Here is a 72,089-nt window from a genome sequence, read left to right on the forward strand (position 1 = left end):
AAATGTCGTCACACAGAAGCTGGATTCTGCGTAAGGCTGATGACCTTCATGATAGGGCGTCACAAATGTGGTAAGCTACCATGAATGTCATCACTTAGGAGCTGGTTTCTTCATAAGGCTGACGACCTTCGTGATAGGGTGTCACAAATATGGTAAGCTACCACGAATGTCGTCACTTAGGAGCTGGTTTCTGCCTAAGGCTAATGACCTTCACGATAGGGCATCACAAATATGGTAAGCTACCACGAATGTCATCACTTAGGAGCTGGTTTCTGCCTAAGGCTGACGACCTTCGTGATAGGGCGTCACGAATGTGGTAAGCTACCACAAATGTCGTCACAATGTTTCCAGCCTGACCTGTAGGAGTAAAATAGGAATAACTCTTTTATCCGATATCAGATATAGGGAAAATTGGTATCGTTGGAAAGCTAATTCAATTATCTATCTATTCATAGGTCATGAGCTCAAAAATTCCAAGTATAATGAGAGATATTCTCATTTGAAGTTGACTATACCAATATCCTTCTCCAGAATTCAATTGGTAAGGAATGTTTTGATTCGTCTGATAGCTGGGAGTTATGTGAAACCTTAATATACATCTAACTTAATCATAAAACTATAAAAGAACCATGATGTACTATGCACGAGCTTGGTACATGGCTCTAATATTGGTTTGGATTTTTTTTGGGGTATTACACTACAAGGCAACTCCATCTCATAAGCAACATTACCAATTCTTCGTAAAACCTTATAAGGACCCATATACTGAGGACTGAACTTCCCTTTCTTTCCAAACCACACTACTCCCTTCATGGGGGATACCTTGAGGAAAACCTTTTCACCAACCTCAAATTCCTAGTCTCTATACCTAACATCCGCATAGGACTTTTGGCGATTTTGGGAACCCTTAAGTCTCTCCCGAATCACCTTCACCTTCTATATAGCCTGGTAAACTAAATTGGGACCAAACATGTTTGGCTCACCAAGCTCAAACCAACCAATAGGAGATCTACACCTCCTACCATACAAAACCTCAAAAGGGACTATAACAATACTAGAATGATAGCTATTGTTGTAAACAAACTCCACCAAAGGTAGATGCTCAACCCAATTACCACCATAATCAATCTAATAACACTGAAGCATATCTTTCCATGTTTGAATACTTATCTCTACTTGCCCATCCATCTATGGATGGAAAGTAGTACTTATGCTAACCTTAGTCCCCAACCCTCTCTGAAAGATCGCTAGAAGTGCGATGTAAACTGCATGGCATGATCAGAAATAACCAAAAAAAACACCCCATGCAACTTCACAATCTCTTAAAGATATAACTTAGCATAATCTTCCACTGAGAAAGTAGTCCGCACAGGCAAAAAGTACATAGACTTAGTCATCCTATCCACTATGACCCAAATCAAATCATACTAATTTCGAGACCAAGAAAGACCGGTAATAAAGTCCATATTGATCACTTCCCACTTCAATTCGGTCAAATCAATTACTTGATACAACCCTCCTGGTTTTATGTGCGCAACCTTAACCTATTGACTATTATTCACTTGGCCACAAAATCAGCCATATCCCACTTCATGCAATTCTACCAATAGACCTCCTTGAGATCATGATACATCTTAGTCAAGTCGGGATGAACAACATAGCGTGACTCATGAAACTCAGCCAAAATGATTTATAACAAACCTTTGACCTCAGGAACTCACAACCTTCCTTGGTATCGTAAATTACCATCACCACCGATCTCAAACACCACTACCTTTTGCCCCCTAATGTCACTCTTAATTTTTATCAAGACATGATCCAACACATGTTTTTCCTTAATCTCCACACCATGAGATGATTGAACCACTTCTTGCACATCACACCACCTTCCTTAGAGTCCAAGAGGCGAACTCTAAGATTATCCAAGTGGTGAATATCCTTTACTAATTACCGCTTTTCTTCCTCTACATGAGCTAAACTTCCATAGATAACCTACTAAGAGCATCAACAACCACATTAGCCTTAACTGGGTGATAGTGAAGACTCATACCATAGCCTATAAGAAGCTCAAGCCATCTCCTCTGCCTACGATTAAGATCTTTCTGGGTGAACACATACTGTAGACTCTTATGATCATAAAAGATATCCACATGAACACCATACAAATAATACCGCCATATGTTTAAATCAAACACAACCGCCAATAGCTCTAAATCATGGGTAGGGAAATTCCTCTCAAGCACTATCAACTTCCTGGAAGCATAGGCAATCCCCTTCCTATGCTGCATCAACACATAACCAAGACCTACCTGAGATGCATCACAATAAAAAATGAACCCATCATTACCTTCCAAAAAAGTCGAAATTAGAGCCAAAGTTAACTTATGCTTCTTCTCAAAAATCCCTTCACAAGTATTTGACCAAGAAAACTTAAACTTCTTCTAAGTTAACTTAGTTAAAGAAGCATCTATCCATGAAAATTTTTCCACAAACCACCTATAATACTTGGATAAACCTAAGATGCTCAAAATATCAGATAGAGTCATGGGCCTAGGAAACGTCTTCACAACAGCAACCTTCTATGGATCCACCATGATCCCTTTACTAGAAATAATATAACCCAAGAAAGTTACAGAGTTCAGCCAATACTTACACTTAGAGAACTTGGCATACAACTGCTATTCCTTTAAGGTCTGCAACACCATATGGAGGTGATTAGCATGATCCACCTCGCTCTTTGAATAAACCAAAATGTCATCAATAAACACAATAATGAAGAGATCTAAATACTGATGAAAAACTCTATTCATCAGATCCATATATGCTGCTAGAGCATTAGTCAACCCGAATGACATTACCAAAAACTCAAAGTGCCCATCCCGAGTATGAAAAGTCATCTTAGTGATATCCACCTCCCTAATATTTAGCTGATAGTAACTAGATCGAAGATCTATCTTAGAAAAGAACTTTGAACCTTTCAACTAGTTAAACAGATAATCTATCCTTGGTAGCAAATACTTGTTCTTGACCGTCACCTTGTTCAGCTACCTATAGACTGTACACATCCAAAGGGAACTATGTTTCTTGTGCACAGACAATACTGTTGCACCCCAAGGAGATACACTAGGATGAATAAACCCTTTATCCAAAAGATCCTTAAGTTGCTCCTTGAGTTTTCTTTAACTCAGTCGGAGCTATTCTATATGGAGGAATAGAAATTGAACGAGTGTCGAAAACCAAGTCAATACCAAACTCTATTTCCCTATCTGAAGGAACACTGGGAAGATCATCCAAAAAGATCTTAGGAAAGTCATTAACCACTGGAACTAACTGGAAAAAAGGACCTCCCAAGTTAGAATCTTTAACCCAAACCAAGAAATAAACAAAACCTTTAGAGATTAACCTCCGAGCTCAAAGATAAGAAATAAATCTTCCCCTAGAAGCTAGAAAAACACCCTCCTATTCTATAATCAGTTTATCAGTGAACCTAAGGATAATCCTACGGGTCCAATAATCCAAGGACACATAATAAGTGTAACCTGCCCATCCCCAGAATGACATCAAAATCCATCATATCCCACTCAAATAGATCCACCAAGGTTTACTTGCCACCCACAGATACCACACCCCTTATAGACTATCTTAGCAATAACCGAGTCACCTACTAGGGTTGAAACAGAAAAAGGATCCAAAATACCTATAGGATCAAAACCTAAAAATACAATAACACAAGGAGTCACATAGGAGAGAGTTGAACCTTGATCACTCAAACAATACACGTCACGAGAGAGAATTATAATGTACCAGTAATGACATTAGGTGATGCCACAAATTCCTATTGAGATGCCAAAGCATACATCCTATTCTGACCAACAATAGAAGAGGATGCAATACCACCAGGTGTAGGAGCAGAAGATGAAACCACAAGAATCTTATTTGCCCCCGTAGCAACCTTAATAACCAGACAATCCCTGAGCCGATGGCCTACCTGTCCACACTTAAAGCATTTGACCATTCCATTATTACAATAACCCCAATGAGGACGACCACAGAACCGACAAGAAGGGCATAAAGAAATAGACTGACCTTCATTTTCCATCGATTAGGCACCCTGCGCCCAAAATTTATCACCACCATGATGACGTCTATCATCTGACTGATAAGGAGCACTAGAAGAAGAGTAGGAAATAGAACTCCCTCATTTCTTTTTCTGCTACTTGCCACTATCTCGACCACCTTGTGACTGAGCACCTCCCTGGTCAGAAAACATGCTCCCCTTACCCTGCCTATCTTTAAACTCCGTTTGTTTCCTTTTCTTATTATCTACCTGCTGCTTATAAATAATCAATCTAGAGATATCCATATCCTTAATCAATAAGGCTGTCTTTCTCTCCAAAATCAAATCTTGATTCAACCCAAAAATAAACTTTCTTATTTTAGCCTGTATGTTAGCCACCAAATAAGGATCTTACCTTGACAATTGGTGAAATTTCAAGACATATTCCTTGACAGATATCCTCCCCTACTTGAGGTTCACAAACTCCTTCTTTTCTCTCCTCAACTCTTGAGGGAAGAAATGATACAAAAAAGCACCAGAGAAGGTATCCCATATGGATGACTCTTCCATATCTTCTTTATCCCTATCCCACTCTTTATACCACTGATATATAATATATTTGAGATGGTAAGCTGCAATGTTTATCCCTCCACATTAGTAGCCTGTATCGCCTAAAATATCTTATCTATTTTATCCAAAAAGCCCTGTGGACCCTCCTCCTTCTTTACTCTAAAAAAAGTGGGAGGACCCATCTTCATAAATTGGCTAACCCTTATGGACTCAACATATAAAGTACCAGACATATCCCACTCAGTATGTTTTAGCAATAGCATGAATAGACTGATAAAATTCTGCATTAGTCATCTCACCTTAGAAAGGACTAGTAGCAATTGGTGTAACTCCAAAACTATCAGGGATAGGACCGTGAGATCAAAGATGAACCCCAAAAGTAAGATGAACCCCTTCAGCATTACCCCTAGATGGGATGGAAGAATTTTTTTGTGTTCTAAATCTATGAGGCATGATCAGAAAAATGAACAAACAAGGATTAGAGAAGATTCCAGGACTGAGCTTCCAAGATTGAAAATAGAATACCAAGAAAGTGAAACATTATGAAATGCCTTGTAGCCTCTCCCTTATGAGTGTGGTGTGCTACACAAACCTAAAAGAGACTCTACTCAACACAGCTTTGTGGACTTCCGATTTACCATGAACCTAGGCTCTAATATAAACTTGACATAACCCACCCTAGGGCCCTATCTTAAAGGGTATGCCAAGTCCAACTAGGATCAGAGACCACCCCCACTACCAAACCCAACCTCCAGCCACCTGCCCTGAGTTGGCTGAATTCTGAGCATGTAATATAACAGTGTAAAAGTTCACATAAAGACTCTAGGATAAGATCGCAACTGTGATCGACCTAATCAAGTTCAACGATCCTATACCAATAATCTAACCATACCAAAATAAGGCCAATAAACTAAACCATAACAAAAGATATTCCAAAACATAATATAGTAAATCCCAAAATAAAATATGATGGAATAGTGAGAAATTATATCCAATGATGCCATCCTCTCATCTTATTCCAATGATAAGGATGACAACAATACCGATCCAGCTCATTCCTACCCATAGAAGTACAATAAAGCCTCTAACCAAAAGAGTGATGAAATTCGATTGGGATATGCCCCCAATTATAGCCAAAACTAATATCCAAAAGAAAATTAATATGTATAGAAATATCCACAACATTGTAACATCCCAAAAATAAGTCCCGAGACGTCATAGGTGCTTAGGGTCACAAGTGGTCCCAAGCTAACCCTTCTACTAGTATAACTCATAAGCAACTGAATAAAACCCATAAATCTGAAAAAAATACGAAAAAATATAAATCTCTTCAGAACTTGATCAATACAAATCTTTATTAATATGATTACAACTCTTCTTTTACAAAACAACACTGGATTCAAATACATTAACTCTACTGATTGTCTATGAATCCCCATCTAGTATTGACTATAGGTTGCCAGGACATGACCCCTAACTATCCCAAATCAATATGACTGAATAAAGAAAAATAAAATATTACTTGAACTGTATAACTGACTCGAGCCCTTGAATCAAAAGGACTCATCACCTGCTGACTGGAAGCTACAAAATATCTGAATATGGATGTGTGCTACAACTCATACCTATATTATGAGACAATGTAGCACATAGACATATATGTGGATCAGTACTTTGAGGATGTACTGAGTATATGGGGTGAATGCTTAAGAAAAATATTATCTCATCGTCATAATTTGTAAAAAAATGCATGCTAAATGTAAATGACTCACATAAGCTGAAATATCCAAAATACTGAAAACTGAAGTCATGCATAGCAAATCAAACTTTATAAATCTAGCAAGTCATAACATTTAGTTCTAAAAGTTGTACTTATATTATGTCTGTAAGTCATGTTATCTAAGTGTAGAAAGGAATAACTCTTAAATCTGAAATCTGAAAGCTGAAAGCTGAGGTCTAGAGCTAATATCTTTCTGTAAAGCATAATCTGAGTAAAACTTGTGATCCTTTACACTTAGCTTTCTAAAAGCTTTTCTATCATTTTTTCCTTTGAAACTTAGAGACTTTGGGAGCTTTGAAAATTTGGAACTTTGGGACTTAGGGAGTTTCTTCTAACCGACATAAACCATGTGAGTTGACATCGAGTCCAACGTCTTGCCCACGTTATGGAGAGCTGTTCTACCCTTGCCATCAGAATAGAACCTTAACCTAAGTGATCACTATCTTAGCCCACTATGTGAAAATCAGAAATCTACGGTGGTACATAGTTCTGGGGTATGAGACCTTGGAATCATGTCCAACTCGGTGCCAAATACTACTCCCATACTTATTGCTACGAACTTTTAGGAAATCCACCTTAAAATAGCACAAAGGTCCAAAATAAAAACCAATTATGCTTCTCATTGCTTCAAATCATAAACTGTATGAATAATCTGGATTCTTATCTTAGCTTAGGATCAAAAGATCAATCTTTCTTTAAAAATCTGAATACTTACTTGTCAAAGCATGCTAATAATATACTCTTCTTGAAATGTCAAAACTCATACATGGGTTTTAAAGCATATGTACTTAGATATTTAGAATTTCATAATAAAGCCTCATTCCCAATAGTCATCTTGAAATTCATTCAACAATATCAATTCACAATAGGGAAGTGCAATTCATAATAGAAATCTTCAAGTCAAAGCATAAGCAAATGAGATAACATGTACTTCAATATTCAAATCACTTGTAAATTTGAAAAACCCAACACGAGATGGTTTGGGTGTAAACTCCAACTTTCAAATCATGTAATCTTTAATAAAATTCTAGTTTTGTGGCACAAGGACAAAATATTTATCCTTGTTCAAACCCCACATACCATAGATGATGAACTAGATGAAGAAGTTTGGTTTTGAGGTCCTATTTAAGCCCTTGAAAGTTGACTCTTGGATCTTTTGACTTGGAAATCTTGAAATTTGAACTAGTTTAGAAGAAGAATGGTGGACTTTTGGGGATTCTTGAAATTGGAGATTGAAGCTTAGGGATTTTACTTGAGAGAAATTGATGGAGAATGAGCATAGGTTTCTCAATAATGGCTTTAATCATTTGTTTTTATGATTTGGGGGAGTAGGCAAAAGACCAATCTGCCCTTGAGATTTAAAATCCGTAACTGGAACACCGTTTAAGGCTTCACCGCGATGTGGTGAGTGTGTAATTGCAATACCCACCACGATGCAGTTGAATTGCGGTGACTTACTAGGTATAGACATTTGTTGTTTTGAGGTTCACCGCAACGCGGTTCAATTGCGGTGACCCACTGGAATTTGACAAATGTCGATTTGGCCTCTACCATGATGTGGTGGCCTTCTCATCGCTATTCTCACCGCGATGTGGTGGAATTGTGATGAGTTATTGTAAATTGCTGAATATAGCTTTGGCCTCCATCGTGACTTTGAGACTGCCCAGTTGGCACACTGAATACTAAAAATTCCCTAACTTCTTCACCGAGTGTCGGTTTTGGGAGAATTTGGTATCGATAGAAAGATTATTCAATTTCCCACACAATGGAAAGTCAAAATCAAGAAAATTCTATATGAATTAAATATTATTCATTTTGGAAGCCATCTCTTAACATTCTAGGAATGAAATTAAGCTAGAAAAAGTTTGGGGTATTACAATATCTCTCCCTTGGGAAAATTTATCGTAGAATGTGGCTAGCGAAACTCAAATACTATAAACTGAGGCTACAACTGGCATGCACTACGACATAAACCAAACAACTGAGTCTTAAACATAATGAGCTACTGAACTTGTCTGTGAGTGCATGCATTCTCATGAAAACAGCTATATGAATGAGATAGAAATGAGGGAGTCAACTTATGAGTAACCATTACTTTAGGTCGGATCAGATTTTGTGAGGATAAGATGAGAGGTTTATGACATAAAAACTCCATGAAAACTTAAGGCATTACAAAATCTCCCCCTTGGGATCGTTTATCCCCGAATGATACTAATTTGGTTGAGATACTTGTAAAAAACTAAGATGATATGCAGGATACTTATGAAATCATGACTTAATATCTAAATCTGAAACTAATGCATGATGCATATACTGAGATGGATCCGCAATTTACATAGACGCAAAAAATCTATCACTTGAAATGACCATACTCACAAAATTTTAGGTAGCAAGACTAGACTAAATTGGAAGATAGAAAACTAAGGAAATTTGTCTATCAAACTGTTATTTTGGATTGCTGGCTGTACGGACTGAATCATACCGAATGCTCATATCCCAATGGAGTATTTCTCCAACACTTTTCCAAAAAACTCTAACTTTATTAAGGAGTAGGGAACTTTGGGCATGATCAAAACAAAACATCGAAATAAGGAATTACAACATTGCTACGGCTCTATAACATGGTACATAAACTTATAAATCATAAGCCAGGATATAATTTCTGGGCCTTAAGCAATGTAAATTCTTACTTTCAAGCTTAACAAAACTTCACAAACATTTTCTCTCAACTATGCTATTCCCCTCAAATACTATACTCGCTTGATTCAACTTATAATTCCCACATGGAATTGATAAATCCATCTACTAAAGTCTAACTGAACAAAATTTTCTCATTGTCGTCAAGCCTAACTCGAAATCACAAAGTGCAACACATAAAACCACACCATAATACTAATCTAAACAATGAATTCAATACCCCAAGCACTGTAATAACTACTCACCTCTAGTATAATTCTTCATACCATTTTAACAACAAAATTCAAAATTTTACATACTAATCATGACATTCAAGCCTATATTCATAACCACATCTGCACTTCTAAGCAAACACTTATAAAACATCCTTATCATATTCTCTAATATGCCCATCAATAACAACTTTCATGCACTATTCAATACTTAGGAAGACACACATAAAATATTCCCAACTGACCAAGTCATACATAAATCTTCACCTCCATATTCCTTTATTTATATACCTACCTGAAACATGCATATGACAATCTTCCCAAACATAACACATTTACTCTCTCCTATTTCCATAATTATTCATCATCACTACCTTGACCTAGGAAAGGTCATTGAAAGGTTGGAATACCAGGGCCCAAAATATGAAGGGATACTAAGCATAACTTGACACCTTAATAAGGCCTGAGGAATAGAGTATTCACAACATAGATTTATTAAGGAGATCTAATCTGAGGACATACATGAGATAAATATGAATTTTGCTGATCGTTAAGAGTGTTGCATGAGTAATGGAACTAAACATACTGTAAGGCCTGAATTTAGAGTTCATAACTTATGGAATGTGATTCCAACTGCTGGATGAACTGGAACTCCTCTTACTAGGAATTGGAGAGTATATGACTCTCTATTATCTGTATGAACATGAGCTATGGTCAAGGAACTGACACGTAAGGCATGAGTAGGTATTGGGATAGCTGAAAATACTAAAATAAGAATGGGTTGAGCCTTATCCTCACTTTCTGATGTTCTATAACACACTGGAAATAGTACTAAAATTTGAGAGCCTGACTTGGTTACTCATTCCATCATCTTCCCCATAGCTTTAAGCCATCACTCTAAGTTTATGGGATCCCTTACTAAACCCTAAACTGAACTACACTCACTATACCCTGGAGTTTGAAATATGACAATACACGCAAATAATAAACTTTCTTTGAAAGGCTACACCTGAAAGTGTAAAACCCGCTTCTAATACTTCCTTTTGAGGTACAACTCTATCTTTCTGTAGCCCCACTAGTCATCACATAATATATTGAACACTTACTAACATAGAATCCTCATAAGTATCACTACATCCTGAGTTCACACCATCTAGAGCATCAACTCTCATTTCTATTCGCTGAATCTTCAAAGATTTAAACTTAGATTCTAACACTTAACATGATATTCCTAACCTTTTAATAAACTATACTAACTTCATTCCGAACACCTTCTTGATACATACTATTCTTAATTTTTTACCTTTAATAATCATCATCAAAGACTTACACTCTCAGTAGCAAATATATCTACCTCCCTAAACACATAATCATAGCCTACCAAGATCACACTTTTATAATCGTACGAATCAAAATCATACTTAAAAGACTCAACACCAACTATCCATTACTCCTCAACTTATCTACTAATAACACCATTTACAAAATAGTTAGCCTTTTTCCTCTTAACCACTCAAGGGTACTATTAACCACACACAATACTAATAAACTTAAAAAATAATGCAACTCCATATCACTTTGGGCACCTTTACGTCATACTTACATCATCATACTAAGTTACGAATAAATTTACTTAAACTCTTGCATACACTATACAAGCCTACTTGATCACTTCCGTATGACTAGCACCACCAACCAAAAAATCACTATTTCTACGTTTATGGTCATCCACTACTCAAACTTAATGTCTAGTGCTAGCCATGATTAATCACATACTATTCTTATTTGGAATCTATAAAATAAGACATCAAGATAAACCATTCCACTAAATCCTTAAAATAATAATAATCAATCATGACCTTACGGTTTTCCTTATTATAATTTATTAGCACATACTACTTCTACACATTACTACTATTCACCCATCCATACACTTAAATTAACAATACTCTAAAACCAGATACTTCCATTGATATCCTATACCTTCCTAACACAACCAATATCATCAATGACTCCTTTCATAGTTTAAGTACCCATCAATTCACCTTAACTAATAAATCCTTCTTCACCCTTCACTAAACTAAAATATGGTAAGTGTATCATCGCGATACCTACCATGACACGATGGAATCATGGTGACTTACTAGATACAGACAATTGATGTTTTGAGGTTCACCACGATGCTGTATAATTGCGGTGACCCACTAGAATTTGACAATCATTGATTTTACTTCTACTGTGATGTGGTGGCCTTCTCATCGCTATTCTCATCGAAATATAGTGGAATAGTGATGAGATACTAGAAATTGATACATTTAGATTTGGCCTCCATCACGACGCGGTGATTGCCTAGTTAGCACACTGCTTACCAAAAATGCCCTAACTTCTTCACTAAGTGTTAGTTTTAGGAGAATTTTATATCAATGGAAAGCTTATTCGATTCCCCCCATAATGGAAAGTCGAAATCAAGAAAATTTTATATGAAGTCAATATTATTCAGTTTTGAAGCCATCCCTTAATATTCTAGGAATAAAATTAAGATAGAAAAAGTTTGGGGTATTACAATACCCTATCTATGTGGGCCAACATTCAAATTGAGTCTAGGAAAATCACAATAAAGTGGGGAAAACCTCAGTGTTGAGTCTAGGAAAATCCCATTCGGTATGGCAAACCTCAGTGAGGACGTTGAGTCTTTAAGGGGCATCCATAAGGGGGTGTATGTGACACCCTAACAAATCTAATTTGGTAGGGCAAACCTCAGCAAGGACACTGAGTCCATAATAGGGGGTGTATGTGACACCCCAACTTATGAGAAGCAGTCCCATATCGTCAAAACACAGGAGGGATGTTGGGTATATAAGAAAGCAAGCCTTACTCTCTAGTGCCTATTTTAACACTGTGCGGGCTTGGGTCCAGACTGGATAATATCACTAGTAGATTGGGGATTTACAGGGGTATCTCGAGCCTTCGTGGTTTGGGATGCCCTTTACGGCCTAGGCCCCGACTCAGGTCATGACAAACATGAAATGGAGCATTTCAAAATAGTGAAAGCTCACCACTTTAGTCCAAATATTGTCCTTGGGTCAATCACTGTGTAGGAGGAGTAGAACAGTCAATTTCTTCATAGCATAGGTATACAACCGCCAGTAGATAGGGTTAGCGAGTGACCGCTAGCATGATCTCAAAGTAAGAATTAAATAATGCCATTTATAAAACCAAGTAAAACCATCCATATGCACACAACCATAAATGCAAACATACACAGACACATATATAACCATACCAGAAAAAAGTATCAGGTTTAGTAAGCATTTAAAACCTTTACCCGGGCTGTGTAGTTTTGTTGTCCTAAACCACCCACGGGCTTTATGGGTTCAGCTCCCCTACTGAAAGGGCCCCAGTGCGAGTATCTATTCGAATAGGTAAAAAAACCTTGGGATGACTAGTACATGCCTAAAATAGTGTAATATCACGCACATGATCACCAAGACAAACCTAATATCGTCAAATATGACTTTCCAATTTTGGTCCCCCCTGGACCTCCACCTTCCACATCTGTGCTACACACTTACCATTGTTTCCCAATTAATATCAATTCCAAGAAACCAAACCATTTTCCATTTATTAACCAAGGATATTAATATTGGTATCTTCATACCAACCATTACTTACAAGTATCATCCATAGTTAACTATTTATAGGTTTAAAGGGACTTTTAAGTACACTTTTAGTTACCATATTAAACAACTTGGGGGATTCCATGTGCCCCTCAAGCATAACCATTAGTCATTTACCATTCCAAGCCATTAAACCCAACCATAATTTCTTTACCAAGTTTTAAAAGATGCAAGAGTTTTATTAAAGTAGTCAATGAAATGAGCATATCTTTATAAGCATTTTGTAAAGCACATTGAGGGTATAATATGACCAAAACCAATTCCAATTACCATTAAACCATTACCATGCAATTCAATTATCCAAAACCACCATTAATGTATATAATAGCATAATTAAAACCATGGGAAACCATAACCAACCATTTAATATCAAAACCCTAAATCATATTTGAAAACCAAATTCATACAATCCATGAAATAGTTAAAAGATTCATGAAACCATGCCTTTAGATAAAATTACCAATGAGGGAAGAGAATATTCCTTAAACCAATATGATGATGGAAATAAATCACCAAGAAAAGCCCTAATTCAATCCTCTATTTAAAGTCCTAGCATTACTTGCCCAAAAGCTTTTGAGAGAATTTTAGAGTGTTAAGAAGAGTTTTAAAGTGTTAATGAATGGAATAATAAGGTAATTTAACCTTCCAAGTGGGTTAGAAGTCATGGGACCTTATTAGGATAAGTGAGGAAATATCCAGAATACCCCTACTTAAGTTGCCCTAAAATCCAATCATAGGGCTATAACTGACCCACACGAGTCGTACCCTTCAATACGAGTGGTACCCTCCACTCGTATCCTCGATTCAACCCTTGGATCAAAAAGTGTCCAGCATATAACTCATCCAACCAAGTAATATCCAAAGCATATGATTCGTATCCTTCATTCATACCCCTGGCATATTTAAACCCAAGGAAGATTTAGACACTGTCTACCATATGAGTCTTGGGTATGACTCGTATCCTGGCTTACTGCTCAGGGTGAGACATTCGTACTCAAATCCAACCTAAGTAACTAAGTCTAAGATTAAGTTAAGGAAAAAAATGATCCGTAACCACAAATACGAATCGTACCCCTAAGTCATATCCTTCCAGTAATCAAAATCTGACTCACTAACTAACATGGGTCAGCATACGACTAGACCATACTATCTATACTTGAACATACAAATCATACCCATGAGTCATATTAGTTCTAAATATTAAAATTCTAGGTAATTTTTTAAGGTACAAAAACCAGGGTATTTCATGTAATCTACCACTAGACCACCAATATTTAATGGGCTATATTATGGGTGGTGGAAATCAAAGAAGTTTGACTTCATAATAGCTGAGGATAGGGAACTTAATTCTTAATGGTACTCATGTTTTAGTTAAAGAATTCAAAAAAGAAGAAATAACAAGAATGGTAGAAAAGAGCTGGAGAGAATATAATGATGAAGATAGAAGGAAGATTAAGAAAAAATACATGGCCAAGTAATTATTAGTATGTGGTATAGAGCCTGATGAATATAAAAAGATTTGAGCTAGTGAAAATGCCAAAGATATTTGGAATTTCTTGAGGATTACACATGTAGGTACTACTGATGTGAAGTATTCTAAAGTAGACATACTGACTACTCAGTATCCAACCTTCACCATGAAAGAAGGAGAAGGAATCCAAGAAATGTATACAAGATTCACTTCTATCACTAATGACATTCACTGCTTGGGAGAAGTGATTCCATTATATAAGCAAGTGATAAAAATTCTTGGTGTCCTTTCTAAGTCCTAGGAAAGCAAAGTGGATGCTATAAAAGAGGCAATAAACCTAAAAACCCTTACTATGGATGAATAATTTAGTAATATAAGGACTCATGAGCTCAAGAAGCAGCAAGAGCTAGAGAAGAAGGAAATTAAAAAAGAAAAATCTCTGGGATTAAAGGCTTCAAAATATGATTCAAATGAAGAAGATATTGATCTTTCCTATTTGGAAAATAGAATTGTTTAATCCATTAAAAGGAGTGGTCAGTTCCAAAGAAAAGAAAGAAACAATAAAGAAAAAAATAATGTTGAAATGTGTCACAAATATAGGAGTTTCGAGCATTTTATCAAAGGTTGTCCAATACACAAATTGGATTATCAGGAGTATCTCAATAATGGAGGTAACAAAGGAAAGAATAGGGACTAGGTCCCTGAAATTTCAAGAAGGAAGGAAGCAGCTGAGTATGCAGTAAAGCAAGCTTTAATTTCATGGGGAGAGTCTTATCGTAAATCTGATGAATATGAGAAGCCTAGGGGATGTAACCATGTTAGTAGTGGGAGATCGTCTAGTTATCTTTGATTCCTTGTTTTTCTTTATGGTCAACACAGAAGATGAAAAAGAAAAAAAGATAACTCTTTCTGATATTAAGGATAACCTCGATAACTACTTTGGTAAGAAGATAAAAATGATTGCTAGTATATTGATAAATTCTGTATATGAACTAACTATTGAGAAAAATGTTTTTGAAGAGAATGTAGATAATCAAGAGCTTCAAATTGATCTTAAGGAAAAACCAAGGGATTCTCAAAAACACCTTATGTTTGCACGACAAAAGAATGAAGAGTTAGAAAGGGACCTGGTTCATTTGAGAGAAGAGCTCTACAAGTCTCTTAGATGGACTACTTCTTCATTTATCCTTTTAAATTTTAATAAAAAGGTGTTAATGAGGGTAGAGGCCTAGGCTATCTAGGATAATTCCAACCCGCTGGGTCTAAAGAAAAGTTGCTCATGATGATAGAAGAAAATGGCATAAACTCTTATGTACTCACTGTGGATGAGATGGACATTTAAAAAAGGATATCAGTACTGGTTTAATTCATGATGGAGAAGTACTGTATATGTTCAAGAAGATAATGCACATCTTAATGAATTCAAGTTCCTGAAAAAGGTAAGGAAGAACTTTCTACCTAGATGGGCCAAGAAGGATTTGATCATACCATTATCCTTTTATTGGGAACTTAAAATTAAGTGGGTTCCCAAATTCAACTTATGATCATGAATCCAAACATGAGGAAGGGAATTGTAGTAAGAATTTTCTCGTTAATTGAAGGTATTCAAAGCCTAATAATAAAAGGTCTTATTGTGTTCTCTCTCTCTCAAGATATTTCAAGGTAGAGGTATCTTATTTTGAAATAGTTGAACTCAAAGGAAATGGTCCCTGGAAAATTATAGATGAAAGTTTTTAAAAAATGAAGGAAGGAGAATACCTATGGATTAAAGAAAGAAGGGTGATAGTGATGAAGATGATAAGGAAAAGGTTGCAAGAAGAAAATAGGAATGGGAATGACATAGACTACTAATCATTGATCCTAGATTAAGTTAAAAGAAAGAATTGATCAAATTGACCTACCCTAACATGTGAATCTATAATTCCTCACAAATTTTGGCTAAGATAAGGAGGCCAGTATCCTTGGTAAAATAGGTGCATCTGAGTCGAACTCGATACTTTAACCTTGCAGGTATGAACCTTTGGGAATAACTTGGGAAGTAGACAAATGTGTCAAACTCAAAATTAAAGGTTCACTCAAAAGTGAGGGAACTGGTCCCATATCTAAGGTTAGTACCGATACAAAATTCTTTAAGAATAACTATAAAATATTATCTAAATATTACTTGAGTATTTTTCTCCTCTGCAAAAGGAGTCAATTTCATTTTACAAAATTAAGGGTCACACTTAGTAAGTTTAGACATGTCATTTCAAAAGTGACCTCTTTTATTAACAACTATCACTTCTCTAAACCACTATATTAGATCTTCACTCATCTTCCTTTAATTTTAACTTATCATCCAAAATCGACTTTTCTCTCCAAACCTAATGGGTCCCATTTCATCTCTCTCACCCCAGAATTAAATGGTTGATGATTCTATCTTTTCAAACCCAGCTAAAAGTGTTACGGGAGACATCACTCTACAAAATTAGGTTGAATATTCCAAATACTCCAATCCTTCAACAATAAAAGGCATATAAATCATCATCTTAAGTCTCAAACTAGAAACTTAGTCAAATTCACCAACCGAGTTATCTTTACAAGATTTAAAACCCTTAAATAAGTCAATTCCTATTGAACCTTCCTCAACCCTAGAAAGTTGTATTTAACAATTCATGGTGGAGGATTCCAATCAAGGATTTGGGTCACCAATCGAACATGAAATCTCTCAAACTGAGATCTCTCACTCCTTAAAAAGCTAAAAAGCACCTAAAAATTCTTAGATCCTAAGTTGTCTAAAGAACTCAAAAATGCTGATACTTCTAAAAATTTACAAGAACAAGGCTCTCCTACTTCCTCAGATTCATACTTTATGTTTTCTTAGTTATTTGGTGAAGAAATACCAGTAAAAAGGGTTGATCTTTTCTGTAATGAGAGCCGGGTGGCTGAAAATTTTCTTTTACTTGCATGTAATACCAAGGAAAAATCTGGTAATAAGAAAGAATAAGAAGTAAGTGATAAGGATGATAAAAATAAGGACGAAGTACCTCTAAGATGGTTTGTGAAGAAACTAAGGGGAAGTAAGGTAACGAGAAAGTAGTGGACTATGTGGTGAAGGAGTCTAGATATTACTCCACTAAAGGGTCTGAGATGAAATTTCTAGTAGATGCAATAGAGAGGAGTAAATCTTCATCCATAAAAATAAGAAGGATCATGAAAACTAGTGCAATAGAGAAGAAAGAAGATATTGAAGTTGTAGAGATTGGGGAGGGGAGGACATGAGTTCAGAATATGTTGCAGCTGTAGAGGAAAGAAGAAATAAGGTTCATGTTTTTGAGAGGACTAGGTCCTCTAATTCAAAGTATAGTACCCATGTTGGAATGAGGTAGAAACACATAGATGTCAAGAAAAGAAAAGACTTTGAGGGACCTAGTCCCAAGAAGAGAACAACTATGATTGAAAAATTGAGTAGTAGTCCTAAGAGAAGAAGAGATAAAGTCTGTTGCTAGAGAACAAAGAAATAAAATGCCAATGATTTTAATCCAAAAATCTATGAAAATCCTGGAATGATAAAGCTAATAGAGCAAGTCAGACACCAAGGTTTGTTACACTTATTTGAGGAATCATCCCCATAGTGTTTGAAAATGAGGTTAGTGTTTGAAAATGAGGTTAAGGAATTTTACTACACCATGGAATTCTTAGAAGATGGTATATGTTGAATTTCCAAGTACAAGGAAAGCCTATCAAAATAGATAAGAAGTAATTAGTAAAAATTTTAGATGTACCTATTTTAGGAGTAGAAACTGTGGTAAATTGACAATCTACCACTATGTATGTGATTGAAGCATCAAAGATATGAGGAATATCAACATCTGTAGTGAAAAAGAAGTTTCTAAAAAGTGATTATCAACTGGTATTTGAGTTCATCAAGAAGGTTATATTGTGAAGGTATGAATAAAGAACAAATTCCTCAAGTGTTTACCTATTCTTGATCAAATATTTGAGCAAGCTTAAATTAGTAAGTCTTCCTTCTCTAATGATAGATCATATGCATAAAGTGATTTTTGAAAAGGAAGTCAAACATGGAATTCTACATGGATATCTCTTAACAAGATGTTTGAATAGTATGGTGTGGTTGGAACTAAGGGAACACCTAGAACAACGATGCAGATGTTTAGTTTGACAACTCTTGTGGAGAATGAATGCATAGAGGGCAAAGTTGGATCTAAGTCTCAAGTAGTTGAGTTGCTAGTTGTTCAAGAAAGGTTAGAAAAGAAAATAGAGGAGTCAAGGATAAAGTTAGGTGTAAAAGATGCCGAAATAGTACACCTGAAGTTGCAGAATCAAAAGTTATCTTCTAAGGGACCAGGTGACACTGATGAACTTATAGTTGAAAATTCTAAACTCAAGGTAAAAGTGGAAGAACTGACTGGTGAAGTTCCAAAACTGAATACTGAAGTAAAGATTCTTACAAAACAGTTGTTGTATGCCCATAATTCTGAAAATGCAAGAACAGAGATGTTGCTTAAGTGTCTTCCCCCAAACCTCTCTCTAACTAAGCACTATATCCCTTTTTCCCTATAAAAACCTGTGTCAGTTTCTTATCTTGATTCTAATATTAGCCTATAAAGACAGTTGTTTTTTGTTGATTATTTTAGCTTGCTTCACTTTTGCTAAGTTTTATGAATGAATGAATTCTGTTTTGTGCTTCACTTGTCTACTTTATTTTAAAGGTGTTCATTATACTAGTGTTGCCCTAGTGTCCATGAGTTAACTAACCTATACTTAACTTTACTCTTGGGTGCACTACAAGAAAAACAACCTATAAGAAAGGGAAATATTATCCCAGAAAGTCCAAATTTTGTTCCAATTGGTCTTTTAGGACCAAAAAAATTCAGTTGTGTCCCGTCCTAACAGGCTCCGCCACTAAAGGTCATTAGCGACGAGTCCAATAAACCTGTCCTTAAAATCTTTTTGCGATGGAAAAAAAGCTGGTCGTAAATACCTTTTAGCAATGGTATATCTTGTACCAATCAACTAACTACATGGTCTTAATTATTCTTTTGTGATGAGCAATCTCGTATCAAATTGACTAACTACCTTGTCATAATTATCTGTTAGCAATGATATTTCTTATCTCAAATAGACTAACTACCTTATCGTAATTATTTTTTTGCGTGGTATTTATCGTCCTGAATAGACTAACTGCATGATCATAATTATCTTTTAGCGACAGTATATCTTGTCTCAAATAGACTAACTACCTCATCATAATTATCTTTTCGCGATGATATTTTGCGTTTCAAGTAGACTAACTACGTGGTCCTAGTTATCCTTTAGCGACAAGCGAAAATTTTTTCCTAGATCAACCTTTATAGACAAGCCACATTCTAGTCGTAGATCAACCATTAAAGACAAGCAACATCTCATCCTAGATAAACATTTCAAGACGAGCAATATTTCTAGTCTCTAACTGACCACAAATAAGCCTAATATCAAAAAATAATAAATTTCATCAAATAAAAACCAAATTGCTATCGAGAATCTCAATACATGAACATGATATATATAATTAGAGAATATAAAACTTAGTTAACATCCCATGATATTAGTTTTAATATTTGTTTCACAAAAAACATAGTTACCATCCTGATCGAGCTAGAGTATCATATTAAATTTTTCATAAGATTTGAATACATAGAAAAAAATAGTCAAGTTACTCCTGTTTCTATTGTTTAATTAAGTCATCAAGTTTTAGTTCAAATTGCCAGCTTCCATCACAGGGCCAAAAAATAATCAAGTCCTCGACTTTTAGTTCCTGCTGTTTCACCTAAATCAAGTAACTTCTGCAACAGTAAAGCAAAAATTTAGTTCATCGCTTCACCTTATATGCTCGACATAAATTAAGTGAATATATCAAAGTATCAAATTCAATTTTTAAACACTTATCATGTGCAGAGAAAGCTCCAGGAGATGAAGAAATAACCATTTGTTCAATGTAGATTACAACAAAGAACTTTAATTTGATAGTTTCATTATACTGCAACTATTTCAAGGACGCAATAACATCCATGAAAACAAATAAAACTCTGATAGTTTTATTTATAAATTCTAGGGGGTAAAAGCACAAACAAATACACAACCAAAGATGAGAAGGACAACTTTCTCGGGTGCATCCCAACTACAAAGTTGAATATGAGACTATAGATAGAGATCTTATAATACTATAGAGTTATAAAGCTCGTCAAATAGATTTGAATTCATCAAATAGTAAGACTCATAACTCTTCACTAAAGATAAACCTTGTGGCGTGTGGTTTAGAAGGAAGCTCACCGCACATTGCATGTAACAAGTATCACCTAATATGTACATAATATCTTCAAACTAAGCATAATCAAATACTTCAGCAGTTAAAAAGAGAGCAAGTTCAAGAGTATACGGAAACCTTAGTATCGCTTCATCATCATAACTTGAAGATGGACAGAGTTCTCTTAAGGCTGCATCTATTCTACTTCAATAAGAAAAAAACTACAGTCAGAGAAACAAAATGGAAAAGAAAAGGTAAATGGCTAGTGGCAGACTCAAAGGATCGAGAAGGAAAAGCAACAACAAAAATAACAACAGTAATGCCATCAAAAAACATATAAATCCAAAGGTCCACAAGCTTCTCAAAATGCAGATGTGTGTGCATAGAAACAAAAAGAAGAACCTAGAAAAGTGGTAAATCTTAATGCAAATGAAGTTGAACACAACAATCTGGATTTGAGAACGATGGGTATTCTCTCTTCCCAACCGTGTGATCTCAATGGTTGTATGACTGGTTTTGTGCATGAATCTGATGGTAGTGTGGCTGGTTTTATGCAAGAATCTGGTGGTATTGAGAAGGGTTTTAACCCCCATCTTGTCAATCCAAATCATGTGATATGTGGTTTGATAAATACATTTGAAGTGCAGGATTTGGGACAAGGAAAATAGGTGGAAGTTAGGGTAGACAGTGTTGCAGGTTCATCTACTGATATGGTCAGTGCATCTACTAACCATATAAGCAGGAAAAATAGGGTCAAAAAATATATTCCCAATAATATGGTTACTGGTGGTGAGAAAGATGTGCAGGTACCAGTAGTCCATATAAAGGTACCAGTTCCTGATGATACGAGCAACAGAATTTTTTAAAATAAAGGTAATGTATAGAACTTAGCATAAAAGAGTTCAAAATACTTTTAATTTAAAAGTAAAGGTGAATTAAAATTCTGATCACCAGAGGCCTCTCTCAAAATTTATATACACACAACACACTCTCACACAATACACAGACCACCCTCACTAATCTGTACACACACATACCCCTCCATTAAGATATCCTCATACATTATACATGCAGCAAAAACACACATACTCCTCAGTTTTTCCTTCAACACAATACACCTATATACACTACACACATAGAGGAATACATGGGAGGGGGATTTTTGGATTCATCCCTTCAATTCCACTCACACACACACTGGAATGGAGTAGACAACAATACAACACACACCACAAACATGGGCTGAGAAATAGGTGAGATCAGAAGGAAGAAAAAAGATAAAATTGAGGGGAAAAGAAGAAAAAAAGAGATCACAGTTAGGGGAGCTCGGATTTATCATGAAATCTCACCAAAAAAGCCATCTCTACCAGTATGCTAACTCTAAAAAGTCACCATCTACAAGGAATACAAAGATACTGTGCTCAGGAGAATATTTTATGTGTCGACTTTTGGAATTTTTATTGTATAATACAATAGTCTAGTTTAGATCTGTAAGACAGAATATACAAACAATAATGCAATCTGGTCATTTAATTTCTTGCCTAGAAACAGGTGTACCATCCACAGTTCCAAAAAAAAGAGTCTGGATAACTAGAAAAAACAAGGTAGAACAAGCAAGAGAGTGAGAACAAACAGCTATAGAAGATTTATGAGGATGGAGGCAGGACGGGTATCTTTTCAAATGACACAAACTATGCATCATTAAATTAATATAGACTTTCCTTTATTTACTATTCCCAACTTCTTTAGACATTACTAATACTAAAGGGCATGACCCACGGAATACTTCAAATACAAAGAACATGTTCTATAAATTTATTGCCACTAGACAATATAGAAATAATAGCTGCAGTCATCTACTTATTATAGGCAAAAATAGAACAAACTATTGGAACTTGTCCACACCAAAACGTAGATTGGTGGTTGAAGTCATGAAACTTATAAAGCAAAAGAATGACATGCAAAAAGTTATGTTATATGAATGCATAGATTCGTACTAATAGACCTACAATAGCATACCTGTACTGAGCACTAAACTAAGGATTCTTCTGCACAATTAAATTTTTGTGTACTATGTCATCTTGAGGTAAAAAGCAAATGATTTTCATGTATGACTGCACTAGTTCAGGCTTCCCATTTATGAGAATCACTCTAGTAACGGTACACCCAACAGCTTTCCCAATCAACACTGAAAGAAATATTGTCTTTCCAGCACCAGATGGACCCAAAACAGCCGAAACATGGCCAGGTGATAATTTTCCTAATACACACCTCAATATATGCTTGGTTTTACCCTTTAAAGTAAGTGTCAAATCTTTGAAAAACTCCTCAATGGGAGGTCTAGTTCGAATCTCAATATCACTTGCCATTGAGATTAGACCAAAAAATGTCAAATTCTTATTCTGCTCCTACAAGGCTTTTCCTTTCTCGGCTCTTGGTTTGCAATTTTTCACCCTGGGGCTTTTTTAGATTTTTTTCTCCAATATCAATATTGTAACCATCATGACTATCAGGATTTTCTTCAAGGTTTTCACCATCTTTCTAGATGATTCTAGCGTGGCTAGGAACCTTTTGCGAGTCCTATTGACTCACATATTTTTTCTGGGAGAATTTCCTTGACAATTAAGATTGTATACCAGTTACATGTTTGCGAGCCATCTCTTTATAATATTTCCATTTCTCGAGTGCCTGTACATTCTCTCTTGCACTTCTTGTTGCACGTTTCCTGGACTTTGCTCATTTTCTATCACTGTTGCTTAGTACTTGAACAAACAGTAGTATATAATGAGAAGTACAAGTGAGATTCCACCCTATTAGAAAATGGAACTTCTAGTTACATGTCATTTGTGTAAAATATAGATCTTAGTTGAACTAGGTAATAAAATATACATGTTGATGAGTTTATAGAAGTCATATCTATTATGTGCCTCTATGAAACACAAAACAAGTGTGTAAGTCAGGATAGATGGGAGGTCTTTTCAAATTAAAGGAGCACTTGTAAACTCATTAATTAAGAGCATGCCATAGATCAGTTAACATACTTCTAGAACTTTCATATTTTGAATTCTACCACACATCCATTATAGGCGTATCACATGTTTTATCAAATACATCATGAATATGTTTATTACAATGAAACATCAATATTCTATTTGATGTTCATTGTCGATAACTAGCAATGCCAAATAGACTCCTTAATGATCAGTTGGGAGCTCTAAGAAATGAATTAGATAATATCAAATTAAAAAAAGAATAAAGTTATTAGAGAATCTTGTTGGTTAGTTGTGGCTTGTTATAGCTGAAAATCTTATGACAGGGAAATGTAAAATATTATATCTTGTGCGATCTGTCCTTCTTATAAGTTCAGTTATGTTGTTTATGCAGCCATTTCTCTACTATTATTAGAAAAATATGGGGAGAATTTATGTCTAGACTAATCCCTCCCATTTCTTCCTCCTTCAGTAAGGAAATATCAGATATTAAATGAAGACAAAATTTTTCTTTTACGAGTTTATTTCTGTTCTTTCTGGCATGTATTTCTAACTTTAATTGTCCCACTTCAAGCCTAAAATGTTTAAGACATGCATGGTCATACTAGCTAACAACCCAGAAGCATTATGACATTATCTCAAACGTAAAACCTTACAAAGATAATCAATATTTGTACATCCTAGGAGTGAGGAGATGACTTATGAAAAACGTAATACCATAAGCTATGATATTTTGATTATCTGACTGTGATTCACAAATAACTAACTTATAGCAGCTTGCATGTCCATAATAATAAATAAATACTTGATCACGATAATGATGGCAATGTTAGACCCAAAAATATTTCCAAAAATAGAAAAGACTAACATGCAATGAGTTGTTACTTGATACTATAAGTTTTTAACTTATGGTATTATCTTCAAGTCTTGTGTAACACATATTTAGTAGAATGAGAACTATAAGATGTATTATCTCATAAAAAGATTTCAAAGAAATCTTAGTAGAGAAGAACACGAGGTGAATCCCACTACCAAAATAACAATCTTGTTAACATGGATATCCAGCATGCTCATATCTTGATATGTCTTGCTCATTTCTAGAAATAATCATTGGAAATCCATCTAACATATTTTAATAGTACTAGTAACCTAGGAAAAGAAGATAATTGGACATAGTTGTCCTTTTTGTATTTCACTTGGAACCTGACAAACTACTACAAAACGCTAAGGAAATTTCTTTTCCAAGTATGAGTGTGTGTATTTGTTTTCTTTTTCCTTTTGTATTTTGCTTTAGAAGTATGGTAAAAGTGACAAAACACAACCAAACAAGCATTTTTACAAGTACAATATATCAAAAAGGATCAAATAAGCCATTATTACTTATTTATTCAAAGTCAAAGATAAGAAATAATGCAACATATAACCTAATAAAGAGATAAGGACTTATTTGTTTCAGATGTAGAACTAGTTCTACAGTAATGCCTAGAATAAATCATAAACAAACAGTAATATAAGTGAATGGATTAGCGTGACCTTCTAATATGAGCAAAAGGATGAGCAGTTTAAATAGAAATAGCATTTTATGGGGGAAGAGAAAGCACTGTGAGATACTTAATCTTCGGTTTTGGGATAAATATAATTACCCTTTATTGCAAGGTATCTTTAGAGCAGTAGTTGGACAGTAAAATTCTGCTGAACAAAATAGTTCATTAGTACTCAAAACATCATCCTAAACTTCTGGACCACCGCAACTATGATTTTTCTGCCCTGGAGGAGGTTGATAATAGTACGTGTATATTTTGAGACAGGAAATATGAGTTGAAGGGTGCAAAAAGAATATAATCAAGTAAGAATAAGAACTCCATAAGATTTATAAAACTTACGGGTCATACACACCAGTCTCTTTATTGAGTTGTGAAAGAGGGCAAAACGTTCCTAGTGGGCAAGCATCAATCGAAAAATAGGAAAATAAACAAACATAAAATTGATACGAACAAAAGAATCAACTTATAGAATTATGCCAAAGGTGAAACTTGTGATTTTGCCAAAGAAAATTATTTGAGCACATCTACTTCATATAGTGGCCATGATTTCAAAGACTATAAGCTAATATTCTTGTAGATACTTATGTATCATGAAGGTGATACCACGAGAACAGAAGAAACTTTCACAATAAGGTTCACACTCAAAAATTCTATGTGGCATTTTTTTGAATCAAGGTCAACCGGATTGTCTCCAATGCTACAAGCCCATCCTGGCTCACATCCATGAACCCATGATGATAGATTACAATTCATGTTAGGTTTCAGGCTACCTCCTCTATTGCCTTTCATTAAAAGTTGAGAATATAACTTTAACTCTAGTACTGTACACAAGTGCCTTAGTATATCACCTATTAAACCACCAAATATGTTGTGAATATGAAAATAAAGATAATAGAACCAAGGATTATCATAATATATAACGTATAGAACATTATGAACTAGAGCAGCAGACCTCGAACTAGAAAAAAACAACCTCAGAGAATCTTAACTAGTAAATTAGTACCTTGTGTCTGTTTAATGCATTCTAATAAAAAATTTGTGTTCTTGCTTAAATTAAAAGTTGCATTCCACTCAGCATTCCTACAACATGATCAGAATTCATAAACCAAAAATTAGCTTCCAAAGTTCTTTGGATGAATTGTCAAAGACAACATTATCACAACTAAAGTGAAATAAGACTTAGCAAAAACTTTTGTGGATTAGCTTAATGACATAGGAATTGAAGAATATACCCTTTCCTAAAGCGTGATAAGAGACCATTTTTAAGACAATTTTTCTATTACGAAACACTTTAAGATTAAAATACTACCAAGATAGTAAAAATACAATCACCAAGATAAATCTAATCATTAGGAATTTGTAGTTTTAAAATATGTATCTTTTTTATGAATGTAAATATTTTATTCACTACCAAGTGTGAAAATTACAAAGCCAAAAAACTAGCAGGCAATGAACAACCCTATGTCTACATGCACCAAGACTAATTTCACTATACTATGCAGTCATCACTATGTTATATATAACAAGAAGAAGCTACGAATAGTAATTTAAGATCTCTAAAAGATGCTTCATCCTACTATTCATTGCACCTCTACTCTCAGTAGGGTGTAGACCTTTATTTTATGTTTTAGAGGATAACTTGTAGGGATCTGCAGCTGCACTACTACCTGTTGCATGGGTACTAACTCAAGTATGTTCCACCATCCATCCCATAGTACTTCTTCTGGCCCCTTGCCACATCAGTAGTTTTTTCCATTCAGTTCCAGCATAAAAGTACAAGAAAATAAGATGGTCGACTGATTCATCCTCATTGCAACATAAAGGAATTTTACTATAATCCATCCAGCTAATCTATTTTATGTAAGGCATCTATTCATAATATCCAAATAAAAGATGAAGCACTATATTGGAGCTCCGAAATTATTACACATGATCCTTCTCCATTGTACTCTAGGGAAGTCCCATCTCCATTTACACTAAACACCACTTCAAACAACACCACTTCAAATAATACCTTTTTGTAAGTATCTTCTTACAATTGTTATCAAATATAACTGCTCAACTTATTACATTATAGAAAGGATAGGTGCATTCCATATGTTTTAACAAATCACAGCCCCATATGATATTTAAATTTCGGACAACTCTTGGCACTAAAATCTGCATAGCAGTTGCCAGTTCATTCTTGAAGACAACTTCAAGGTAAGGGAATTGTACTTATAGAGTGTAATTTACATTACAAATAAAAAACCAGCAAATATGGATTGTAGACAAAAAGGAAAAGTAACTGATTCCAATATAGAGCAATTGTGCAATTCTATAGCACTAGAAGGTATGACTTTTGTTACAATTCATGATTCGCAAGCTAAATTTATCATAATTATTTAGAGCGATGAATTACACCAATGAATAAACAAAAGGTAAAGACTCTTGGTACATATGGTAATGACTCAGCCCTAATCACAGTGATGAATAAATAGAAGACAAATGGTGGTTTTATGCTAGAGCTGCAAACAGCATTCTCAAGTACCAGATTTAGTAGAAAATAATCATAGTATTTTCATATCACTTTACCCAACCTTATAGTAGCTCTACCTCAGATCACTTCTCTTGTAGATTTTATCCTTCAAATTATTAATACATAATATTACGTAACAATGAAAAATAATACACTACAAAACAATATGATACTTTATGAAATAGTGTTAACACGTCATGTACTATGTAGATTTAACTTCAACTTAAGTAATTATGTTAACAATATCACATTTACCATAAATCAGATGCCTTAACTCTTTTTGTTTTTCTTAGTATAATAAGGTACAAAATGCAACAAACTTCCATTTTTATAGACAATTTTCAGATTTTAAGTTCCAAATGTCATGTATTACAGTGAATTTTTTTCCTAAAAACAAAGAATCGAAGAGACTAATCTCCAATAGCTCATGGCACACAATAATCACTAGAAAATAGAAGATTGTAGCAGAAAATAAGGTACACACCAGAACAATATAAGCAAAATTATGCAAACCCATAAACATACAAATTACGAGAAAAACAAAACAAGTTGGAGAGGAAAAATAGTGTAACGTAGAGCTCACCAAGGAAATTGCGCATCAAGTTTGTGCATACAGTAGTGAGAAGAGAGAGTTACATACATAACAATGATGTTTAAAATTGAGAGACACAATTAGGGCAATTTCATGTAGTACGGGTCGAGAAGTTTTTTGAATTGAAGATGGAAAGGTTTTTCAATTGTAATAAATTAAAGAAATACTTTTTTGGTGCCTTATTATACATAATTATCCGTAATGAATTTTTTTGCAATATTTTCTTTCCCGCTTAACTCTAATTTTTCAATCGGGACCAAATAAATTATTTTTTTAGGACTAGATTTTATGTCTTCATAATAAATTGCACAATTAGGGATCGAAATATAATCTCATCGCAATAAATATACTTTTAGAGATGATATTATATTTTGGTCCATAAATGTTGGTCTTAAATAGAACTTTTTCTTATAATGTTTACTGTTATTTCTTTTCAATGATGCCAAAAGAGGGAATACCAACTTCATGTGTAAGGACCAGGTGTGTGTGCTCATGTGGTACATATTGATAGGGGAAGTTTTGTAAGGCACAATAACAGGGGGAAGAAAATGTGCTTATGTGAAGCATGGTGATAGGGGAGAGTATGGTAAGGCACAATGATAGGAGAAAGCAAATGTACTCATGTGCTCAGATTTTTTCTATAAATAACAGTAAGAGACCAGTTCCCTATGTTGCATGATGGTGAAAGCATGATGATAAGGGAAAGATTCATCTTCAGTAGTGGTAATAACACTTATTAAATGTAATGGATGTGTATTGATGCTCAAAATTTAGTAGTTGGTTTGTCATCATTAGAAAAGGAGAAAGTTGCTATATGTAGTTTTGATGATAAGCAGATAACTATAAGGGACCAGGGACCTAGCTGTTCCAAGAAATAGTACAACCGGCACGCGTCTATATACCTTTGTTTAGTTGTGTAACAAATTGGCAAGTGTTGCTCGTACTAATTAGGACACCTGGTCCAATGATATTTCAGTCCTAATCATTACTCATCTATATGAGGAAAAAAGTTTTTTCTTCATCAAATAATTCTTGCAAATCCAAAGTAAAGAGAGGAAAAATTAGGAGAAACTTCATATTCAATAGTGCTCAAGTTCTTAGTTGTATATATGTGTTCTTAAATAGAAATTTTTCTTTAGTAAGGCTTGATTTGTGAAAGAATTACTCATGTTATAAAAGTAATAAACTTTTCTCTTTGTTTAGAGAGAGATTAGGTAGAGTTACCTAAGGTGGATATTGGTTAGAGTTAATCAATATCAAGGTGTGTGACTGGTAGAGTTATTCAATTGAGCTTGTAGCAGAGTTATTATAAGTGAAAGTAACCTAGAGCTAGGTTCATTGAAGTTTGTAATCAAGATTTTGATTATAGTAGATTTTGGAAAGCTTATAAGGATAAGCTATGGTTCTCCTTCCTTAAACAAGGGGGCTTACATATTAAAATCTTATGTTTTTAATCTTCCTGCACCATCTCTTTATTCCTGGTTGCTATAATATGTTTTTTCCTATGATTGACTTTAAGGTAGTTGATCCCTCACTGTATGTGAAACCTTAAAGTTTTCAACACCTTTTTGTGTCATTTTCATGCATTGAGGATAGTGTGCATCTTTTAGTTGGGGTGGGGTATACCATAGTTTCCGTGGCTTTTTGTTATCATGCTTCTTTTCTTGTAGGCCTTGGTATGGTTATAGAATCGGCATGTCTAGGATAATTTGTGTAGTACTTTATTTTGTATTGTGTTATGTTTTTCTATAATTTGGAGATTTTTAAGTATTTAGGGATGTAGTCATAGTTTGATTGATTTTTAGTACCCCTCCAAAATTATGTCTTAGAACTGTGTGCAAGTACTTATGTGTGAATAATGTGGATCTTGTTATGACATTAGGATTAGAGGTATGATAATCACTTGCTAACAATTTCATAAACCAGATAAGTAGTAATTTGTAATATTGACTCTGTGATATGTGTGCGTGAGATACTAATTAGTTGCCTTTATGTGTCGAATTCAGAATTTTCTTGGTTAGACTTTCCTAGGTTGAAGGATAGTCAGTTAGAAAGGATCATAGGCCATTTTTTATTCTAGTCCACTTTTAGCCTAAATGACCTTCCATGTGTGAATTAGTATCCCTTGATCCCTATCTTGAGCCTTGTAGCTTGTTTTTTTTTTTCACCTATTCACCTTCCCATTTGAGCTGTAATGAACCTATTTTGGCCCTGGTCTTCCTTGGACATTGTGCACCTCAACTTAGGTAAAATACCTAAGTTGAGGGTGGCTATCATAGGGGTGCATAGTAAAAAGTGGGTATGTAGAACGATAAAATAAGAGAAAAAGATAGTAAGGTTGGGTGTGGTAGCAGAATAAAAGAGAAAAAGAAAAGAAAAACTTGTGAAAAAGTGAAAAATAAATAATTAAACACCACACCCAACCTGAATGTGATTTAAAATAAAAGGGAGAAATAAGGGTGGAATAAAAAGGAAATTAGTTAATAAGTGAGACCCCAAGGTTAGTGTAGTGCCAAGGAGGATGAGTCACTTGATATGTCCATATGTACCATACCAACTCCCAATCCTATATTACAAGTCGAGAAAAGTCTAATAGTGATCCTAACTTGACTATCTGAATGCTAAGGTAAAGAACATAAGGGCAACCCTATGATATTTGATATATATTGATTGAAACTTCTCTTCTGAGTGTGAGTGTATATTGACCGTCCCTGCATTGACATACATTATTTCATATGAGTGATTGGTACATCTTTGGTGTGAGGGAACATGAGTCATATTGCTAGCTATTTGCTTATTTTGGGTAGTGTAACTTATACATACTGGTGGTCTGTTTCTAATGTAATGCCTTACCTTGGCCCCATTGTGTCATATTGTTGTGCTTCATGATTTTACACAGTTAATTTTGAAAATTGAGATAGGAGCGAGTATTGTGTTTTGAGCTTAAAAGTGTTGATTAATTGCCTTGAATAACTTAGATTTTCCTAGTTAAGCATTATGTTTAGTTTTATTTTATTGTGTTGTGTTTTGTTGCTTGAGTAAATGTAAATGTTCTAAGTTGAGGGTGTTGATGTGCTATAGAAATATAGCACTTTCAATGCTTAAAACACAAAAAATATGCAAATTTCTGAGGTTGTTTTGTTAGATATGATGCATTTTGGGTATGTTTTGTAGGAAATGATTTTTTGGATGCTAAGTTTTTTGAAAAAGATGAAAAAAAATATTTTTGGCTACTTATGGGAGCAATTATGGATATTCGGGATACTTTTCAAATTGATCGTAATTAAAGAATGTGTAGGAATTGAAGAAGTGCTGGAAAATAACTTCCGACACATGACAAGTCAATATGCAAACTGCATGTAGCACATGTGGATCGCATGTGGGTATAGCATGTGTCAGAAGTCCAAAATGAATTTTTGATCTGGCACATACGATCACTACAGGTGGCCTCCCTGTAGGCCGTATGTGCTACCTTCGGCCAAGGACAGGGCGTCTGTAGCTACCACAAGTAGACACTGACCCTGTTTTCTCATATTTTGATTGGGCTTTGGTTTTATGGTTTCCTCATGTACTATAAATACCCTTTATGTGTTTTTAGTCGAAGACACACACTCATGATATTTACAAAAATCTTTTTATTCTGAGATTTAATCTTGGTCTTAGATTTATCTTGTATTGACTTCGGTTGATTAATTCAGTTATGATTTTGGATTTTTACTTCTTCTTATTAGGGTTTCATCTTATGCATTCAATCATGAATGTCATTGATTACATCAAAAGCATGAGCGTCTAAAAACCCTTATCTAGGGTTATGAAAACCCTAGCCGATTGACAAAGTAGGGCAAGTGCTATCGTTGTTATCAATTGGTACACATTCATGCATCGTATTATCTATACTTTAATCATTTTCTTAATGGGTGCACAAGTTAGGATCCCTTCTAGATTTTTACTACTTACTCCAAAAGTTAAATACTGACTAGGAAAAGATAATGACAACAATAATTTAGAGTTTAATTGTCGATCCATACTACTAGGTTTTATCTGCATAAGATGGTTAGATTTTATCTAATAACTAGAGACTCAAGAGGTAAGAGTTAATTAGGATCAAGATAAGGATTGGTAAGGCGCCATCCTGAGACTCAAAAGGTAAAGGGTGAGATCCTTATTCTCATCCAAAAGAGTGTAAAAGGTACATAACTTATCAATTCTGTATGAAAGGTATTGGGTTGGTTCAACAAAGCACGATAAGCCTAAAGAGTTGAGAATTCAGGGGAAACACAATCCTAGTATTCACTTATGACTGATTACAATCCTAGTATTCACTTATGACTGATTACAATCAAAATTAATACTCCCCACTTATTCTCTATTGCTACTCAAAACCCCCCATTTACTTTTCTAGTTTTGTCCATTAATTTCAATAATTGAGAGCCACGATTCCATATATTTACTTGGGATTTGACCCCAACCTTTGTTGGGTTACTATATTTGGCAGCGATCGTATCATCTCTTGAGATGAGATATAGCTTGGACGTCACCAAGGTAGGCAGTGGATTAAGAAGAAGTAGGGAAATTCTAGTTCTCACTTTATGGCTAGTGCTCTATATTTACAAACATATATTATCCCCCTTATCATTTTTGTTGGTAGATTCATCATGGAGTTTATGATGAGGGAAGGAATAGATGCTTTAATTATGGTCAGTTGGGGTATTTGCAGCGACACTGTCCAGATAAGACTGCTTCTAGAGCTAATAAGGTTTTGGTTGCTACTTCTTCAACTCCTGTGCCAAAGAATGCTAGTTCTATTATCGACACTAGTTTCAATCCTCTTTATTCTCATGCCATCCATCAAGAATTTGAGTCATCTCCTGATGTTGTCAATGGTACATTACAACTTTTTTCTTGTGATATGTATTATTTACTTGATTTGGGGTCTACTCTTTTTATGTGACCCCTTATGTGGCTGTTCAGTTTGGTTTTGGCCTCGAGTGCACTTTTGATGCTTTTTCTATATCTACCCCCATAGATGATTTTGTTATGGCTAAAAAGGTCTATAGTGATTGTGTGATATCGATTTGCAGCAGTGAGACATTAGAAGATCTGATAGAGTTGGATATGTTAGATTTTGATGTGATCTTAGGTATAGATTGGATCCATTTGTGCTATGCCTCTCTTGATTGTAGGACCCGAAAGGTTAGTTTTGAATTACTAAATAGACTAACGAGTGAGTGGAAGGGGAGTTCCCTAGTACCTAAGGGAATGTTTATTTCTTATCTTAGAGCCTGGAAGTTGATTTCTAAGGGGTGTTTTTACTATCTAGTTTGGGTTAAAAGATTCTATTTCTGAGGTTCCCTCCTTACAATCTTTCTCTATTGTTAACGAATTTCCTGAAGTGTTTTTTGATGATCTTCCTAGTGTTCCTCTTGATAGGGAAATATATTTTGAGATTGATCTTCTACTGTATACCCATCCTATCTCTATACCTACATATAGAAGGACTTCGGTTAAGTTGAAAAAACTTAAGGAGTAATTGAAAGGCCTTCTTGATAAGTGTTTTATTTGTCCTAGTCTTTCTCTGTGGGGTGCCGTTATGCTTTTCGTGCATGATGAGGACGGTCACTATGTGTATAGATTATCGCCAGTTGAATAAGGTGACGGTGAAGAATAAGTATCCTTTTCCCATAATAGATGATCTCTTTGACCAGCTTTAGGGTGCTAAGTACTTTTCTAAGATTAATTTTTGGTTGGGTTATCATCAGCTAAATATTAGGGGGTGGATATCCCAAAGACTACTTTTTATACTTGGTGTGGTCTACGAGTTCTTAGTCATGTCTTTTGGATTGATAATACTCAGGCGACGTTCATGGATATTATGAATCGAGTGTTTAGGTAGTTCTTGGATTTATTCATCAATGTATTTATTATTGACATCTTGGTATGTTCTAAGAGTGAGGAGGATCATGCCAATTGCCTTCGAGTAGTGTTACAGACCTTAAAGGATTAGCGGTTGTATGGCAAATTTTCTAAGTATGAGTTCTGGTTAAATGTTATGACCTCCCTTGGTCATGTTATTTCTAGTGAAGGGATCATGGTGGATCCATAGAAAGTTGAAGTGGTTAAGAAGTGGCCTAGCCCCATGACTCCAATTGACATTCAGAGCTTCTTGGGTTTAGCCAGGTATTATAGGAGGTTTGTGGAGAGTTTCTCCTCAATTGCTGCTCCATTGACTAAGTTGACCCAAAAAAGGTAAAGTTTCTATGGTTTGATGCCTATCAGGGTAGTTTTGAGAAGTTGAAAGACAAGTTGACTTTTGTGCCAATTTTGAACCTTCCCATAGGTACTGATAGTTTTGTTGTGTATTATGACACGTCCCATGTATAACTGAGTTATTTGTTGATTCAACATGGTAGAGGGGTAGCCTATGCTTCTAGGAAACATAAGGTGCACGAAAGGAATTATCCAACTCTTGTCTTGGAGTTGATGGATGTGGTATTTTCTTTGAATATTTTTTATCATTGTTTGTATGGTATGCTTGTTGATATCTATTTAGATTATAAAAGCTTGCCATATGTATTCAACCAGAAGGACATGAATCTCAGGCAAGGAAGATGGCTTGAGTTGCTCAACAACTATGATATGAGTCTTCATTATCATCCAGGTAAAGCTAATGTGGTTGTTGATGCTCTTAGCAGATTTTCCATAGGAAGCTTATCTCATATGAATGAAGAGAAGCAAGGTTTGGTGAAGAATATTCACTAGTTAGATAATCTTAGAGTTTCTCTCTTAGATTTTAAGGATGAAGGTACGATTGTGCAAGAGGTGGTAAAGTCATCCCTTGGTGCAGAGGTTAAGGAGGAGTATATTTTGAACCCCATCTTACTGTAGATTAAGGATAATGTAAATTAACAGAAGGTCATAGAATTTGAGATTGGTGAAGATGGTATCTTGAGGTACCAAGGTAGATTATGTGTTCTCACTATTGGTGGATTGTGAGAAAGAGTTTTGATTGAGGCTCATGCATCGAGGTATATAGTTCATCCTGGTTTGACGAAGATATATCATGATTTGTAGGAGATTTCTTGGTGGAACAACATGAAGAGATATGTAGCCAGTTTTTGCTAAGTGCATGATTTATCATCAAGTGAAGATTGAGCACTTGAGGATCGATGGTACATCTTAATAGATTGAGTTGACCATGTGGAAGTGGGAAGTGATCAATATGGACTTTGTTACTGGTCTTCTGCGGTCTCTCCATTAGTTGATTCGATTTAGGTTATCATGGATAGGTTTACTAAGTCATCTTACTTCTTGCCTATGAGGACTACTTTCACCAAAGAGGATTATGTGAAGTTGTTTATTCAGGAGATAGTAAAGATACGTGGTGCTCCAATTTCTATTATTTTAGATTGAGGTACACAGTTCTCTTCTCGCTATTGGCATTCACTTCAGAGAAGTTTAAGGACTAAGGTAAATCTTAGCACCGTCTTCCGCCCTCAGACGGATGGACAAGCGGAGAGGACTATTCAGTCTTTGGAGGATATGCTCAGGGCTTGTGTAATTAACTTTTGTGGTAGTTGGGTAGACCATTTTCCTCTCACAGATTTTGTGTATAATAAAAACTACCACTCAAGTATTTAGATGGCTCCATTTGACTCTTTGTATGGTAGGAGGTGTAGGTCTCATATTGGTTGGTTTAAAGTTGGTGAGACTAGATTGTTTGATCTTGATTTGGTTTATCAGGCCATGGGAAAGGTGAAGGTAATTGGGGATAAGCTTAAGACCACTCAAAGTCACCAAAAGTCCTATGTGGATGTGAGACGTGGGGAGTTTGAGTTGAAGTTCGCAATTGGGTGTTCTTGAAGGTATTTCCTATAAAGGGAGTAATAAGATTTAAAAAGAAGGGGAAACTTAGTCACCGGTATGTTGGTCTATACTTGATTTTAAGGATAGTGGGAAATGATGCTTATGAGTTGGATATACCTTCGAGTTTGAGTTCCATTCATTCGGTGTTATATGTCTCGATGTTGAATAAGTACGTGGATGACCCTTCTTTGATTATGACTATTGAGAGTGATGGTATTTCAGAATTCCTTGTCTTATGAGGAAGTATCGGTGGAGATTTTGTATAGGCAAGTCCATCGCTTGAGGACTAAGAATGTAGCTTCGATAAAGGTTATATGGAGGAATCAAAAAGTGGAAGACGCTATTTGGGAAACTGAAGAGGACATGAAGTCAACATATCCATTCTTGTTCCTTCTATTGGAAGATCCTGCTTAAGGTATGTGGTCTCCTTACCATCTTTTTTTTCTGATTTGTTAAAAGGAAGTTATGGTTGGGTTTTTATGTTAAATCGTGCTAATGGATGCCTTGACTCAACATTCAGGGACGAATGATCCTTGGGGGTGGGGGAGAATGTAACAACCCAGATTTTTGCCTCTTAAAAAATTCTTAACTTTGAACTTACTGCACAGATTATGACTCACCTTACAAGTCTTAAGGTGTCATTACGGGCCGTTGGACCCTAATCATAGGGTGACCAACGTGTTACCCAAATTTTTAACCTAAGTATGATTAATATATAACGAGTCATGGTGAGGCATTACGAGTCATAATGCCTATTTTTACTATGACAAGACCCTACGAGTCATAAAGATAGACTACGAGTCATAAGGTATGGCTTGTAGGATCAATAGTGGGGGTGCAATGGGACACTGCCCAGACTTCGAGTCAAGGGGAAAATTTGTAGCTAGTCATAAGGTGACCCGTAATGACTGGGCAGTAATTTTTGCAGTGTTTTTATTAAGGACAGTTTGGTCAATTCCCTTTTTCCCCACTTATACCCCACGTCCATAAAACACCAAAAGGGTTTATTTTCATCCTTTATCGAATCAAACAAGTCTTCAACACTCTTAAATTCCCCAAAGTAAGAACAAGCTAGGGTTCTAAAGGTTGGCCATTCAAGCTTTAACTATTGATTTCTCTCCATAATTCTTGATTATATAAGGCGTGTATCTGTTCCCCAAACTCTATTTTATTAGGGCATGTGTTTAAATTGTTAATTATGAGGTTTCAAATGTTGGATTTGGAATTTAGGTTGAGGTATTGGATAATTGTTGTTTATATGATGTTCCAATGTTTTTATATATGTTCTTAATGTTTTATTGATGGTTTTGAAACCTGTGGGGTGCATAGGCATGGTGAACAAACTAGGGGATCGTGGATTACCTCAATTTGATGAATCTTGATAATGAATGTGATGAACTCAACCTAACCTCATGAAATTAGTTTTGAAACATGAGTACCTACATATTGAAACCACTCTTGGAATTATTTCTTTACATAAAAGGCTAATCAAACATGAATGATTTTGAAAGGCCATTGTGGCCATGATATGATTTTAAATTGAACCTTGGGGGTCGTTAATTCCCCTATGTGATATATCAATGAACTTTGGGGTCGTGGATTCCTCTGTATGGATGAATAGTTAAACTTATGGGATCCTAGATTTCCCCAAGTGATGTATAATTACTATGGCATGATGATATTAGCTAGCATAATTGGTATGATGATACCAATGGTATGTCTTAGTGAAGATTATGGTTCAATGAGTGGGAATGTGTACACTTTTTTATTTGGGCTTAATGGGGGTTCTGTAGCTAAGCTGAGAAAGTGGAGGTCCTGATGGACTGCTACTGAAAACCCATATTTGTCAGCGTGAGGGATTAGTCTTAATGACCGTGTGCTTGTGTCACACTTGATATATATTTTTTTGTCAGGGATAGGCTAAGGGTCATGCATTCTTTGACCCTTCTTGACACCTCCGATTTATGTGGCCAACACGTATAGGGGCCCTTCCGGTGGGGTAATACAGACCCATATAGCCCGTGGGTGCCTTGTGACTGTAAAGCTACACAGTCCAAGTTAATATTTTACTTTCATGCTAAACCTTGCTCCCTTTCCCAACATGCTATATATATGTATGTACACTGTGTGCATATGGATTTTACTGTGATTTTGACTTGGTATTATTTTATTCCTTCCCTAAGTTACAAGCTAGCACTCACCCCGCTAACCATTTTCGAATGTTGTATCCCCACGCGATGCAGGAACTAGGGACACTTCTGTTTATCCTGTGCAGTGATTATTTGATTTCTGGATCGATCATGAGTTAGCTTAAAGTGGTGAGCCACTTTCTTTCGAAAGGCCTATTACTTCTTTGTTTATATTATGTCATAAACAGTTTCTTTGGTTTCTTATTTTTGGCTATGGTTAGAGGCATGTCCTGGCATAGGTTGTTTTTTGGTATTTACAGGCTTTGTGGATTACTATGTATTGGGATGGTTGTAGAAATTCTTAGATTCCTTTCTGAGTTAGTTGAGTTACCTTTCTTGTTATATGTTTGGAATTAATCCGCTGGAAGATGTATTGTGTTTTGATTAGCAAGGGTAAAGAGAGTGGTCTCCAGTCCTCAGCGAACTTGAGATACCCATCACGGCCAGTCCCTGGTTCGAGTCATGACAACCCCTTTTTGATTTAGTGGTCCCTCCTCTACAACGGCCCCCAGAAGAAACTCAAGACCTCTCTGTAGTTTTGTTCATTTCATAATACACTCCTCAAATTATAATATAACAAATCAACCCTTCATAGTAAACTCTATAACTAGAGTTCTATAACTTTATTTTACTCGTCGAAAATTATTTTGATTTCCTAAACTCGTTGCTATCTAGACTCTAGTCAAAACTTACAACCAACAACCATATCAAAACCAGATTTTTCTAGAGTAGTACACCCTCAAAATTCATCGAACAGTGGTCTAGCCCTAAATTTCTCAAAAATTGATTAAGAATTAGGCACAAATATTGCCTCCTAATTCAGCATAATAACAATTTGGTTCATTACTGAATCATGTTGAATTAGTATCGTATAGTATTTTCAAAATTGAAATTACCAAATTAAAGTATTCAATACCCTACCACATCCACCTATACTTAAATATTAGCATTGCATAAGAGGAAAAAGGATGTTTAAGAAACACAATATGCCTAAAGTTTTTAAGTATGGTCATTTATACCTGAAGTTTAGGCATCATTCAACATCTCTAAATTGCATATGAAATGATAATGTAAAGTGAATATGGACACTAATTTAAAGTTATTTACTTGATATAAATACTTGATACGGATAAATTTTATCATATTACACCATAACCAGTTATTCTTCTCAAAGTAAAACAATAATTATTGAATTATGTTGCTTTAGATATTTTATCCATAGCTTATCACGTTCTTCTGAATCTATAGAGGTAGTTAAAAGGAAACTCAAGCACTAATATACAAATGCAATTAGCCTATAAATGTAGAACATATTCATAGAAAAAAATTAGGAGAAAAGACCAATTTGTTCAGGATATGATTGACATGACAATAATTGTATAACTTCATACACGCATGTAATCTAAAGTTGGCTTTGAGAAATAAAGGAGAAATTTATTACTTTGGAGGAAGATTTTACAACTACAATTGTGTATGTCTAAAGTTTATTGTAAAGTTATCAAATTTATATAAATTTATAAACTTAGGACATGAATTAAATAGGAGCCCCAAAATTAACTATATGCACACTTCCCCTAAGTCAATCTCTTTCTCATATATATGTGAGTCATTTAATAGAGAATAAGTTCACAAATATCCTATTTAAGGATCGATACTAATGTATAACTAAATTCACAAGTGTGTAAATATAAAATCAACTTTAAAGTTACTGGTCCGATTTTTTTTTTAAAAAAAACAAATATATAGGTTCAAAACTAGTTTTTTCCAAAACATAAACCTTAAAACACATATATATCCAAACTTAATATTTGTGATTGAATGTTAAACTCAACCACCAAAATTTATGACTCAATATTGTTCAATGGATACTTGATCATGATACTTTCCCATGATATAATATATGCCTTGTGCATGCTCTTCCTAGAGTTACTTACATCTCCATACTAACTGAGCAACATTCAATAGCTTTAGCACCTCTAGTTTGTAGTAAAATTTCTTAAGTAGCCTTCAAGAAATTCATTTATTCTCTTTGTCTGAGTTTTCAAAAATATACCAACTGCAGACACGTTTATATAAGTGGAAATTATTCTATCTTCAATGGCAACACAATATTTTTGTTGTATGTGGGCTTTACAGAGTGTTTTATTATTAATCATATTCAAACTTTTTTCAATCTACTTGTCTAGTCAACAAATAAGTAGAGTCTCTTAGATCAATGTATATGATCCTGGATCATTTATAATTATTTTTCCTATATCAAAATTTATGAAGATCCACTTCAAAGAAAAAATAAAAAGATTAGACAAGGCAACAAAAATTAGTCAAGAAAGAAATCTAAAAAAATGTGTTCATATTTTCTAATTATTTAAAATATATAATAAAATTAAATAGATCTAATTCATTTATTGCAATGAATTACATTATTAGATATAATGTTGTCAACTTCTTCCCATTACCACAATCTCGAAAAAAGGCTCACATCTAATAAGCTAGTTAGTGAGGCAATAATTCTTTAAGACGATGATTAGTAATAGGTCTTAGAAGATGATCAACTACACATGTATTAAGACACGATCCAGACTCTTACTGGAGGTGAGAAGGAAAAATATTTTACAAAGGGGGAAAGCCTAACAGAGCATTATTGTATGGAGGTAGAAGATACATGGATTGTGAATTCTTTTTCCCAAAGAAGAAGCAATGATGATATTTGTGTCAACAACTGCGATAATACATAGGATGCAACTATTATTCAAAATGTTCTAGTGTATAAGGAAAGAAGGTTTATATTACTTGAACATATTTAAAGATATATATAATATTTGTCTTTTGTCACATATCAACTCCCATTGAGATAGATAGGCACCTAATGCCCTAAAAGCCTGAGAGAACCAACTTAAAACCTATGCTTATGACACATATATATATGATAATTATAAATCCTTGAAAAGTATATATAAACTACAATAATAAAATACCAACATAGATAGGTCCAAATAAGATAGTTTCTTCCACTTTAAATTATCTGATTAGTAATCTACACTTTCTTCTATATAAAACTTCATAAGGTGCCATATTTAAACTTGCAAGGAAGCTATTATTGTAATAAAATTCAATAAGCGAGAAATAATCATCCCAACAACCTTTTAAGTCATATTCACAATCTCATAATACATCCTTAAGTGTTTGGTTCTGTCTGACCATCCATTTGAGGGTAAAAGATTATAATTAGATTCACCTACTATCCAAAACTCCTTTGAAATAACTTCAAAAGATTCACAATGAATTTAGATCTCATATCAGATATAGTAAAATTGAAACTCTATATAGCTGGTATATCTATTTAATACATAATCTTGAATACTCTTCAACTGTATAAGCAATCTTGATTGATAAGAAGTATACTGATTTGGAAAATCTATCAATGATTACCTATATAAAATCAAACTTCCTAAATGAGCGAGTGATGTGCTATAGATTCATAGTACTTACAATACTTAAAATTGAAGAATATGTATATACTTATGGCGATTTTATTGGATTTGATGTGTTTTTAGAGTAATTTTTCAGAAAACTAGGTGTTGGAAGCTAATTAGAAAAAATGGAACTAAAGGTAAAAGCCAAAATTTGATAACTTATTGAGGCACCTACACCCCGTAGGTACCACCCACTGGGCATAGGTGGGTCTATAGGTATCAGCAGATAACAAATTTTAGGCCACCACCTACGCCCCCTCCCCCTCTACCCCAGCTACAGCTATAGGTTCCATCAATGGACCCAACACCTATGGCCCGAAGGTAGCCACCGACGTAAATTTTTTGTATCATTTCGAAGTTGTTTATTAGGGTTTCCATATAACCTAAAACTACTCCTATGATAGTTTTAGTCATTCTTATGTACATTTTGTCAAGTTTTCCTCATTTATCTAGGGTTTGAATTCTAGGGTTTCCTTGTGATCTTTAAATACCCTTAGACCTTTTTGTGTAGAGATATTCAAATATAGGCCCTTTGGTACAAAGTTACATAATTCATAAACATTTTTTGATTCTATAACTGACTTATGATCTTGGGATATTATTTTTCTTAGTTTGTTTTTGGTTTATTCTTCAATTTAAGACTTTGGATTTTCTTCTTTTATTATTATGATATTTATTTTGTAATTTTTTTTGTGAATTTCATGAATTATCTTGCATCTATGAGTGGCTAATTCCCTTAGCAAGGATTGTGGTAACCCTGATGGATTAAAAAAGTAAAGGAAGTTTCAAGTCGTTCTAGATAAAGATTCTTGGAAGAATTATGGTTTTCCTTGATTTGATTATCTTCTTAACGGGTGCGCAGCTTTGAATCCCACCTAATATATCAATACTTACTTCACAAAAGGAGTAGAAATTAGGAAAAAGATAATCACAATAGTGATTAGGAGTTGATTGCCAAAATAAGCTTACCTGTACCATCTACTTAAGATGGTTAACTTTCATCTAAAAACTTGAGACTCAAAAGGTAATAGTTAAATTGGGATCCAAGGTAAGGTTTAGTAGGTGACACCCTGAGACTCAAAAGGTAAAAGGTAAAATCTGTCAATGAGTCCACAAGATAGTTTATGGTACATAACTTATCATATTTTGCATCCAAGGTATTAGAATAGTTCGACAGTGCATGATAAATCTATGGAGTTAGAAGCTAGGGAGAACACAAACCTAGTGTTCATCTTAGATTTTTTACAAATAAAAGTGTCAAATTCTTGTTACTTTTTACTATTTCAACAAATTTCCCTCATTTACTTTTCGTAGTGCCTGGTGATTTCAATAAGTTCAAGCAATATTTCTGAATTATTCCTTGTGGGATCTATGCCAACCTAGTTGGTTTATTATATTTTGATAATGACCATTTTATCCTTCAATTGGAGGTATAGTTTGGGCGACATAAAACTTTTGGCGCGGTGGTCGCTAAATTTGGTTTATAGATTGACTGATTAGAGTTGTGGAAGTTGTCATTTTTTTTATTATTCTTTGGGCATACGATAGTGTATGCCTACTCTTTTTGATATGACACCTTGGCCAAAGGAAGTATGGAGTGATGAAGACTTCATTATTATCGATCCTCATCCTTTTGATATGGTGCAGTATTATAGGAGTACGGTAGATATAGTGTGTGAACACAAGGAGAACTTGATGGAAACATTGACACACCTTGCAAACAACAATCATGAGCTTATTCAAAAGGTTGATAGGTTTGGATTGGATATTCACCACTTATAAGTAAAGTTCAATTCAATAATTGATGCATATAATGCCCAATAACTTAGTTATGGGTTGTGTAAAATAGAAATTTCTTTGAAAAGCCAACAAGATGAGCTGAAATTAAAGGAGTCAACAATTGCTCATGCTCTTATGGATAGTATCACTTTTAAGGAGAGCATACTAGAATTATATGGGGAAATAAATAAAAATATAATTCCTGAGTTGGGGCATATTGGACCTCATTCAAAGCATTTTCCCATATGGTGTTTGGATAGTTAGACCTTAATCGAGCCATCCAAACCCAAAGAAAAGTACAAGAGAAAGGAAACATATGTCTATATTCTTGAAACCCAAACAACACGCCTCATCTATTACTTGGGTCATTTGTTTTTATACCACCGCACCTTGATCATAATGGAAAATAAAAAAACAAATAGGGGCGTAATTCATAAGTTCAAAGTGGAAAGAGAAAACTAGAGGTCAACTCTTGGTCTACCTTAATAAAGTCTGAGTAATCTAGGTACCTATAGGCTTGTTAGAGAAGTTTGAGGCACCAACTAAGCCCCGTCGTGCTGCGATAGTAAAATAGGCACCGCTGGTAAGGCAACCTAAGGTATTTGTTGTTTGTACTTGTTATTATGATTGACGTCAGATCTACGAACCTATGGTGCCACAGGTATATTTCTAACTCTTTTGTTTGGTGGAGGCCCAAAGCATTGGGGATAATGCATGATTTTAAGTTGAGGGTGGGGTAGCTTGTAGGTCTTGATGTTCTCTTGGTGTTTTTGTTGTCGTGCCTCTTTTCCCTGGATTCCCATTTCTATTAAAGCTGGCATGTTTAGGCGTATTGTTTTGTTTTGTGATGTTTTTTATTTAACTAAAATAAAAATGATTATCTAGGGCAGTTGACATATTTTTGATGATTTTTGTGAAAAATTATTCTGTTACAACTGTGTGATATGTATATTTATGTGACCATTGTGGAGTTTGTTATGGCATTAGGATTAGGGACATGATAATCATTTCTAAAAATTGTATGAACTAAATAGGTAGTAGCTTGTGATGTGACCACGTGCCATGTGTGTGTGATATACCACTTAGTTCCATTCGTGTGTTGAATCCAGAACATTCCTAATTAGTCTTGCCTAGGTTGTAGTATAGTCGGTTAGGAAAGGATCACAGGTTGTTTTTTATATTAGCCCACTTTTAGCCTAAATGACCTTCTATGTGTGAACCAGTATCCCTTGATCCCAATTTTTGAGCTTTATAACCTATTTTTCATGTTATACCTTTCACCTTATGGTAACACCTAAGACACACCTCCACTTTAAAGATGATGTGGTCACTATCAAATATAGTAACCCAATGCTCTTATCTACTATAATCGATGGGAAGAACTGGAAAAGTAAATGGGGTTTTTGAATAGTAATATCGAACAAGTGGCGAATATCAACTTCGGTTAAAATCAATCATAAGTGAATACTAGGATTATTTTCCCGCTGGCTTCTTAACTCTGTAGGCTTATCATGCTTTTTTGAACTAACCTGATACCTTGCATATAGAATTGATAAGTTATGTACCTTCTACAGTCTTTTGGGTGAGCAAAAGGATTTCACCCATTACCTTTTAAGTCTCAAGGTGTCGCCTTACTTACCCTTATCTTACTCCTGTTAGATAGTACCTTTTGTGTCTCTAGTTATTAGATGAAATCTAACCTTCTCGCTACCTACTACGGTATTTGTATCTATCATGGTAGTTCCACCCTTGGTTATTTTGACCTTGGGCTCAAAAACTCGCCAACTGACGATCCAAATAATTTGTTTCCTCCTCTAATTCTTAGTCATAAGCTTTGGAAGCCGACCCCTATTCTCCTACTTCACTTACTTTCATGGAACTTGTTGCTGCAAACTACTTTGCTACTAACCCTAGATCAGCTCTTAGCATTTCAATCTCTTGTGCTACTAAATCATCATCTACTTTTTGGTTATAGGAGGCACCAGTAGTATATGTTCTAGATACTCTCTCAACCTCCCAAGTTTTCCACCCTCGGTTAGTAAGCGAGATCTGATCTAGCATCTCCAAAGCTGTCTCCCAGCAAAGTCTCATAAAATCTCCTCCGGATATGGTGTCTGCCATAGCTCTGGAGCTGATGGTCAATGCTCTGTAGAATATATCCAAGAAGCTCATCCTTGACATCCCATGGTTGGGCACCATACTCATCTTCTTCTTGAACCTAAACTATGCCTCATACATAGATTCTGACTGTAGCTTCTTGAATTTATGGATCTCATCCTTAAGGTACAACATTCTGGATGGAGGAAAGAACTAGTTCAAGAATTGTCTATTTAACTTATTCCATGTAGTGATAGATCCTCTTGGTAGTTCCCTAGCCATAAATATGCTTCTCCTACAAGTGAGAAGGGGAACAACCTCAGTCTAAGTGCTTCCTGATTCACCCCTAGAATGGTAAAATAACTATAGATCCCGATAAAATTTGCAAGGTGTATATTTGCATCATCTGCAAGCAAACCTGCAAACACACCCTTCAGATTTAAGAGCTGGATCATGGTGCTCATTATGTCAAACTTGATGACTGGGGTAAAATAGGAGAGATAATGGCTCCAATCTCTACCGGATAAGCATATACCAAATGTTCTTCATCATCTATCTATGGCTGCACATACTGATATGTCAGGATAACTTGAACACAGGCACCTCCAGCTCTATTTTGATTTCTATTGAGTGATTCTTCGTGGTCTGCTTCTTGTCTTTGCTTAGATAACTATACCTCCCTGGCTGCCTGTTGTGATTCTTCCATTGCCCTCTTCTCATTTTTAGCTTGAGCTAAAAGATCACCAGTTTGTTGATCAACAATATCCTATACTCCTTCGGGAGGAGAGGGAGGCATATCATCACAAACCTCTTTAGGAATATCAACTCTTTTTTGTTCTATCATCCTACTAGGTGTTTGTAGGATTCTCTCAAGATTCGGATTCACTGGGCATAAGGGATTGCCTCTACTCCATGTGTTAGGAATACACAGGAGTATACCCAACTAAGAGCAAAAAAAAAAAAAACCTAAAAACTTAAACAACTTCACAAATCAACACCGTATTCCCCGACACAGTGCCAAAATTTGGTAATTCCCTAGCTACACCTGAAGATGATGCGGTTACTGCCAAATATAGTAACCTAACAAAGGTTGGGGTGGAGTCCCAATGGAATATGTGGAATCGTAGCTCTCGACTATTATAATCAACGGGCATAACTAGAAAAGTAATAAGGAGGGTTTTGAATAGCAATATCAAACAAGTGGCAAACATAAACTTCAGTTTAAATCAGTCATAGGTGAACACTAGGATATTGTTCCCCTGGATTCTCAACTCCGTAGGCTTAGCGTGCTTCGTTGAACCAACCTAATACCTTGCATGTAGAATCTATAAGTTATGTACCTTTTACAGTCTTTTGGACTAGCAGAAGGATATCACCCATTTACCTTTTGAATCTTAGGACGTTGCCTTACTAACCCTTATCTTAATCCAAGTTAACAATTACCTTTTGAGTCTCTAGTTATTATATGAAATCTAACCATCAGAATTAGATAAAATATAGTAGCATGGATCAACAGCTAAACTCCAAATTTCTATTGTCATTATCTTTTCCTAGTCACTACTCTTTAGGAGTAAGTAGCAATAGTCTAGGTGGTATCCTAATATTTGAAAGCCCTACGATAACTATTAAAGTGAAGATAAACAATGCATCCATGGGTATCAATTCAGAACTACAATAGCACTTCCCCTACTTCGTCAATTCGCCAGGGTTTCCACAACCCTAGCTAAGGGTTTTTAGCCGCTCATGCTTGTGAAGTAATCAACAACATTCATTATTTAAAGCATAAGATGAAATCACAATAATCAAAAGTAAAAACCCAAAACCGTAACTAAATTAATCAACCAAAATCAATACAAGAGAATTCCAAGAAAAAAATCAAATCTCAGAACCAAAATATGTTTGTGAGTAACAAGAGTGCGTAACTTCTACTAAAAAACACATAAGGGGTATTTATAGTACATAAGAAAACTCTAAAACCAAAGTTTGAACAAAATCAGAGAAAAAAGGGTCGGTGGCTACATCTGGTCTCCATATGTGGCCTGGCCTTGGGCACATGTGGTGCATGCGGCCTGAGGCTGCGCGCATGTGGTAAACCCATGTGCCCAGACAAAAAATTACTGCAGGTCTTTCCTCAATATTTTGAACTTCTGACACATACTTTGCCCATATGCGGTCCACATGTTATACATGTGGTCCGCATGTTGACTTAGCAAGTGCCAACAAGTTACTTTTTTAGCGTTTTCACTCTCTGGATCTTTAATTCTTCAATTCCTGCACTTACCTTAGTCACATATATACCACATATGCTACATGTGGTCCATATACAGACATAGGTAATTGCCAGGAGTTTCAACAATTGCAATCAAGCTTCAAATCTTCAACTTTCATCTCATGCTTTGGTCACAAATAATACAAAAATTGTCACGAACATTCAAAATTGATCACATTATTAGCTAAAACACCACTTTGACCTTTATCATGAATATAGCATCCAAAACCTAGTTTCCTGTAAAACATACCCAAAATGCATCATATCTAACAAAACAACCTCAGAAAGTTGCATATTTTTCTCGTTTTAGGCATCAAAAGTTCTATATTTTTATAGAATATCAACACCCTCAACTTAGAACATTTTGATGTCCTTAGGCACTAAAATAAAACAAACTAAACACGACTCTTAATTAGGATAATCTAAGCTATTCAAGGCAGTCAGTCAACACTTTAAGATCAAATCACAACACCCTTTCCTATTTAAATTTTTCACAATCAACTATGTGTGAATATAAAGTACAACAATGCGACACAATGGGATAAAGGTATGGCGTTACATTAGCAACAGAAAACCATGCATAAATATAATTTACATTACCCAAACCAAGCAAGAAGCTAGCAATTTGATTCAAGTGCCCTCACAATAAAGAAGTCCCAATCACTCGTATGATATAATGTATGTTAATGCAAGGACAGTCAAGAGACACTCAAACTCAGAAGAGAAGTTCCAATCAATGTGTATCAAATACCATAGGCTTGCCCTTATTTTCTTTACCTTAGCATTTAGACAGTCAAGTTAGGATCACTATAGGAATTTTCTCGGCTTGTAATGTTGGCTTGGGGGTTGGTATAGTACATATGGACATATCAAATGGCTTTCTCCCTTTTTATTTAATGCACATAAAAGTTGGGTATGGTCTTTCATTATTTCTTTTTCACTTTGTCATAATTTTTTTTCTTTTTTCCTTTTTCTTTTTCTTTTTTTTTCTTCTATTACCACACCGAGCTCTACTAACTTTTTCTCTTACTATACCCTTCAAAATATATATTTTACATCACACACCCCTATTATATCCACCCTCAACTTAGGCGATTTACCTAAGTTGAGGTGCATAATATCTAAGGGGGACTAGGGCCAAAATAGCTAATTGTAACACAAAAGGGAAGGTGAATGGTGAAAGATGAAAAACAGGCTATAAGGCTCAAAATAGGGATCAAGGGATCCTATTTCACATTGGGAAGGTCATTTAGGATACAAGTGGACTAAAATAAAAGATGGCCTATGATCCTTTCCTAACCGATAATCCTTCAACCTAGGCAAGGCTGACTAGGCAAGTTATGAATCCAACACACAAATGGGGGACTCAGTAGCATCTCACACAAACATGGCACAGAGGCAATATTACAAACTACTACTTACCCAATTCATGAAATTGTTAGCAAGTGATTAACATAACCTTAATCCTAATGCCATAACAAGATCCACAATGTCCATACATATATACATTCACATAGTTCTAAAACACAATTTTTAGAGGGCTATCAAAATTAATCAAAACATGACTACTGCCCTAACTACTTAAAAATTTCTTAATTTCACAAAAATACCATACAAAACAAAACATAATAGACATAAATTAACCTAGACATGCCTATTCTACAACTATACCGTGGCTGACAAAAAAGGAAGCATGACATCAAAATCCTGCAATGGCTATGGTATACCCTACCCCAAACTAAAAAATATGCATTATCGTTAATGCACAAAATAATACAAAATAAAGCAAAGTGAGAACATACCTGGGACGCACTAATTGTCCATGTCATAACCATCCCTATATAAGGGTATATCAGTTGGTGGAGGCGGTGATGGTGGTAGTGCACTACTAAAAGATGCACCCGTTATTATCGCATTGCACGTCTCGACGTATCAATGACTGCAAAATCTATCAAATTATATCTGGCATTTTTAACAAACTTGTCATATGGCATATTAGGATCTTGTAACTCTCCCATGTGACCTTTCCTATCCCCAACTACCGGGGCTTCCTCATTATCCTCTACAAAGAAATCAAAATGTATGGGTGCACACGAAGGTGATATCTTGACCATCGGGGGTATGACTAAATAAGTGGCTTCCATATGTCTCTCTATGAGAGAGCATACCTTTGCTCACAATATATCCACCACCTTTCTCTCTGGTCTAGATCTAGCACCTCGTCTCTGTAAATTGAGTTGTAACTTATCTCTCAAACTCATCAAGATGTGCCTATAAATTAACATATAGCTCAAATAGGACATCTTTATGTGCGGCTTCCCATCTATCCTATGCCCTATAAAATCTAGTTGAAACCCCTAAATGTATCTGCTCGTATAGAGTAGCTATCTTGATCTCTAAAATCTACAATAAAGCATCACTGGCCTTATGACTTTACACTAAGCTCTGTAAGAACTCTGAGGATATAGTAATCATACCTATAGTAGGAGCTATAGTGGATAGGAAAGTAGGTTCTAAAAATATACCAACTAGATTTAAGGTCAAAGTCGGGGCTGATGAAGAAGTGGATGGTGTCCCCTCGCCTTGAATACTGATATTTGGGGTCTCTCTTTTCTCCCCTATCTCAATATTAACACTAACTCCCACATTGACTTTGTGTGCATCACTAGGCTCTATAGAAACTGATGGACCCTTAGTTTGGACTCGAGGTACTATATCAGGCTTAGCAGAGCTCTTGGGAAGGTTCAGACGTGCCAGATCCTTCATACTCTTTGTCTGCGCAGTGGTTGTCACCCATACCCTCTTATCTACTCCCGGTATCTCAAGTACACCAGCCTTGTCACATAACCTCTAAATTAGGTAGGGTAATGGAAAATTCATTATCTCTCCACATGCCCTTCCATAGATCTCTTGTCGGGGGATAGACGCAAAATCAATTGAATATCTGTCCGTCAAACTAGAAACCAAGGTTTCTCCCTCATAAGTCAACATATTATCTGAATTGTGGGGAATAGTCGATATCGAATGAGCCACCACCAAAACATGGTAACAAAAGTTAACTTACCCTTCTTAACCATACCATGACCAACGATCCATGGGATCTCATCACCAAAAAGTGAAATATAACTGGCTATCCACCTAGCCATCTTAACTCACTCTCTCTTCTATGCTCAGCCACTTACATAATGTGTCTATCTCATGTGACTCTCAATCTATAGTCACACTCAGACTTCACCATAGGTATAAGTTTAATCCCAAATCCAAAATACAACAGGTAGTTAAATTTTCCTTGCATTTGGCTCAAAATCCAATCACGATGATTTTCACTTAAGAATTTCATCACTCAATCTATCATAGAAAAAGGCTCATCTAAGGTCATCATACACAAAATAAAGATAAAGAAAAAATTTAAAAATAGAACAAACAACTAATCCATGAAAATGTGGGCACCATCAAACTGCCTAACTATTACAACCAGAAAAAATCATCCAAAATAACATCAGAACATCTAGAAATATCTCAAAAATATAGGCCAAATGAAATGAATACAGAGACAGACACCCCCAACTAAAAATCTTGCAGTGTCCTGAAAGCATAAATAATAAAGCATAAAGAGAGATAAATGTGCTCCTTAAAACGACAGCAACAACTTCTCTCACCCTTGGACACAGTATTATCTCTAGCATCATCTCCAACATCATCAGAACAGGACCACTCAGATGAGGCCTTATCATCGTTCTCCACTCAGGAATAAGGTAATCTGTCTCAGGGTTTTAGGAACTTTCATAGGCCCTTAACCCCCTTCCACAACTTGCTAAAGAACTTGTCCCTTTTCTTTTTCCCTTTCTTCATCTTCTCATGTGAGTATTGAAGCTCTAAATCCTAACAATGGTGGCTCCCTGAGTTTTTTGGTCCTCCAATCATAATCAAATTGGGACATATATAAATGAGGTGGTGGAGGTCTCTCCCATCCCCTGAGGTAATCCTAGCATAAGCTTCCTAATGGCCCTTAAATCAACACCAATCTCTTTAAAAGGCCTGGCTGTGGATGTCCTATAAGACTCTGGCTCCTAATATGTTGACCTACCTAAGTTGATCTTCCTCTTCTTGATTTTGCATGGTGTACCCTCACCCTAAATTTTGAGAGGATAGATGGTGATGACAGGGCGCACCCAAGTGTCTCTAGGGTAATCCACAATCCTGGCTTGCCTGCATAACTTAGTAATCAAAGAGGGAATAAAAGATGCGTACCATTGTGGTTCTTGAAGAACTTCATATCAGAGACCACAAGTCGACCAACATTCAAAGAAATGTCATCTAGTATGCAAGTAACCATGTGAGCCTGCAAATTTGGAACCATTGTCATATGGCTACAAGGGAAAACCTGGCTACAAATGATGGTCAACCAAATTCGAACCTCAGTAGTGAAGTCATTTATCGATATATACCTCTTGGTAGCCACCCAAAGGACCTCCTTGCCTGAACATAGCTTCTCTGTCAACCAACTCCTCGATTCACACTATTTGGCCTCAAATTGATCTATGTTTGCATTCGAGAAACCATAGGTGTCATTTATCTCTTTATCTCCAAAGTTTACCATCTTTTCTCAAATCTTGATGATTGGGTTTGAGAAATATACCACGCTAATATTAGCATAGAATTCCCGTACCTACTGCTTATTTTCCCGGCAAGGATCCAGGGCAAAACACATTCATCCAATGGACACAACTCTATCATGAAATTCCAAAAGCTTTTTGATTCCTTGTCCAAGCATATTCCCCTCTTCGAAAGCAACTTTGTTCTTAGAAGATCACCATAGTAAAGATTGTGGCACTCAGGGGCCATGAAATAAACTTGATCGTAGTATCCCATGATGCAAACATGAAAAACATGAAAATAACACAACAACATTCATCATCAACATTTTTATGCACAAATTATACTATGTTGTCCAATAAAGCCCATGGGATGGATACTTGGTGGGTTTTGGACATGAATTGGGGGTACTTAATTTTTGGCCAAGGCTGAAATTTAGCCACAAATATGGAGATCGCAGGACATTGAGCGTGATCAAGGTACCTGAGGCCAGACCGGGCCAGATTTTTTAATAGTTCAAAATTCCAATTTCAGGGCCAGATCATGTACCAAAATAGAAATTTATCACTAAGAATATTGAACAAGGTTCCTAAGCACTCGATCATGCCCTAAGAATATAAAAACAACTTGTTATGGATTTGATATGGAATTTGAACGAGCACTTGGTTTGCATGTTACATTTTTCTCAATTTCAAATATAATTTGGATACTTAAGATTTCCCCATATGTGCGCACACCATTCACAACATTGAACCACCACACAAGTATAAACAAACCACAATTTATCAATAAAAAGAACAATTTTAGGCCAACCCTATGTCATGCATTCTATGGCCTATACAAGCAAATAAAGTGAGAATTTAAAGCAACACCAAAATAATGATGGAAGATGGATGCTACAATGCTTATGGATGCCCAAACGATGAACAAAAATAAGTACACTTTGAGAGAGAATTCAGAGAGGGAGTGTGAGAAAATGGGAAATAGGATGGTCATTTAAACTGATTTGACTGTGATGGCGGTCCAAGTTCCACAATTGTGGACAAGCAACGACCGCAATTGCAGAGGCCTGGGGCCTGCAATTCCGATAATAGAGTGAACTTCTGCACCTTCATTTTGCCTTGTTAATCTCATTATCCCATTTTGATACACTTTATCCTATTTTAATCCCGTTCTAAACACTCCAAAGTGCCACAAATGGATGGATTAATCAATTACAAAATTAAAATCTACACTACTAAATTAAAAGCAAAGGATTCGAGCTACTTTCATGGCATTTATGGGTTGCCTCCCACATAGCGCCTTAGTTATTATCATGGCACGACGTCCTTCATCTTCTTCAAGATGGATCCTCAAGGGAACCATCATTCACTTCCTCATCCGCGATATCTATAACCGACACCACTAGAAAATCCATGGGGTATTTCTCTATTTTGCATATCCGAAAGGAAACTTCACCATTATGGATCATAAACTTTATTTCACCCAACTCCAAATAAACTATAGTTCTTATAGTGAAAAGGAAAGGTCGACCAAGGACAATAGGCACCTTTTGGTCAATGTCACAATATAGCACCACAAAATCCACCAGAAGGATGAATCGTCTACCTTCACAAACACATCAAATAAAACCCCAACCGGTCCCTTGATAGATCTGTCTACCATCAAAATCCTCATCGATGTTAGAGTAGGGGTTCTCAAGCCAAGCCTCAAGTATATTGAAAAGGTCATGATATTAATACTTGCACCAAGGTCACATAAAGCTTTTTAAAACTTATGTGTCTTGATGGTGCATAGAATTGTAAAGTCCCCGAGATCTTTCTTCTTTTCTACTACCATACTATGCATAATAACACTTACACATAGGAAATTTTGATGATGTCCCCCTTAACAAACTTATTTTTTGACATTAATTTTTTCATAAGTTTAGAATACCCCAGAATCTCTTGGATAGCCTCAACTAAAGAGATATTAATAGAGAACGAGATATTAATAGAGAGGTTGCTAAGCTTAGCCATGAATTTCTCAAGATTTTCATTCTCCTCTTTTCTCTTAAACATTTGTGGAAATGAAGGAGGGATTAGCATAGTGGGCAATGTATCACTTCGCGGCTCATCAATTTCGACCACCTCTTCATCAAGTTCCACCAATTCTTTTTCATAACCTTCTTCTTGAGATTTCGGAATATCTTCTTTTGACTCAACCATAAACTTTTCCTTAACACTCATAGGCTCAATATTGGGCTCTTTCTCACCCACACTTTATCCCCCAACTTCTCTCAAATGTTCACCAAGGATCTTGCCAATCCTAGTGACTATTGCTAAAACATGAGCATCATTTTTTGGGTTCACAAAAGTATCACTAGGAAGGCCCCACTTTGGTTTAGAATTTAGTTGAGATGAGATTTGGACAATTTCCATTTACAATTACTTAATTGAAGTGGAGTGGGACACAACCATTTGGTTGATTTGCAAAAATTATCCTTTCAATTCACAAACCATCTTATCTATTCCCTTTACTTTTATCAAGATTCTTGCTAAGACATCTTAAGTTTTTTATTTGTCAGGGTCAACAGGATTTGCGTATTTGTTTTTTTCCGATCATGAGGTAGCACATAATGATCATACTCTTGGTCTTTATCCCTCTAATAATGGTCACGATCACGATTCATCCAACCTTTGTTCCCACTTTGCCTTTGATAGGCTAAATGGGAACCCCTTCTCCTCAAATAGTTGGCCAAATACCTAATCTCTCATCAAGCCTCTTGGCCCCTTCATCATCACAGGACTTGGATACCATGACATTTACTATTTTTGTGGGTGCACCCATCATATGCTTGGTTAGAAGCTCTAGTTGTGTCATTATTTTTCCCATGTTTTTCTCTCTTTCTTTAGCTTTTTTCCTTTGCTCTTTGTCAACAAAAGAGGTAGTAGGAGATCCTTTTGGTACCTCAGCCTCATGGGTGTACCACCCCAATTTTTCTAGGTAACTTCCTCAAGAATGTTTGTAGCTTCATGGTAAGTTAATTTCACATGAGAACCTCCCGTAGCATTGCCTACCATAATTTTGTTGAGTTGATGTAGAGCCCAGTAAAAAATTTAGAGAAACATCTTATTTAATACCTCATGGTTGGGATATTACATGATTTTTGCACTGAATCTTTCCCATACCTCGTATAATGATTCTCTATTCAGTTGCTAAAAGTGAATGATTTCATCACGTAATTATAGCATATTGGATGGTGAGAAGTACTGATCAATAAAGGAAACAGTGAGTTCATCCCATGAAGTAATTGATCCAACTAGAAGAGATCGAAGCCACAATATTGTCTTTCTGATTAGAGAAAATAGAAAGAGGCACAACCGGATGAACTCTTGGGATATGTGCAAAATATCAAAGGGTGCACACACTCCTATGAAATTCTCCAAATGAAAATTGGGATCCTCATGGGCTTGTCCCTAAAAATTCCCTTCATTTGTAGCTTATGCACCATGATGCTCGTACCGTGGAATACCCACTCTCATGAGTAGGTGGGATACGGATGACACTTATATGCTCAACTTCATTGAGGTTCTCCTCATCATTAAGAGGACTATTGAAAGACCTGTCATGACTTGCATTGTCACTCATGGCTCCATGTATATTATTGAGATCACCTAACAATAAACAAAAACAACAACCCAAATAAATACACACTACTACCTGTATACCCAAAGTAACTATCAACACCACACAAGTGAAAACTGAATTTCACTTCTCGACAATGGTGCCATTTTGATCACGCTAACCTATACCATTGAATTTAGTTGAGGACGATTGTTGTTAATAAAGCTCAACTTATGTTGAGGTCAAATCCCCGAGGAGTGGAATTAGCCTTCTAATCTTATGGTTATTAAAGTTACTAAAAAGATAGCCATAATATAAATAAAGTAAAAGACATGATTTAAAATAGAGGGTGGTTTAGAATGTGATTTTATCAAAGTCTATTCAAGCTAACATTCAATAGGCAACAACTGTGATTGAAAATTCAATATGAGAAGGATCTTGGGATTATGTCTACCTAAGGGCAAGCTATGTGTGGTTGCATGATGATTTGGTGCAAATTCTAGTCATTAGCATTGTGGTAGGCTGGTGAAAGGTCTTTGAGGCTAGTTCGTCAACAAAACCTCATGAATATGACTTATTGACCCTTTTGGGCACATCATGAGTATGGCAATTAAACCTAATTAATACCTCAGTTGGGCATTCCTATTTCTATGATGATGCCCAAGATATATCTTACTCTCTACTCACCCTTTTTATAAGATAGAAAAAAAATAGCAAACTACATCCATTATTATCCACGATTGCTTTGTCACCCATATCCCTCTTGCAAGGATGATATAGGTTCTAAAGGTTCACCCACACACCTCTTTCAAGGATGACATAGGCTTTAAATAACTTGTAGTTTTCACCTACAAATCCATTTTGGGCATTTAGGGTTTGCACCCATAAACTCCAACTAATTCAAACAAGCAATAGTGAAAATCATCATCAACAAACTAGAATATACACAAATACATCACAGCCCACACATAATTGCACCTTAGTTCAACAAAATCCCCAAATAAGAAAATTTAGCTACTCGTGAAGTAAAGAGGAAGAGATATGCCATAAGCTTCATTCAAATCATCCATGGTAATGGATAGTACGAGGATTCTTAAATTTACACTTTAATTTCACCAAACCCAAATTGTAAAATTGAAATACAAAAGTTTCCCCAATTAGTAGGGTTAGAAATTATCCAAAATTCAATTTTTCAATGTGCGGAATACCAAATGGAAAAAGTTTTAGCATTATAAGGGATTTGGGGTCGGCTGGGTAAAATGATAGAATTGCCCTTCGGCATAAATTTGCCTAGTCGTGATCATGGCTGTTTGTTCGCAATTGCGGCTATTGTGAATACCATCATACCCTCGTGATCGTGGTTGCTAACCAAATTAGACTAGTTGTGATCATGGCCCTTAGACCTTAATTGCGGCAACTGATCCTGTATGTCGCTTGCACTTTTTTTATCCTTTTGGTTCCTTTTCAACTAAAATCCACATCTTTCTTTCTCATCGCTTGTATGTCTGCAAAATATGGAAATTAGTGCATTCAACTAATAATCTTTTCTCATTCATACCTTCAAATCATAGTAGTGTGCAAGAATTTTTGATGTAAATGAGTCGTAAGTTCACCACTCATCAGTGATTATAACTAAAGTTGAGTTATTTTACTTGTTTGAGATTACTACTATAAACCCCTATTTATTTTCAGTACTATCCATTGATTCCTACAAATGAGATACGTAATTCCATGTATTTCGTTGGGATTAAACCTCAACCTTATTGGATTACTATATTTTGCTTTGACTATTTTATCCTTGTATAGAGGTGTAGCTTTTCCACTTATGTTACAATGAACCTATTTTGGCCCTGGTCCTTCTTGGACATTGGGCACCTCAACTCAAGAAAATCTTATAACTTGAGGGTGGCTATCATAGAGGTGCCTAATATAAAGTGGGTATGAATAAGGGTAACAAAAGAGAAAAGAAAGCAGGGTTGAGCATGGTAGAAAAATTTGAAAAAGAAAGATAAAGAAAAAAAAGAATAAAAGAAATCACACCCAACCTAAATGTGCAATAAAAGAATCAAAAAGGGAGAAATAAGGGTGGAATAAAAAGAATTCGGCTGATAAGTGGACCCCAAAGTAAGTGTAGTTCTAGGGAGTCTTAGTCACTATGAATGTCTAGATGTACCATACTAGCCCTTCATGCCTACAGTACAAGCCAAATAAAGCCATATAGTGATCCTAACTTGACTGTTTAAAAACTAACGTAGAGAAAATAAGGGTAAGACTATGGTATTCAATGCACATTTATGGAACTTATCTCATGAATGTGAGTGTCTCTTGATACTTCTCTGCATTGACATGCATGATTTCATATGAGTGATTGAGACTTCGTTGTTGTGAGGGTGCATGGGTTATGTTTCTAGCTTCTTACTTATTTGGGTGGTGCAACTTGTACATATTCATGGTTATTTGTTGTTTATGTAATGCCATAGTTTGATTCCTCTATGTCATATTATTGTTCTTCATAGATGCGCCTAGTTGGTTTAAAAGTATTGAACCTGGAGAGTATAATGTGTTTTGAGCTAAAATTGATAATTGACTGCATTAGGTATCTTAGGTTTCTCTTGGTTAAGCATCATCCTAGTGTTTTGTTATATTTGTTACCTAAGGACATACAATGTTCTAAGTTGAGTGTATTAATGTTCTATGGATTCATAGTACTTACAATGCTCAAACTTAAAGAATATGTGTGTACTTAAGGCTATTTTGTTGGATTTGATGTACTTTTGGAGTGATTTTGTAGGAAACTAGGTGTTGGAAGCTAACCGTATGAAAACATAATGAAATGCCAAAAATTAACCACTTATTGAGGCACATACACCCCAGAGGTACCGCCTACTAGGTGTAGGTGGGTTCGCATATATCAGAAATTGTTTTCCAGAGAACAAATTTCTGGCCACCACCTATGGCCCCCCACCACTTATGGTTGTAGGTGCCACCTACGACCATAGATGGGTCTGTAGATAGCCACCGACACAAATTTCTCAGATAGTTTCAAAGTTATTTCTTTTGGTTTCTTTGTAACCTAAACTTACTCCTATGATTTTTTAGCCATTATTATGTACGTTTAGTCAAGTTTTCCTCATTCATATAGGATTTCAATTCCAGGGTTTCCTTGTAATCTATTATACTTTTTAAACCCTTTTTTATAGAGTTTTCCAATGATAGGCCCTTTGGGGCTAAATTGCATCATTCATAATCAACTTTTGATTCTAAGATTTACTTGTGATCTTGGGATCTTATTATTCTTGGTTTGTTTTTGGTTTGTTCTTCAATTTAAGTCTTTGGATTTTTTCTTTCATTATTGTGAGATTTATTTTGTAATATTGTCTACGAATTCCATGAATTATCTTGTAACTATGAGTCGCTAATTGCCTTATCTAGGGTTGTAGGAACCCTGGTCGATTAACAAATTATATAAAGTGCTAAGTCATTCTAGATAAAGTTCTTTTTTGTATTATTGTTTTATTCAATTTGATTGTCTTCTTAATGGGTGCACACATTAGGAACCCACCTAATATTTCAGTACTTACTTCAAAAAAGGAGTACATATTAGGAAAAGATAATCCCAATAGTGATTTGGAGTTAATTGACAAAATAAGCTTACTTTCACCATTTACTTAAGATGGTTAAGTTTCATCTAACAACATGAGACTAAAATGGTAATAGTTAAATTGGGATCCAAGGTAAGGGTTAGTAAAGTGACACCATGAGACTCAAAAGATAAAGAGTGAAATGTATCAATGAGTCCACAAAATAGTTGTGGTATATAACTTATCGGATTCTGTATGCAAGGTATTGGAATAGATCGACAGTGCACGATAAATCTATAGAGTTAGAGGCCAGGGGGAACACAACCCTAGTGTTCGTCTTAGATTTTTTACAACTAAAAGCATCCAAGTCTTATTACTTTTTACTATTTCAGCAAATTCCCCCCATTTACCTTTTGTACTGCTTGGTGAATTCAACAAGTTTAAGCAAAAAATTTGCATTATTCCCTGTGGGATAAATCCTAACCTAGTTGGGTTATTATAATTTGACAGTGACCATTTATCTTTCAATTGGAGTTGTAGTTTGCATGACATCAAAATTTTGGCATAGTTGTAGGAGAATATAGGTTGTAGATTGATTGATTGGAGTTGTTGAAGTTGTTAGGGTTTTTTTATTCTTCTTCGAGAATATCCCAGTGTAAGGCTAATCTTACTATTGAACTATTCCAATACCTTGCCTATAGAATCTAATAAGTTATGTACTATCAACTGTCTTGTGGACTCATTGATAGGTTTCACCCTTCACATGTTGAGTCTCAGTGTATCCCGTTACTAACCCCTTCATAGATCCTAGTTTAACTATTACCTTTTGAGTCTCAAGTTATTATATGAAATATAATAATCTTAAGTAGATAGTGCAGTTAAGCTTATTTCAGCAATTAACTCCAAATCACTATTATGGTCTTCTTTCATACTCTCTACCTCTTTTGTGAAGAAAGTAGTGAATGTAGGAAGGATCTTAATATTTGCACCCATTAAGAAGATAATTAAATCAAAGAAAATCATAATACATGCAAGAATCTTTATCTAGAATGACTTGGCACTTCCTCTACTTTGTTGATCCGCTAGAGTTCCAACAACCCTAGCTAAGGAAATTTGCCGCTCATGGTTATGAGATTATTCATAGAATTCAAAGACAAAATTAAAGAATCAATCTCATAATAATGAAATGAGAAAATCCAAAGTCTCAAGCTAAAGAAAAAACCAAAAACAAACTAAGAACAATAAGATGTTTGCCAATGTATATGGTATCCCCCAAAGGCATAAACTTGAATATATCCTAAAAAGGGTCTAAAGGGTATTTATAGATTACAAGGAAATCCTAGAATTAAAATTCTAGATGAATGAGGAAAACTTGACCAAACATACATAATAATGACTGAAAATACTATAAGATTAGGTTTAGTTTACATATAAACTGTAACACCCTGAATTTTTTGGCCTTTGAAAATTTCTGAAATTTTATCCTCACTGTCCTCATTATGACTCACCCTATGAGTCATAGGGTGTCATTATGACTCATAAGGACCCTAATTATATCTTAACCAGTGTGTATGGCTATGTTTTCTGTTCTGACTATGAGTGGCTCCCAACAAGTCATATAGACTCATAACATGTCTTAGTATTCCAATCGTATAGAAACTAGTGTACTAACCTAGGTTCCTATTGTGACTATGACTAGCATGTTATGAGTCACAAGGATAGGATACGATTCATATAGTTCAACTCATAACCAAACCAGTATGGGGTGCCCCTGTACACTGTCCAGACTACGACTAGACTAAATGAGTTGTAGGGTGACCCTAGGAGTCGTGTGGTCACCCATAGCGACTGGGCGTTAGTTTTCAATCTTTTATTTAAGGGCATACTGGTAATTTCCCTCTTTTCCCACTTAGATCCTATGCCTTAAAACCCTCTTTGGGACTTCATTAACATATGATTCCCAATCAAAAACTCTTTGAAATTCCCATAAGCAAAATACTTAGGGTTTCCAAGAAGTTGGTCATCTAAGGTATCATGGGTTGATTTCCCTCCATAAAACTTGGTGTTTTGGGCAGTTCACTCTTTGTTAATCCAGAATTTATAAAAAAACGTGTAATTTAATGATTTAATTGGATAGATTTGAATGAGTGTTTTCAACATGGGTTGAGGGTTTTGAATGGTTATTGTTTATGTGATATTTCATGTTTACATATGCATTCTATATATTGTAAATGGTTATTTTGAAATCAACTTGATGCATGGCTATGGTTAATGAACAAGGGGATTGTGATTTCCCCATATTTTGTGAGTACTGACAATTGAATCGGTAATAACCCCAACCCAAACTTTGTGAAAGAGGTTTTGAGTATGAGCAAAAGTGCATTAAACTATTTTCAGAACAATTGAATGATATCAAGAGGTTATTGGAAACATGATGGTTTAATTTAATGAACAAAGGAAGTCAGTGTCCTCCCCACCTTGTATTAATAAACAAAGGGAGTTGTTCTGCTAAGTTAATGGAAATCAAATGGCATATTGATGTAACCTTGCAAGTGTAGATAGAATGACGATACCGATAATGTATGCCTCAATGTGTATTATGGTTTAATGAATGGGAGTGTGTAATAAATGTTTTATTAGGCTTTAATGAGGGTTGTGTAGCTGAGTTATGAAAGTGGAGGTTTCGAGGGACCAATACTGGAAACTGCAGTTGCTAATGCAGGGGTATAAATGTTTGGGTGGTCTAAGTCCCCCTTTTATTATATGATTGGGAGGTTCGAGTACCCCATATTATATTACATGATTTGGTGCTTAAGTAACCTAGGTATGCCGAGAGGTTTGAGTCCCCCATGGTGCATAAGTAAATCTTCTAGTTTGTACAGATATGCGCACTCCGATAGGGAAGATTTGGACCCATATCGCCCGTGGGTACCTTCTTATATTGGTTTATCTACATAATCCAGTCTAAAGTTTTAAAATGCATGCTAAGACTTGTTCCCTTTCCTGGCATACTATCTATGCATGTATATGATGATGTTCACATAGTTTTGAAATGGGATTTGACTATCCCTGAGTTACATGTTAGTGCTCAACCTACTAATCATCTCCAGATGTTGTATTCTCATGCGATACATAGACCGAAGATACTTCTACTTTTTATGCATAGTGTTAGGTGGATCAACTCGGTTCATCGATTGTTAGTGATGAAGTGGTAAGCTTCCATTCTCTGAAAGACATGAATATTTCATTAGTTTTAATTTGTAGATTAGGATTGAGAGTTCACATTATCATTAACATTGTCATTGTCATTGTTAGGGTAGGGGGTATATCCCGACACTTTAATAATTTTAGTTTTGTTGGAAGGCTTTATGGATTATTGTGGCTTGGGTGATGTTGGTTGGTAATTTTTGGTCGATTACCAGCTATTGGTTATACACATATCTTAAATTCTTTGAGCTTACCTTCTGCTATCTTGTTATATGTTCTAAATTTAGCCACTGTTAGGTAGTGTGTGATGTTTCATCTAGGTATAGAGAGTGGTCTCCAGTACACGATGGAATTAAGATGCCCATCAAGATTGGGCCGTGGTTTGGGTTTTGAAGGAAACCGTAAGAACCAACTTCAAAATAATCTAGGAAATTCACATCAGTGGACACCTACGAACCCATCTACAGGCTGTAGGTGGCACCTATGGTGGTAAGTGGGGGGGTAGGTGGTGGCCCAAAATTTGTTCTCTAAAAATTTCTTTCTGATACCTACGAATCCATCAACACCCAGTAAGTGGTACCTGTGCGGCGTAGGTGCCTCAATAAGTTGTTAATTTTTGGTTTTTCTTTTTGTTTTCTTTTGGTTAGCTTCCAACACCTAGTTTCTTGAAAACTCACTCCAATAACCTATCAAATCCAAAACAGCATCCTTAAGTACATGCATATTCTCAAAGTATAAGCATTATAAGTGCTATGAATCCATATCACATCAAGACCCTCAACTTAGAACATTCCATGTCCTCAAGCAACAAAACATAATAAAATAATTTGATGATGCTTAACCAAAAGGAACCTAAGATACCTATGGCAGTCAATCATCAAATTTAGCTCAAAATAGATTACCCTCTCTTATTTCAATACTTTAAAACCAGTTATGTATATCTATGAAGCACAAGAATGTAACACAAAGGAATCAAGTCATGGTATTACATTAATAACAAATAACCATGGACATATACAAGTTACACTACCAAAACAAGTTAGCAGCTAGCAAAACAACCCGTGCACCCTCATATCAAAGAAGTCCCAATCACTTATACGAAATCATGTATGACAATACATGGATGGATCATGAGATGCTCGCACTCACAAAGAGAAGTTCCACAAATTTGCATCAAATACTATAGGCTTGCCCTTAATTTTTTTTTACCTTAGCTTTCAGACAGTGTGGTTAGGATCACTATAGGACTTTACTCGGTTTGTAATATATGCTTGGGGTTTGGTATGGTACATATAGTAATTTTTAGTGACTACGCCTTCTTGGAACTACAGTTATGTTAGGTTCCACTTATTAACCAATTCTATTTTATTCCACTCTTATTTATCCTTTTTTGTTCCTTTTATTTCATATTCAGGTAGGGGTCGATCCCAAAGGTAATACATCATAAATCTTGCTTGAACTTGTTGAAATCATCAGGTAGTACAAAAAGAAAATGAGGGAATTTGGTAAAATAGTAAAAAGTAACAAAAGCTGGATGCTTGTGGTTGTAATTCATTTAATACGAGTACTAGGCTTGTATTCCCATTGGATTCTAACTTTGTAGGAGTATCATGCTATATTGAACAATTCCAATACCTTGCTTGCAGAATCTGATAAGTTAAGTACCATCATTGTTTTGTGTACTCATTGAAGGATTTCACCCTTTACCTTTTAAGTCTCAGGGTTTCTCCTTACCGACCCTTATCCTGGATCCAAGTTTAACTATTACCTTTTGAGTCTCAAGTTATTAGATAAAAGATAATCATCTTAAGTAGATAGTGCAGTTAATCTTATTTTGGAAATTAACTCCAAATCATTATTGTGACCTTCTTTTCCTACTCTGTACCTCTCTTATGAAGTAAGTAGTGTATATAGGCAAGATCTTAAGGTGAGCACTCATTAAGAAGACAACCAAATCAAAGAAAACCATATTATATGCAAGAATATTTATCTAAAAGAGCACTCATTAAGAAGACAATCAAATCAAAGAAAACCATAATATATGCAAGAATATTAATCTAAAATAACATGGAGATTTCTCCAATTTTTTGATCCACCAAGGTTCCCACAACCCTAGCTAAGGGAATTAACTGCTCATGGTTATGAGATTATTCATGGCATTCATAGACAAACTTACAGAATTAATCTTACAATAATGAAATGAGAAAACTTAAAGTCTCAAATTAAATAACAAACCTAAAACAAACTAAGAACAATAAGATGTTTACAAGAGTATATGGTAGCCCCCAAGGGCATAAACTGGAAAATCTCCTAAAACAGGGTCTAAAAGGTATTTATAGATTATAAGGAAACCCTAGAATTAAAATCATAGATCAATGAGGAAAACTTGACTAAACATACATAATAATTACTTAAAAAATCCTAGAAGTAGGTTTAGGTTACATGGAAACCCCAATAAACAACTTAAAAATAATCCATGAAATTTGTATCGGTGGCCAACTATGGACCCACCTATGGACTGTATATGGAACCTACAGTTGTAGGTGGGGGGATGTAGGTACTGGCCCAAAAGGTTTTCCTCAAGAAATCACTTTATGATACCTACAGACCAACCTACGCCCAGTAGGTGATACCTACGAGGTCTAGCTGCCTAAATATGTGTTCAATTTTTGGTTTTTCAGTCTAGTTTCTTTTGATTAGCTTCCAACACCTAGTTTACTGCAAAACCACTCCAAAAATACATCAAATACAATAAAATAGCCTTAACTATATGCATATACTCCAATTTTAAGAATCATAAGTGTAATGAATCCATAGCACATCAAGGCCCTCAACTAGTGTAGTAGTAATCTCAAACAGGTAATAGAACTCAACTTTGGTTGTAATCAGTCAGAAATGTACACTAGGACTGTGTTCCCCCTAGCTTCTTAACTCAGTAAATTTATTGTGCTTAGTTAAACCAACCTTACATCTTGCATGCAAAATCTTATAAGTTATGTACCATCAACTGTCTTGTGGACTTATTGATAGATTTCACCCTTTACCTTTTGAGTCTCAGGACATTGCATTACTAACCCTTATCCTAGATCCAAGTTAACTATTAACTTTTTATTCTCCAATTATTAGATGATAGATAACTATCTTAAGTAAATAATGTTGATTATCCTAGATCGACAATTAATCTTCAAATTACTGTTGTGATTATCTTTTCCTACAGCCTATTTCTCTTGTGAAGTAAGTAGTGATATACTAGGTAGGATCTTAACATATACATGCAAGATTATCAGTGCAGAATAACTTATCACTTCCCCTACTTCATTAATGTCCTAGGGTTTTCATAACCCTAGCTAAGGGCTTAACCACACATTGTTGTAAAATGATCAATGGAATTTATAATTGAAAGCATTAAACAATATCACAATGATCAATGAATAAAACCTAAAGTCTTCAATTTAATTATCAACAAAAATTAAGAACAAAGTAATTCTAGGATCAAAATTGGTTCTCAAAATCAAATATATGTTTGTAAGTATAAAAAGTGCATAAAAAACTAAAAAACATCAAAAGAGTATTTATAGAATACAGGGAAACCCTAGGAAACCATTCTTGAAGAAAAGAGGAAAACTGAGGTCAGTGACAACTTACTGGGCCACCTATGGGCTGTAGGTGGCACCTATAGACCACAGTTAGTCATACGTAGGTGACCTATCCTTAAACTTCTTCTGAATACTCTCTTTACTTTGCTTTTGTGAGACATACGCAGGCATCTATGGACTATAGACGGCACCTACGGGCCATAGGTGCCCTATGTAAATGACAATGTCTTCTTTTTTCAACTTTTGAGTCTCTATATCTCAAGTTTTGATACATACTTTGGTACATATGCCCTTTAGGTAGTACATACGAGTCGTACGTGCCCACTTCAGTGGTCTAATACATCAACTTATAGTTTTTATTTCCAGAATAGGTCCAAAAACTAATTTCCAACAAAACCTGCATATTTTCATCTTTTTAAGATTAAAAGTTCTATGAATCCATAAAACATCAGCGAGGTAAATCAATTATGAAGTCTATGTTGATTATGTTCAACTTCCAAATTAAAAGATCTATACGTTGCATATAACCTCTGGGCTTTTGGATATTGATACATATATTTTGAAATATTCTTTAACTATAACCTCTAGGCTTTGGATATCGAGACATATTTTTTAATATTCTTCTTTATGTTACTCCATCAATACACTTATTTCAAGTCATGCTACATTTTAGTGGATTTTTGATGGATATTTTATCTTAAATCATGTGTCTCTATCATAATATTCTTTCTTAGTCCATCTATATTTGGCAAACACAATCTAATTTTTAGTGAAGTAATCCATCTTGAAAAAGATCAAATACCTTTAGTTTTCCTTGGTGTACATTCTTCTTAAGCTATAATAGAATAGTTGGAATATATCCTTAGGTATTCTTCTTCATCCGGAGATTCAAGAAGTTGAAACCCCAAGTTAACTAGTTGGAATAATTAACCATAAGTGCCTTTTATTATCCTACACCCAATGATACAAGATATTAATTCATAATCATTTAGTATATCAAGCCATCTTTATTGCCTTAGATTCAAGTCATTCTACTTAAAGATATATTTTAAACTTTTATGATCAGTATATATGTCAATATGAATTGCATACAGGTAGTGACACCATATCTTCAAAAAAATATAACTATTACTAGATCAAGGTCATGTGTTGGATAATTTTTCTTATGTGGACACAACTATATTGAGATATAAGTTATTACTTTACCATGTTATATCAATGCACATTCTAAGCCCATTTTCAAAGCATTACAATATACTACTTACCCTTCTCTTCCTTTTTGAAATAACAATACAGGTGTAGAAGTCAACTTATTCTTCAGATCTTGGAAGATTCTTTTACATGTATCACTTTATTTAAATATGGTTGCTTTGTGTGTTAGCTATATTAAGGGTGCATAAATGGAAGAAAATCCTGTAAAGAAATTTCTATAATAACTTTCCAACTAATGAAACTAGATGTCTGTATTGGCTAGGTCTTGACGGCTTCTATCTTTTATGAATTGTCCCTTATTCCTTCATTAGGTATAATGTGACCCAAGAGTGCCATATATTTATACCCAAACTCACATTTAATAAAATTTATGTACAACTTACAATCCTAAAGAATTTGTAACGCCTATCAAAAGTGATTAGTATGGTCCTCTTTGATCTTGAATACACCAAAATATCATTTATTGATACTATCAAGAACATATCTAAGAATGGCCTGATCACCCTATCCATCAAATTCATAAGAGCTATTGGTGTTTTTGTGTAATGACCAAATCCATCGTTACTAGAAAATGCCTCAATATTAGTGTGAGTCCAAAAAAATTTTGGATATCATTCAAAGCTTGTGAGGGACCACAAAAACTAAAAAATTTGAGGACTTAAATAATTGGGTTGGGTAATGTCAGCCTACAGTAGTGGAATTTATTTGGCTATAGCAATGAGCCTGCCATTATATGAGGCGATGTGGTCTAGAATACTACTTAAGCAGGACTAATTTCCCTTCTCTACTTTATATGAAATAAATGACATGGGGAGCTCCAAAATCCCTACGAGCTACCTCCGATGTCTTAAGACCATAAATAAGGGGGGAAAGAGGTGTGAATGGGTCCAAACTTATTGATTTTCGTGCATAACTCATTTATAATCTTGACGTATGATTGGAAATTTCTTTGGTTCATCCTTTCTACAATTGGATGACATCCAGTTAAGCTAAGGTTAGTTAAGTAGCATAGACCCGGGATAGAAAACATAAATGTAATCTATATGGATGAGAGACTTCATGTATAGGCCTTTGGGGATAGAGTTCGGATGGCTAAAACCGGTAGAAATTTTAGGAAATATTTAATTACGAGTTGTTCGTATAATTATTCATGTTATGTTATATGTATGCTATAAATTGGTATTTCCCTATCTAGATTCGCATGTGTTATAGTATCCAGGAAAAGATATTGGATATTAGTCGAACCCTAAAGAAAGGGATAGTACCAAGTAAGGTATGAGTGGAGGGGGAGTTTTCTAACACCCCAGGGAAATAATCTTGGTTAAAGTCTTTGAATCTTAGCATTATGAATGTATTATCGTTAAGGAACCACCAATAGGGTTGGTGATAGTATTGTCTTATAGTTAAAATTATGTATATGTGCATGCTAACTACTTCATAGTCCGATTTGTTAGTGCATGTTTGTTTGGTTGGTCAATGTAAATGGTGTTATGATAATTTTATGACTTGAATTGTCTCATTATTAAATGCAAAATATTAGAAAATTAGAATATTCTCACGGTTTTTTGGTGAAATAGAGTTGTCAGACACTCGTATCTGGGATATAAGACAGTAATTGTCCCCTACAGGTCATGTCTAGAGGATGGATAAATCACCCATAGTGTGTATGTATGAGGGTCAGGTGAGTTTGACAATTTCATAAATTAATCGGGGACTATGCATATATACTTGAGGTGTGCACATATTTGGAAGTTTATGTGATCTGCGTACTTGTCATTTATTGGGTATGATTATAGTCTGGGTTGTTGAATTGGTTGTGATTCAAAATTTATAATTGTTTACATATATTGACTTGGATTGATTGAATTTTACTTAGTGATATTTAGTGGAATTGCAATTCTAATTCTAACCATTTATTATTGTTTGTATGTTACGTGTATGTTGGTTCGGGTATGACATAACTTGGGGTGTTATAGTTTTGTCAAATAAGAATCTCTTACAACTTAATTCTTATGTCTTATTAGGGCATAATTATTAGGTTACCTTGGGTAGTGAAAGTTCACATAATGTTGGGATGGATTAAATATTCTTATGTCAGCCAGATAGAGGAGAAATGTATATACTTATGGGATGAATTTGGTTTGATAACTGGGAAGCTGGGTAGGTAGGTCACATGGCTAAGTAGGCCTTCCCCAAGTATGATATGTGACTTGTTAGGTTTGTAACCTTTGGCTAGTACCTTCCCTTGTTAAAGTTGTCCTCTAGGTGTTATGTCAACCCTTGATGAAGGTCAGGCTTGGTGGTCTGGGGTGGTAGGGTCATGCAAGAGGGATAGAGTGGTGTCTTAATATTTACAAATGAAGTTTATCTAGGGGATAGAAAGGAACCTTTTGGGGTGGGATAATGTATTTTAGAGCATGCATATTTCCTTGAATATTTATGTTATATTTTTGTAATCTGATTTGGGTCAACTGATGATTACTAGTATTTGTGGTTTGTACTGATGATATGCTTGTTATACCTTCTTGAGGTATAGTATTTTATGTGAATCGGTGATGGTTTCTTCACTATTGTGGTAGTGATCCCCCAGCAGTTCTCACTTTCTCACTCGCGGTGGAAGTTTTGTCCTGTGTATTTTCCTCTTAGAAACTCTTGTACCTATTTAGACTAGATCCTAGGATAGTTTATTTTCATAGATTTCCTAAATTATGTAATAGTTATTAATTACTTTTGATTAATAAAGACTTCTATATGTTATGTTGAATGGGTGGTAAGGGGTTCTTTTACCTACGTGGAATAGAGTAAGTGCCCTCACAATCTAGTAGGTTGGATCGTGACAATTTGGTATCAGTGCCTAGGTTACTGGTCTCCTAATACAAGAGTAAATGTCGAGTAGAGTCATGTAGATTGATGTGTTGACATCCACATCAAATATTCGGGATGATATAAGGCATTATAGGAGATTGTTTCACTTTCTTCATTCCTATCGTGTGGTTTTTTAGTTATTGTATAGGTTGAGTCTAATTGGTATCTTAACTAAGCATGTGGATGTCACTTGACTCCATGTAAAAGCACATAAGGAATGCAAATTAAAATTGGGAAGTTTTCAATTGGTATCTGGCCGTAAGGGTTGTGCACGAAGTATGTTTGATAACCAATATAAAGTCATTAAGCGTGCGAGTAAAAGTTATGTAAATAAAACATAAACATATGATATTGGGTTTGTTTTCTATTACTATATATGTTGTGATTGGAATTTCCTGAATCTATGCATGTGAATATTGTAAGTGTCACATCCTGCGTGGTGATAGGTAGAACTTTGACCCAGACATTGTTGCTGGTTGACAATAATATGAAGGTTTAAATCACCATAAAGGTCTAATAAATTGGGTTATGATACAGTGTAAATTATCATCTTATATACGCCTGGGACTTGTTCTAGGAAAGTAATAAGGTTTAAGCTTTTTTTTTGGTTTGCACTATAGGTATTAAGGAGTATGGGCAGAGGACATAGAGAATAATTATGAAAATGGGTATCCACTATTTTGGTCACCATAGTGGCATGAGGCATCCCTATCATGGTATGCTACTATAGTAGGATTTTCTCCTCTATATCGGAAGGCACACCGCTATAGCGGTACCATTGGGGCAGTAGCCCTATTTTGTTTCCCCTACTTTTTATTTTTGTGTTTGATTTGTTATTTCAATATTTTGATAGCAGGGCATTGCACGAATATAAAGTTTGCTTAACTACCATAAAAGCAATTTATATTTATTAATGCATAAAAATGAAAATTTGCATCCATATGCAGGAAACTAAATAGAAAGAAATAATAGTGTCAAGTAAATGCCCCAAATAGGGGCAACCCAAGTCAATCATACAAAAAGGGAGAGAAAGGGAAAAAACTATATGAATGCCTTGTTAGTCACGGGTTGCTGGGCCAAGGTCATCTCTTTCTACATTACTCGGGAAGGAAAACTCCCTTGGTTCCTTCGGTTTCATCTCAAGAAGATTCTAGCTGGGTGACACACACCTGAACATAACCTTTATGGCCTTCCGAATCCTGGCAAGTAAGAAATCCTGGGAGTGCCTCTTTCTTCTCTCCTTATTAAGGTCTCGGTAAAGTGATACAATATATTAAGCAATAGAGGGTGGTTGTAGAATTGGAAGGATACTACTCCATGAACCTCATAATAGTAGCCAGATCGGCCTCTTACTAGCTGATA

General features: G+C 35.3%; 1 pseudogene; it reads right to left on the reverse strand.

Annotated features, from left to right (window-relative positions):
* Positions 1 to 20,827: 20,827 nt before the first annotated feature.
* Positions 20,828 to 54,888, reverse strand: LOC107879149 (annotated as a pseudogene).
* Between the last annotated feature and the right edge of the window lie 17,201 nt (positions 54,889 to 72,089).

This window comes from Capsicum annuum, chromosome 8 (genome assembly GCF_002878395.1).
Source record: "Capsicum annuum cultivar UCD-10X-F1 chromosome 8, UCD10Xv1.1, whole genome shotgun sequence".
Classification (NCBI taxonomy): domain Eukaryota; kingdom Viridiplantae; phylum Streptophyta; class Magnoliopsida; order Solanales; family Solanaceae; genus Capsicum; species Capsicum annuum.